Raw genomic sequence first — 72,089 nt, 5'->3', positions numbered from 1 at the left:
TCATCTCTGTTTGTTTGCACTTCTCCCAACTGGCCGGCCTCAGAATGGCTAGGGCTGCTTCTATCTGGACCTCAGAGTATAAAAGGCCCAGTCAAGTAGCACAGTGAGGAGTTTTCCTGGGCCTACTGCTGGGGAATATAGGAGCAAAGCACCAACACTCTCAAGATACTAATTTGGATTCTTGCTCATAGGCTCATAGACTTTAAGGTCAGAAGGGACCATTATGATCATCGAGTCTGACCTCCTGCACAACGCAGGCCACAGAATCTCACCCACCCACTCCTGTAACAAACCCCTAACCTATGCCTGAGTTATTGAAGTCCTCAAATCGTGGTTTAAAGATCTCAAGGTGCAGAGAATCCTCCAGCAAGTGACCCGTGCCCCATGCTGCAGAGGAAGGCGAAAAACCTCCAGGGCCTCTGCCAATCTCCCCTGGAGGAAAATTACTTCCCGACCCCAAATATGGCGATCAGCTAAACCCTGAGCATGTGGACAAGACTCTCCAACCAGCACCCAGGAAAGAATTCTCTGTAGTAACTCAGATCCCACCCCATCTAACATCCCATCACAGACCATTGGGCATATTTACCTGCTAATAATCAAAGATCAATTAATTGCCAAAATTAGGCTATCCCATCATACCATCCCCTCCATAAACTTATCAAGCTTAGTCTTGAAGCCAGATATGTCTTTTGCCCCCACTACTCCCCTTGGAAGGCTGTTCCAGAACTTCACTCCTCTAATGGTTAGAAACCTTCGTCTAATTTCAAGTCTAAACTTCCTAATGTCCAGTTTATATCCATTTGTTCTTGTGTCCACATTGGTACTAAGCTTAAATAATTCCTTTCCCTCCCTGATATTTATCCCTCTGATATATTTATAAAAAGCAATCATATCTCCCCTCAGCCTTCTTTTGGTTAGGCTAAACAAGCCAAGCTCTTTGAGTCTCCTTTCATAAGACAGGTTTTCCATTCCTCGGATCATCCTAGTAGCCCTTCTCTGTACCTGTTCCAGTTTGAATTCATCCTTCTTAAACATGGAAGACCAGAACTGCACGCAATATTCCAGATGAGGTCTCACCAGTGCCTTGTATAAGGGTACTAACCCCTCCTTATCTTTACTGGAAATACCTCGCCTGATGCATCCCAAGACCGCATTAGCTTTTTTAACGGCTATATCACATTGGTGGCTCATAGTCATCCTGTGATCAACCAATACTCCGAGGTCCTTCTCCTCCTCTGTTACTTCCAACTGATGTGTCCCCAATTTATAACCAAAATTCTTGTTATTAATCCCTAAATGCATGACCTTGCACTTTTCACTATTAAATTTCATCCTATTACTATTACTCCAGTTTACAAGGTCATCCAGATCTTCCTGTATGATATCCCAGTCCTTCTCTGTATTAGCAATACCTCCCAGCTTTGTGTCATCCGCAAACTTTATTAACACACTTCCACTTTTTGTGCCAAGGTCAGTAATAAAAAGATTAAATAAGATTGGTCCCAAAACCGATCCCTGAGGAACTCCACTAGTAACCTCCTCCCAGCCTGACAGTTCACCTTTCAGTATGACCCATTGTAGTCTCCCCTTTAACCAGTTCCTTATCCACCTTTCAATTTTCATATTGATCCCCATCTTTTCCAATTTAGCTAATAATTCCCCATGTGGAACCGTATCAAATGCCTTACTGAAATCGAGGTAAATTAGATCCACTGTGTTTCCTTTGTCTAAAAAATCTGTTGCCTTCTCAAAGGAGATCAGGTTGGTTTGGCACGATCTACCTTTTGTAAAACCATGTTGTATTTTGTCCCAATTACCATAGACCTCAATGTCCTGAACTACTTTCTCCTTCAAAATTTTTTCCAAGACCTTGCATACTACAGATGTCAAACTAACAGGCCTATAGTTACTTGGATCACTTTTTTTCCCTTTCTTAAAAATAGGGACTATGTTAGCAATTCTCCAGTTGTACGGTACAACCCCTGAGTTTACTGATTCATTAAAAATTCTTGCTAATGGGCTTGCAATTTCATGTGCCAGTTCCTTTAATATTCTTGGATGAAGATTATCTGGGGCCCCCAATTTAGTCCCATTAAGCTGTTTGAGTTTGGCTTCTACCTCGGATGTAGTAATATCTACCTCCATATCCTTATTCCCATTTGTCATCCTACCATTATCCCTAAGCTTCTCATTAGCCTCATTAAAGACTGAGGCAAAGTATTTGTTTAGATATTGGGCCATGCCTAGATTATCCTTAACCTCCACTCCATCCTCAGTGTTTAGCGGTCCCACTTCTTCTTTCTTTGTTTTCTTCTTATTTATATGGCTATAGAACCTTTTACTATTGGTTTTAATTCCCTTTGCAAGGTCCAACTCTACATGGCTTTTGGCCTTTCTCACTTTATCCCTACATGTTCTGACCTCAATAAGGTAGCTTTTCTTGCTAATCCCTCCCATCTTCCACTCCTTGTAGGCTTTCTGCTTTTTCTTAATCACCTTTCTGAGATGCTTGCTCATCCAGCTTGGTCTACAACTCCTGCCTATGATTTTTTTTCCCTTTCTTGGGATGCAGGCTTCTGATAGTTTCTGCAACTTTGATTTGAAGTAATTCCAGGCCTCCTCTGCCTTTAGATCCACAAGTTCTTCAGTCCAATCCACTTCCCTAACTAATTTCCTTCATTCTTTAAAGTTAGCCCTTTTCAAATCAAAAACCCTAGTCCCAGATCTATTTTTGTTTATCCTTCCATCTAGTTTGAATTGAATTAGCTCATGATCACTCGAACCAAGGTTGTCCCCTACAACCATTTCTTCTATGAGGTCCTCACTACTCACCAAAACCAAATCTAAAATGGCATCCCCTCTTGTTGGTTCTTCAACTACTTGGTGAAGGAATCCATCAGCTATCGCATCCAGGAAAATTTTAGCCCTATTATTATTACTAGGACTTGTCCTCCAGTCTATATCTGAGAAGTTAAAGTCTCCCATGATCACACAATTCCCATTAGTGTTTACTTATTTAAAAAGATTAAAGAGGTCTCTATCCATATCCAAATCGGATCCCGGCGGTCTGTAGCACACCCCAAGCACTATCCCCTGGGAGGCTCTAGTAGCTTTCTTTCCCAATGTGATTTTTGCCCAGAGAGACTCTGTCTTATCCATTCCATCACTTCTTGTTTCTTTACAGTCTACCTCATCATTGATATACAATGCTACTCCACCGCCTTTGCCTTTATTTCTGTCTTTCCTAAACAGCACATAGCCTTCAATACCTACTTACAGTGTGTCAAACTGACTTGTATATTAACTACTTATTGTTATGTTCCCTCCCTTAACCTCATCAACTTTTCTATCTGTCTTTAGACTCTGAGCTTCTTGGAGCAGGTACCATCCCTTCCTGAGTGTTCAGACAGCTCCTACAACAAATACATACAAACTGTTCTGGAGAGAGGCCCAGAATAAATCCCAGCTCCCAACACCCCTTAAGGGACTTCCTTTTTGCTCAGTGGTTGCACAGCCCTTAGCACAATGGTGTCCTGGTCTATGACCTGGGTTCTTAGGCAGTATGATAATACAAATAATAAATAACAATATTAAATAATATTAAAGGCTCAAGTTAGTCTATTTTTTCATATCTCCTTTAAAACAGCTATAATCCTTCAAATGGATGTTTCAACAGTGACACAAGGCTAGAAACAGCCCCAAACCAAAAGTGAATTGCATTGATGCAGAGAGCAAAGTAACTATACTTAATGGCAGTACTTCCAGCAAATCATTACAATGGACACATTACAGTACTAATATAGCAGTATACTGCAACATTTACTAAAACAGAGAACTCCTCACTCAAACTTAAAAGAGTGGTCAGATATCAATACAATTTTAAATCTACAGATGACAACATGCCTACTGTATATTGCATGACAAAATAATATTTGCTTTTTTACTTTGTGAATTTTCTAAGAGAATTTCAATGATTAGTGGAGAAAAAAGAATTATCAAAAGACTTGGAGCTCTTATGCAACCAAACCTAATCTCTCACTGTTTCTAATAAACATTCAAATCAGTTCTCAGATCTCAAAGATAATACAGAAATCTATATAGAATTTGTAAGCAAAAAATATAATATTTAATCATTGTAGGACAAGTTTATGGAAACAAACAAAATCTGTATATTCTTCACATAAAGAAGGGATAAATTGTGACCAATTTTGTAAGTAATACTAAATCAGTAATATACTTTCAACTTCTTAATTGTTCAGAGAGTCATATGGAAGAGGATTATTATCAAGGAATTCAAATACAATGCACATCAGAGCCAGATTTTGGACCAAACCCAAACTTCCTCAAAGTTCAGGGATGTTTGGATTTGATGTTCCAGCTTTTGTCCAAGCCATGAATTGCTTTGAGATCCTCAAATGCAAAATGCTATCTTATTAAACTTTCCCAAAGATTTAGGGGCTTGCACTTGGCATGCTTGACTTATTGTGAAATATTAACATTTGCATAAATCCTATTTGCTAAAATCAGAAGACTCTAAGAAACAAATGTCTATAACATTCATTTAATCCAAATTTCTGCACCCACTCACACAGGCCTAAAAACAACGGAGGAATAAAAACATTCCACAAATTAATTTACCTGTATTTTACTACAGTATAAGGGAGAAATTTCTTCCTGATCTAATCTGATGATGACATAATACACCTCTACCTCGATATAACGCTGTCCTCGGGAGCCAAAAAAATCTTACCATATTATAGGTGAAACTGCGTTATATCGAACTTGCTTTGATCCACCGGAGTGCGCAGCCCCGCCCCCCTGGAGCACTGCTTTACCGCGTTATATCCGAATTCGTGTTATATCGGGTCGTGTTATATCGGGTTAGAGGTGTACATTGAAGCATGATGACTGATAGCCATTCTAATCTAAGTACCTAATGATATTTCACATGCTATTCTTATTCATATAATTGTATCTGTTTGTAAAATTTATTAAGCTGTTTGCCTTAGTAGTATCACCTGGAAGTGAGTTCCATAGGTTAATGTATTGCACAAAACATCTTTCCATTCATTCTCAGATAGATGGTGTATAATTTAAATTGAGTGCTCAATAACAATTCACCCTCCCTTCCTCTTTCTCTCTTCCCCCCACAAAAATAAACCATATGCAAATACCCAACTATAGCCAAAGAGAATAATAACCTGTTGTCTTTTTTATCTTAAAACCATCAAACATCTCTATCAAGAAAGGGAGCAATGTGTTCTTGCTGCTGCAAATTCAATCTGAACTGTACTACAGCACTTGTAAACCTCTGCACACATTTCTTCGGATGGTTAAAAAAAAGAAAGAATTGTGGAAGAAAAGTGAGTAAAACATTGGTAATTCATTTAGCTGGTGATGCAGGCTGTTCTTCGATCAAATTTTGTTTCCCAAAGGAAGGTATCCGTTTTAAATTACCTAGCAAGCAGGCCAAAGAAAGGAAACAAATAATCAAAACCTTCCCAGGAGGGGAAAGAATAAGGCAAGAGCTCCAGACATCCTATTTAATAAATAAACACCTTCATTTCTGTAAGTTAATTTCACCACAGGAAATAAGTTTAGTTTTAATTATATTGCCTTATGTCATGTTTTATAAAAGGTACATGAGGCTCATTGACTCTCTCTTATTAAAGCTTTTACATGCTGCAGAAATGTTGCATGTAGATTAAGTCTCAGTAGAGCACTATCAAAGTGTACAATTATGTAAGGTGCAATATTTTTATTGTTATTGCACACCTGTGCCAAATAGAAAGATTAAAAACAACATGTTGCATTTAATTTTTCCAAGAAACAAATCAGACATCAGCAAAATATACACAATACATTATGCAACAGCAAGGTAGACAAAATGATTTAATTTCTTTGCTGGCTTAAATGTGGAATATGATGGTGCACAATAATTAGGGAAACAACCCAGCCAGCAGCTTAAGAGTTCATCTAGGACTCTCAAAAATATGTCTTTAAAAATTCATTTTCCAAAAGAGAAAATTCAGAGTCTGAATATAAACTGAGCTTTCAAAGTTTAGTCACATCCACTGGATATGTATTTTAAGAGCTATGTGAATGCTGGCATGGACTTCCTTAAGCCTCTGGTGAAATTTTCTATAATAAACCTCCCAGTTAGTGAATATAGCTATGGAATGGAAACTCTGGGCACCCTATGTTGAGTGTCTTAGGACAGGAGCTAAGAAAATAAACTTTAATATCACTGCTTTTCTTTACAGTGGGCAAACTAGTGTTATGATACCATCAATTATTTTGCTGCCTGACACAGCTTATCTCATCCACATCTTGTTTTGTCAGTCTTTGGAACCTAACAGTCGAGGGCCAAAAATGTACTTGCAGCCAGTGATGGGAGAACATCAAATATTTCGAAACACTGAGAAGTATTTGCTAACCTCCTTCTGGAGTGACCGCGTAGTTTGTGCTGCAACCTGCTGAAGGGAAAGGACAGAGTCATATGACCACCCAGAGGTTAGTGCAAGTTTCTCCATACTCCCACTCCACAGGGCTGCTGTGGAGAAGATAGCCCCTGGGCTGTAATTTCTGTGGCTTTTGTGGAAGGAAAGAGGGAGAAAGTGGAAAGTGAATGGGAATCTCATTTACATACTATCCCACTCTTTCCTCGGTCAGCTCTATGGAATCAGACAACGGAGAGAGGATGTACTCCCCTGGCCATGGACCTAACGGTTCTCAGGATCATATGGACAGTGCAGAAAGGAGCTAACCTCCTGACAATTTTAAGCATTTACAGTGTATATTTTTCACACTCCTCTCTCTGCCCCATCCAGGTATCGTTAACATCCTCAGAAATAGATTTTAAAATGTTTGCCAAAATCCCTAGCAGCCATTCTCCAACAATCTGCTCCCAGTTGTTCATCCATATCTAATTTCCACATATAATTTCCACAATTGAAAATACATGAATTAAACAAATAAATAAAATCTCTCTTTGCCAAACATCCTAACACCCACTCCAGTAGATTTTCAGCCCTGCTCCAATTCAAAAAGTCAGGGCTGTGATTCAATTTTTATAGGAAAACATTAAAAAATTATTTTTTGTCCCTCTTGCTCACCTCTAAATAATCAACAAGTTACTGTGTAGCCCCGAGCAACAACAGGATCCAACAGTGAGGCAATATTTTAAAGAGAGTTTGACAGATGCTTATAAAATGTGGATTGATCAACCTGTAATCACATCGTATTTCAGAAATTTAAAGGAAGTCCTGCTTTATTAGTACCAGAGAGGAAAATAAAGAGTAAGACACACAAGATAAGCCTTCTGCTACTGTGCTGTCCAACCAGAAATTTCAATGTACTTTTTTTGGTAGTGAGTGCTATGGCTCTTTTGTATCTTTCAAATTTTAGACATACTTCAAAATCCTATGTTCTTCTGATCTCCTCCACAAATGCTCAAATCCCAGCCAGTCCTCCTTTTTTGTTCCATGCTGAAATTAAGGGGGCAGCAATCAGCCTGCACAGAGTCACTTACAGGAACAGGGACAATGCCAGTAAAAAGGGTGATTAAAGTCATTTTCTTTCTTATTTTGTGAATTCTGAGCACTATGATCCAGGTGACTGGACAGATGAGATAGTGGGCCAGATCCTATATTCCCTGTGCACTCAAAATTCTCTGTCAATGAGAGTTTAGGTGTTTCAAAGAATGCAGGATTAGAGCAACTGCAGGTAGCTCTTGGCAGTTTTGCCTAAGTAAGTGTTTCAGGACCAGGCCCCAAGTGACACTGACCATTTCTTAAAAGTAGATATTTTCCCCATCTGCTGCCTTTATAAAGTGATTGTTCTTCTGCTGATTCACTTAATTCAGTTACCTGGAGCCTGTAATTCTTCTCATATTGACTATATGAATTCTCTCACCATTGACTATCCCTTCAACTAAAACCCAGCATGAGTATTTGAATAACACATTCTTGCTTGCATTCAGTATTAAACATTTAGACAATACTCCCCTGAAGCTCGCTACAGGGGTTATATTACTTTATCAATACAGATTTCCAGGATGGAGGATGTATTGTTACTAGAGAACAATATAATAAATGGAAGTGAGTCATTATAGTCACTATCTGCAGTTTACTGTGAAATAACTTTAAGGTTGCAACATTTTGAATACTTCCTTTCCTTCCCTTTTAGCATCTGTCCCAAATGCTTCCAATACACTCTGAAATGTAGTAAATTAATATTTAGTTAGCAGTTATGCAGCCAAAATACACTGACAGAGGTAATATGTAGTCTGGGACAAGAGACTGAATGTGAACAAATGTAATAAATCATTTTGTTTTTAAGGGCTAGATTGTGGCCCTAGGAAAAGCCCATAGTAAGGAGTGACATTTGTTATACCACCCTAGGAGCAGTGCAGTTAGGGAATTGTGGCTCAGAGAGAGAATTCTCGGTCTTCCTCCCTCCCCCGCCCCTATCTTGGGGGATAATAATTTACTAGTGGCCATTGCTAGCAGCAAATACTACTCCCTGTGCAGTGGCTCAGCTATGCTGGCTGCACGACATGTTGCATGGGGTGGGTGGGGTCCAAGGCTCCATTCATCCCTATCCCCATCCCCTTCCTTTTCCTACCCACCTACCTAGGGGGTGTGCAGTCCCCAATAGTCCTGCACACCAGATCCAAGGTTTGGGCAGCCTGGGCAGACAAGTGGGAGGAGTCTTACTAGGATTTATTCTCCATGGGCACACAGTTCAGTTGAAAAATCTATCCTTAATTCTCGTCTTCACTAGGCAATATGTCAATGTCATAACTTGTGTAACTTCACAAGCCACAACGTGACAGATGGTAAAATCAGTTGGGTCAGCAAGGAGTATCCTGAGGTGGGTTATCTGGGCTACTTCCTTGCCCTCCACACTGTGGCAGGATTAATTCAATTATTCCTAAATTGTATCTAATAGACACTGTCCAGTCTAGGCTTGAAGGTGATTACACAAACTCCCCTGGCTGCTTAGTCCATTGATATCTGTTCTGATAACTAGAACCTTTTTTCATAGCATTTAATCTACATTTCTTCTGTTATGCAGAAAGAATGAGTGCTTTCTGTTAACTTGACTCCTTTTTTTAAACAGAGAATAACTTTTCATATTACTGTACTGGCCATGATTTTAGAAGTGGTTATTGTGAAAAAGAAAACTACTGCAGTTGTAATCTGTGGTATACTAATAAAGAACAATGGAATAAAGGCAATTTGAGAATCCAGGAGCAGTTTCCTAGATAGCAAGTCTTAATTATAACCTGCCTACATCTTAATTCAGGAATAAATATCACTGGAAAGGTCATCAAGTCAGATATTTTCTTACATATTTGCGAATTGAGAAAATATTTTTTTTAAAGTGACATTATACAACAGTTACATGCCTCAAGGGTAGGAGCTAATAGCGATGTCAATGTTAACATTGTTTTCAAAATAACTAAGATGCCATCATCTATTTTATGTTAAAAAAAAAAATAAGGCTGTTCCCCAGGCATCTGGTTTGTTGATTTTCCATGTATGAAATGACCAAGAAAATACAAGATTTACAATGTCAACTGTTCTAAGAGAAAATAGACCTGGTAAAAAGATAAAATATTGCTATAGTGCAGAATTAAAAATCTAAATTAATACAGCCCATTTTATTTTAAATAGCAAAGGTATACAAGTGATGCAGACTTCCCCCTCAGCCCCTTCTGATAAGCTTGCTAGGTAACACACTAGCAAACAAACAAAATAAAGACATTAGGGGGCCCAGTGGCATAATGTCATTACACAACTCTCCCAATGGGAAATTTCAGCCTCACAAACAAAATCAGGAGCAGTGGGCAGTGGAAAGTCTCCTGGTCACAGATTGCATTATTGTGCTCTGGCTAATGGCAGAGTGGAAGATACTGAAAACTCATTCTTAGTATCCCCATAGATTGTAATTTTAGGCTCCAAAGTGATTCATTTAAATTCAACTGGATGGATAGTACTGTATATGCAATCCAAATTGCTAGGAGGGGTAGGATGGAGCAGCTTGTTTGAAATAGTTACTAAGGATAAGTTCAGGCAATGTTTGCACATCGTTTTAATATCCAATAAAACAAATTGATATCCATAGTGATATGATTGAGCTTTCTCTATGGTATGGTGCTCAAAACCCATCTTATTCTCATTTAGCAATGTATGTTGCAAAACGACACTGTGCCATGCTTCATTAGTTTAATCACTGCTTCATTGTACAATTGTTTAGCAATCTGTATATGTCTTTTTGCTCTTATTAGAGACAACATGGTCTAGTGAATGGAGCTTAGGATAAACTCCCTTGAGCGGTAATCCTAGTTCTGCCACTGAATTGTTAGGTAGTTTTGATATATCACATAAACTTTCAGTTTCCACAACCAAAAGGTGAGGATATTTGTTTACCAACCTCAACAAAACCTTCTGACGATCAAATAGAAAGTGTACAACACCCCCATATTATTCATGTGTAACAGGCAATTCTGCCTAAACCAATCTCTGCACACAGTGGGCCTGATTCTGTTCTTATATCCACCACTGCAAATGAGGCATAAATCTAATGAAGTCCACAGAGTCACTCTAGTGTAAAACTGATACAAGACCAGGTCAGATCCATTTTCTACCCACCAACTCTAACTCCTACTTTGCCACACAATGTAACATAATACTAAATTTTCAGTTTCATCTTATATCATTCTGTTCCATGTTAGCCTAAAGCAATACAAATTCAATAATTTTAAAATACAGCTCCTTCATGATACCTGATTAGCCTTTTATCATATGCTATGTATAAAATATAATAATAGAAACAGAGTGAAAAGTTTTGCTGACAGAGTGAATTTTTCACATTATATTAGCATTTAGCATTTCCATTCTCAATAATAGCTGTAATAGTCAAGGGAATATCCACATTTCTTCTCTTTTAAATGCCATAACTACTATATTAGTAGTAGTAGAATTTATGTGTTTTTCATTTCAGATAAAAAAAAATGAGGCACTTCCTATAGAAAGTGAAATATTTAAAGTGTTTACAATGATTTGCAACCAAAGCTGTTCAAAAAGCTTTGCAGGTAATGTAAAACCAATGACTTAGCTCTTCCCAATTTTTACAAAAAGATTAAATGAAGTCGCCCAAAGAGTGGTTCAGTAGTTAGGGCACTGGACTGAGTGATTGGAGATCTGGGCTATATCCCTGGTTTTGCCACTGACTTGCTGTCTGACCTTGAGCAAATCATTGTGCCTCTCCTTTCCCCTCTCACCTTTTGTCTATGTAGACTGTCAGCTCTGTAGAGTAGGGACTGAGTAATATACTAAGTACTAAGTATTTGTAAAGTGCCTAGAAAATAAAACCCTGTTCTCATTATAGACATTATGAAAATATAAAATAATATCTTATGTTATTTTTTTCTGTATTCACCATAAAAATATGATTTTGGCCAAGGAAACTGATTATCGTTGACTTCAGAGAAAATATTGCTATCAAAGCAGAGAAACCAAGTTTGCAATTTAAAGGGTAAATTACATCAGGTGGGTCATGTTTTCATGGGCTAAATCTTGACCCAGTACTTGAACTCTGAAGTCAGAGATTAGAGAGGGAAGTATTGTATGAATCCAAAATATGCACATGTGCCACAGGGATAATATAGATGTTTATTCTTGTAAGGGACCTCCCTACACTACAGAAACAATTGTTTTCTCAAACTTTCCCCCCAAGAAATAGTTTAACTGATATAATTGAGTCAGTAGTGAAGATTGGGCATAACTTTGTTAAAATGGTTTTGTCAATCTGACTTTGAAATGACTGCTTTTCTCATGAATGGTGAAGCAACAATTTGAGTTATGCCCAGCTAAAATGTTTGCCAATACAAATTTTAAACCATGCCCTGTCTTCATGGTTTCTGTACATGCCTTATATTTATTTTAGTGCAGCTATAACTGTTTTGTTGGTGCTATCTGTGGTATCCTTTTGCCCATAATATGAAATGGACTTCATATCCTGAGCCCAATTGTTTGTGAACTGATCCAGATTCCCATTTCTAATGATTCACAAGATCCTAGACCTCACTACACCACCATGTAATTTCTCTTTGTCACATTTGAAGGACTTTTCACTATTGTGAAAAATTCTGATCCTTTCCTAGGCAGGGCTGGCATTAGGCCTATGCAACCTATTTAGACACACAGGACCCCATGCTATTATGGGGCCCTGAAGTGTGTACTCAGCACTGTGGCAGCCGCTGCCTGGATTTCTGCTCCAAAAGGCTCTTGCCTCCAGGGACTAGTTGGCTGAGCATGCTGGTGACTGATGTCCCTCTCCCTGCCTCAGTCCTTCCCTCTGTTGTTTAAGATGCAGCAAAAAAAAAGGGAATACAGTACTCAGCAAGTGCCTCCTAGCTGCTCAGCACAGTGGCAATGGTAGTAGCTGCCTCCTTACCATCAATATAGAGCTAAAGTATGGTGTGTTGGGGAGGAGAGGAGGGTATGTTATAAAAATTGAGACATAGACAAGGTGAGGTAATTTTTTTATTCTACCCACCTTGTCTCTCTAATATTGTGGGACCAACACTATTTCTGAATACTGCAGCCTACTTTATCCCATCAAGTGGAAGTGTTCACATTCCTCTTCCCCCTGCCCCCAATCTTTAGCCACAGGCAGAGTCACTAAGAGCTGTCCATCCTGGGAGTGATAAAACAGATTACATCCAGGAAGTGGAGAAATAGCTTCCTGGCAAGCCAGAGGTGCAAAAAGGGCTTCTCATGACCGTGGATCTCTGGTGACCTGATTCTCCGCTGCCTTGCACCTCATGTGGTCATCCAAATCTGGCACTGTGAGTAAAAAGTATGTGGATAGCACTTCGAAATCAGAATGGTAGCCTTTTACTCTTTGCACAGGGGTAAACGTCTTCACCTGGTGCAAGCTTGTAGAGAATCAAGCCCTGGGTAGCTTAGTACTGGCAACCCACCAACAATCCCAAGAGTTCACACTACAGTGACAATGGAAGAGCAGATGCCCTCCAGGAAGATCATCAATATTTTGAATTGCAAAGTGTTTCTCTCTTCCCACCATTATCACCAGCAATTCCAGATCTCTCTGTCTCCAACCAAACAGTTATTAGAAGAATTATAACTAAAAGCACTGATTGTGGAGGAGTGTAATGATAAAAGTAGGAGAAGCAGTTGCATCACATAGACTTTACTATAGTGTTTACTAGCCATTTGTAAAAGCAGCAGTTTTACAGACACCTCATTGACCAGTGTTTGCTGTAGTACTAAGCAAACTGATTTCCAGGGTCTTCATTGCTAAGAGGTACTTGAATAACATCTTAAGGCATCTCTGCACTGCACTTGGGAGCAAGCCTCTCAGCTCAGCTGCACAACCTTGTGCTAGCAGGACTCAGGGTAGCACACTAAAAACAGTAGAGTGGGTGTTGCACATGAGCTAGCTTGGACATGGGAGATCAGATAGACTTGAGAGCCTGAGCTACCACCTGAGCTAGACCATCCATACAGCTATTTTTAGCATACTAGCTGGAGTTGAGCTAGTGTGAGTCTGCCTATCCCAGCTGGGAGAATCCCTCCCAATGCACTGTAGACATATCGTTAGGTGTCAGCATCCAAGTTGTTATCAATTATTCCTCAGCTATTATTCCCAAATGCTGTATACAACCTATTCATTAAATTCTGAGAGAAAGAGGAAGGGGCTTTTTAAAAAATGTATGTTTGCTTCCTATGCAGTCAGTTGATGCTCCCGGTGGAAATCTACTAAATGTCTCTCTCTCAAGGGCCATACTGAGAAATAGTAGTCTAATAACAATACCTCTAGCCTAGGACTCAGGAGACCTGAGTTCTATTCCTATTTCTACTACTTGTGTACCACATGAGAATGGGTCACTTAGTTTCCCCACCTGTGGAATGGGGATAATTATATATATATATAATAGTGGGAAATTAGAATTTCCATCCTGCAGAAAATTCTGATATTTTTAAATTTGTGTTTGACCTAAATCTGAATTTAGAGTCAAACTACTGAATATGTTCATGGAACAAAAAGTGCCAAAAAATGTATTCAGAAATCTTGAAAAGTCTCAAGATTTTCAACCAAGATGAAACTTTTTGACATTCCCAAACAAATGTTTTCTTTCAGTCTGGTTCAGCACTGAACTGTGTTCCTCTGAGCTGTGATGGTGCTCCATGGGCCTGTTTGGGCTGGGCTCCCAGGATGGCTATAACTCTCATGATGTACCGTGTACATGGGACTTCCATAATGCAGCACAGGCAGCAAGGCGGCTCAGGCAGAGGCAGGTCAATGAAAAATTCACTTGAGACAAAAAAATTTGGTTTGGTTTGGTTTGGTTTGGAAAACTCAAATGTTTCAATCTGGATCTAACCCGACCCAAAATGAAATATTTCATTTCAATTTCCCCATTAGAAAAATTAAAACATTCAGCAAAATCAAAAATAGAAATTAAAAAAAAAATCTCAATTCTACAGAAACTGCATTTTGCATCCAAATAAAATATTAACAGTAAATGTGACCAACTAATATTTTCTTTCTTTGTATAGCTCTGTAAGAACTGCTTTATAAGAGCTAGCTATTATTATAATAATGTCCCTAATGTCAAAATTCTGCTGAGGTCAATCTTGCAAATGCAGTATGCGTAGGTTTCCATGACACAACATGGGAAAAGAGTGAGATACATAGACACTGAGAAACAGTTCACAAAGATACTTGGATGTTGGGGTTTTTTTTTCCCTTGCAAATTATATTATGGATATGGCAAAAACTAAGAATCATTTTATTAATCATTTGAGAAAGTGAAACACATTCAGCTAAATTGTAACTAAATCACCACTGATAATTACTTCTAGGGATTATAGACCTTTTAAAACAGCACGGTCACCCCCAAACCATCAGAAGTCATAAAGAGACTCAAATGTAATGGCAGGGTTCAGCATTAAGGTGAATCTGTTTTTGCATTTGTTGCAAATGTAAAGCTAATAAATGAATGCTGTGATTTTGGGAGCAGTGAGAGATACCATGTTAAGTGACAGATTAACATGTGAAGTAAATGAAACTGTCATACAGCAATGACTGCTAACTGAGCCAAATTTAGATTTAAATCAACCCTGGAAATATCTCTTGCAAAAGCCTTAACACCTAAGAACTCATAACCTTCTCAGAGGGCAAGAGATCATGTATTACAGTAAACCAATCAGCTGTGCCCCTCTGCTGAAGTACAAGAAATGAAGAGCTAAAAGTAAAAAGAACTTAAGAGAAAGGGCAAGACTTTATATCTAGGAGCATGGGTCATATCATTTAAAGACAGTGGCAGCACTATTCCTGATGAGTGTACAAAAACAAGCCCAAGGTGATCCATTACTGTCAGAAGCATCAGAACTTAGTGGCACACCACACCTGTGTGTATATAAACGTATTTGTTAAATCTTCTATGGGTAATCATTTCATTTTTCCCCCAAAAGAAAATCAATCTATTGATCTATCTCAGGTGTCTCTTTGGCTTACCAGGATGCTAAGATAATGTGTGGTGTCCAACTGTATGAAAAATTCTAAACAAAATATGAAATGTTTGAAAACTGGATTTCAATTTTGATTTTGAATATTTAAATGTGACTCAGCATACCTTCCCTCCCCCAAAAAATCACACATTTCACTTGAAAATAAGATGAGTTGAATGGAACTGAACATTTTGAACATTTCATTTGTGCAAAAATCAATTTGCATAAAACATATGAGAAACTTTGAAAATTAAATGTGTTTTTGATGTGAATGTGATAGTTTGAGGAACTTTTTTTAATAAACTTGCATTTGGGTCATGCAATGATGAATAACTGAAGTTTTGCAAAATATGTCATGAAATTTGAGTAGCTCAGGTTCTTGCTGCCAATGCAGATCTTAGAAACTATTTACATTTATATTGTGATAGCTTCTCTAACTGCAATATTTACCAAAATATAAATTATTATCTGGGCCTCAGTCCTGCACTGTGATGCACAATGGTGGACTACTGCACTTCCACGGGCCCTCCTGGAGACAATGATCCTCTGTGCAGACACTGCCGTCCACCGGCACAAACCACAGTGTAGGATCAGAGACTAGGTTTAATGAAAAATTGGAGTCACATCCTGCCAATGCTTATCTACATGCTTAGCTTTACTCCTGAGAATAGTCCTTTGAAGTTAAGCAAATCCAGGATCCAATCCTAATTTGTAACAAGTCACTGACTCAAAGTGATCTGGATTACTTAGTAAACTGGACTCAAGCAAAAAATGTGTGTTTTAATCAGGGCCGGCTCCAGGCACTAGCTAAAGAAGCAGGTGCTTGGGGCGGCCAATACCAAGGGGCGGCACTCCGGTCGCTATTGGGGCGGCACGTCCGCGTTTTCAGCGGCAATTCGGCAGCAGGTCCCTCAGTCCCTCTCAGAGTGAAGGACCTGCCGCCGAATTGCCGCGGAAGAGTGGAGCGGCATGATCGCGCTGCCGCGTCTTTTTTTTTTTTTTTTTTTGCCGCTTAGACTCATAGACTCATAGACTTTAAGGTCAGAAGGGACCAATATGGTCATCTAGTCTGACCTCCCGCATGATGCAGGCCACATAAGCTGACCCACCCACAACAGAATCTTCCAGCCTGCGACCCCTGCCCTATGCTGCGGAGGAAGGCGAAAAACCTCCAGGGCCTCTGCCAATCTACCCTGGAGGAAAATTCCTTCCCGACCCCAAATATGGCGATCAGCAGAACCCCGAGCATACAGGCAAGATTCTACAGCCGGACCCTCATTTTACCCGCGATGGCACGTTAATGCCTAATTGACTAAAATCACGTTATCCCTTCAAACCATTCCCTCCATAAACTTATCAAGCCTAATCTTGAAGCCAGAAAGGTCTTTCGCCCCCACTGTTTCCCTCGGAAGGCTGTTCCAAAATTTCACCCCTCTGACGGTTAGAAACCTTCTTCTAATTTCAAGCCTAAACTTCCCCACGGCCGGTTTATATCCATTCGTTCTCGTGTCCACATTACTACTGAGCTGAAATAATTCCTCTCCCTCCTTGGTATTAATCCCTTTGATATATTTAAAGAGAGCAATCATATCCCCCCTCAGCCTTCTTTTGGTTAGGCTAAACAAACCGAGCTCCTCGAGTCTCCTTTCATAGGAAAGGTTTTCCATTCCTCGGATCATCCTAGTGGCCCTTCTCTGTACCCGTTCCAGTTTGAGTTCATCCTTTTTAAACATAGGAGACCAGAACTGCACACAGTACTCCAAATGAGGTCTCACCAGCGCCTTGTATAACGGAAGCAGCACCTCCCTGTCCCTACTAGAAATACCTCACCTAACGCATCCCAAAATCGCATTAGCTTTTTTCACAGCCACGTCACATTGCCGACTCATAGTCATCCTGCGATCAACCAGGACTCCGAGGTCCTTCTCCTCCTCCGTCACTTCCAACCTATGCGTCCCTAACTTATAACTAAAATTCTTATTAATCATCCCTAAATGCATCACCTTAACTCCAATTTACAAGGTCATCCAAGTCTCCCTGCAGAATATCCCGATCCTTCTCTGAATTGGCAATTCGCTTGGGGCGGCAGAAAACCTGGAGCCAGCCCTGGTTTTAATACAGCTAAATGCAAATGTATGCATCTAAGAACAAAGAATGTAGATCATGATAGGGGACTCTATCCTGGGAAGCAGAGTCTCTGAAAAAGATCTCAAGGTTGTGGGGGATAATCAGCTGAACGTGATCTCCAAATGTGATGCTGTGGCCAAAAAAGCTAATGCGATCCTGGGATGTATAAAAAGAGGAATCTCAAATAGGAGTAGAGAGCTATTTGGCACTGGTGTGACTGCTACTGGATTATGTTGTTCAATTCTTGTCCCCACAGCCAAGATAGATGTTGATAATCTGGCAATGGTTCAGAAAAGACACATGAAAATTATGAAGGCTTAGAAAACCTGCCTTATAATTTTAGACTCAAAAAGCTAAATTTATTTAGCTTAACAAAGTGAAGGTTAAGGGGGGGGACAGGATTACAACTGTAAGTATGTACATGGGGGAAAATATTTAATAATGGACATTCAATCTGACAGAGAAAGATATAACACAATCCAGTGACTGGAAGTTGAAGATAGACAAAGTCAGACTGGAAATAAGGCATAACTTTTTTAAAAGTGAGAGTAATTAACCACTGGAACAATTTAACAAAGGGTTGTGATGGATTCTCCATCACTGACAATTTTAAAATCAAGATTGGATGTTTTTCTAAAAGATCTGCTTTAGGGATTTTGGGGGAGGAAGTTCTATGGCCTGAGTTATACAGGTGGCCAGAGTGGTTGATTACAGTGATCCCTTCTGGCCTTGGAATCTGAGAGTCCCAGGGAAGTTTCTGCTGTGCATCACAAATGCTTATAGAACTCTTCCATAAAGTATTTCATTCAAGCATCTATTCTATGCAGCATAGATGTTGCCCAGCTTATGAAAGAAATAATGTTCAGGTACATCACTTTTCTGTGGAGAGCCATTCAACACTTTATATATTTTGGGGATACAGAACTGAAGCTGTAGAGGAAAAAATTGATTCCTTTCACTCAACACTCTGTTACTCATAAAATTGGACTGGGAGGCTTAAGACTTGTTCACAATAAAATCAGACAACTTAAGGCCCGGATCTTGCTTTGGGGTGTTTTAGAGTTGATTGCTGTGCCCAGACAGAATCCAATTGATTTCACTACAACTCTGCATGGGTGGAGACATCCATACTGTCAGATCCTAATGCCTTAATGTTTGAGTCTTTTACTGTATTTGATAAACTATCGTATGTGTGATGTTTGGTATTGTTGAAACATAAATAAAACCACTTTTAAAAATAAATCAGCTAGATTCCTGAGTGGAGAGGTCATTAAAACATCTGCTCCATTTTGTATCAACAGCAAGATAAATGGAAACGTCAGTTTTTAACTCTTTCACTCCCTCATTTACTACATCTACAATCAGAGAGGGTTAAGTCAACTGCAGTTTGCACTCACATGGAGTCTTACTAACTAATATACTGCTGAGACTATGGATTTTTCAATCCCAAGGAGACCTTGACAAAATACAAACTCTGAGCTATTTACATTTACAGCCTACAAACAAAGCACCCATGAATTTGTACTGTTGTGTTCTGTTCCCTGCTAGATTTTTTAGATTTGTATTTTAAGGGATTTGATTTGCACCTAATTAGAAAAGTTTAGAAAGATATTGCAATATTTGACATAAAACAGGAGGTAAAAATGGAATACAATTAACGATAAGCATATGTGGAGCAATCTAATAAAAATATAATTAGACCGGACAAGTCCTCATTCCTTTTGTGCTACTCCAAAAGTGAAAAGGGGATTGTAAAGCTGCTTTATGAGAGCAATTGAGTATTTTCCCAGTTTGTGGGAGTCCTCAAGCAGAGTAAACCTGGCCAGCTTCACATCACCTCTAACCTAAGGGTATGGCAAGAACAGGAGGGAAAGTGGCAGGAGCATGTTACATTCTGGCAATGCATAATTGCTTTAATGGTCCCTGGGCCATTATAAGTCAGTGCAACTTACAGCAGCTCTAAACGACCAGGTGCCAAATTATCCTGCAGCCCAGGTACTGGGGTAGTGGTAGAAAGTCCTCTCTCTCCTACATGACACACAAGAGGATCAAGCCTATGAGTGTATCTCTTATTCTAAAAACAAAATAGGAATGTGAGATTTCCCCTGAGAATAGGAAGAGCAGGGCAGAGGGAGGGAGGGCAGGACTGGAAACATGATATTCCCTAGAAATTATTTTGGGGAAGTCCTTTGGCTTGTTTTATACAGGAGGTCAGATTGGATTATTACAATGGTCTGTTCTTGTCTTGGAACTTATGAAACTATAAGAATACTATTTCCACTGTTGTTGGTTGAGATGTCAACTTGAACATTACTTTAACCAATGATTTCTCCATTTGCTTTCCAGTTTTACAGTGTATTAAATAATAGCAAAATTATTTCATTCTATTTTCCATACATTGAAAAATCAAAAGCAGTATTACTTTGGACCCTGAAAGTCATGCATAAGTGATCATGATTAACTTAAAATTATCCCTTCATTGATCACAGGCTGCTGTTTTTGATTAAATTAATGAAACTAATAATTCCACTGAACGTGAGTTACACAACACAAACTAACAGAGGCAGAAACTTAAATTCATGCAAATGTTATTTGTTTTTCATGTGTAATATTTTCTGTACATTCATTTTCCCGATTCAGCATTTATGATAACCACTTACAATGACAAACAGTGAGATGATAAGTTTGTGATAGAGGTAAATTTGGGTCAAAAATGAGTAATACCATTTAAAATCAGTTGCAATTAAGAGGTTTGACAGAAGTATTATTTAATATTCCATAGTCAATACAAATATCCTAAAATTCCATTCTATGCAGGAGGAGAAAACATTACATTTTCATTCTGAGGTCTTAAAAGGATAAGTTTAAACAAAGCAGGTTGTACATACTTCTCACTTGTAAAATTCTTGTTCTTGTGATTTCGCTATTGAATTATTTCACATGCTTAAGATGAATTATCATCCAGTAAATAAGGTAATTTTAACAAAGTGTTTTAAAGAGAAAAATCTTTCCACTGGATTGCAGTTTCTCTGTTCTGTATAAATTCTTTCCTGTCCTCTGTAAATATCATCTTGTAATTAAATATGGCTGTAAGAAATGGCATTAGAGTTATTGACAATCTGTTTTAGTTTGTGTCTCTCTACAGGGCCTCTTGTTATGTGAGCAGATTGTCTCGATGAATAAGGGGCTAAGGGCACTGAGCAGACTGTGTGAACAGATAATCGCTCTTAATTTAAAAAAAAAAAAGATATGCTGAGCACAGCTTGTGAATCGTGGACATGGTCTAGGGTAAGCAGGCAGGCCATGTGACTCATTATTTGATATCACTGAGAAGTGGTAGCCACTGTCTTCCTGACTTCTCTCATATATCCTATAGGGTACATTTAATTGAATTATAGGATCTCTCACAATCATACTGCCTGGAATGCATAATAGAAAGAGAATGTTTCATTCAGTTGCACAGCCAGGATCCTCCAGGAATCATATAATTATATTACACTACAATATTTCACAAAAAGAAAGTTAAATTTTTCTGTGGAGTTGATATAATTTTTTAATGTATAGAAATACCATTAATTTAGCCTACCTCCACCCCATGACTCAAACACTTAACAAAAACTGAAGTGGAAGGTTTCAGCGTGCTTTCCACATAGTGATTGGTTTTCTGATACACGTGAGTAATCCTATACATTGAAATAAAGGTATTATAGTGTCCAGCTAACGTGGAACTCAGATTTGATGAACATCTTTATTTCTTTGGAAGGAACAACATAGCTCCCACAAGTGTACTTTTGAGAAGTAGTAATTAAAAAGGAATCTGTATTGCATTTTAAAAATGTTGCATTGCATACTGTGCCTTTAGGCAGTTTGGTTTAAGATGTAAAAGACAAGGCTCCTAAACATGACGCATACCCTGCTGCAATAAATAAGGCAACTATCATAACTCTCAGTTCCCTATTTTTTTTTTAAGACAGACTAGCCATTCTTTATAGGCAGTAAGGAAGAGTTAAAATTACCATAAACAAACAGATTTTCTCATAAAGAAACCTAAATTAAACCATCAGTATTCCAGTACATCTACTCTACAAATGCATAAGATTCTCCTGGAAAGGAGTACTATTCCACTGGAGGTTTATGATGTTTGTCCTGTGCAGAAAGACAGCTAAGGCTGTGTATCTTGCACATAGCACAGCGGCTAAAAGGCTTCACATTTGTCAGTTGACCTCTTTCCTCAATTTACACTTCTGGAGATTCACTTTTCTGGTCAGCAGAGAATTAACAAGTGTTTCAAGTGGCGATATCTGCTACCTTTGGCCTGGTCCCCACTAAGCCCCCACTTCGGACTAAGGTATGCAAATTCAGCTACGTTAATAACGTAGCTGAATTCGAAGTACCTTAGTCCGAACTTACCGCGGGTCCAGACGCTGCAGGCAGGCTCCCCCATCGATGCCGCGTACTCCTCTCGCCGAGCTGGAGTACCGGCGTCGACGGCGAGCACTTCCGGGATCGATCCGGGATCGATTTATCGCGTCTAAACCAGACGCGATAAATCGATCCCAGAACATCGATTGCCTGCCGCCGGACCCTCCGGTAAGTGTAGACGTACCCTTTGTCACTAAAGCAATTTAGCAAAGCTGCAGTGATCTGTAGTAGGCCTATTGTCTTTCCAATGCTTATTTCTCCATACAACAAACTTTGTTTGTCACAAACAGCCCCACCTGACCTCAGGTGCAGAAGAAGGAACATAATGCTGTGAAAGCCCCTATCATTTCTATATTTACCAATTTCAGGAAGTCTAGGCACAGATGCCTCAAAGACAAGAAGGAGAAGCTCCTTCAGATTCCAGGATGTGAGTTAGAGACCAATATATATTTTTAAAAAGATCAGAGCAGAAGACCAACCTGGCTATAAAATTCTCAATATTATGCCAGAGCAGCAAGTACTCTTTATGGCCCCAAATCAGAATAGCATGCCTATTCAGGCACGTGCAATGGGATTGTGCACCTATGGAAAACTTCACTGGTTTCCCAGCCTTCAGATTTACAGAACTCTGAAATTCTTCATGAGATTCTCCTACAAGGCTGCAATAAAGAAGGATGCATTCTTAATCCAATGAGCAGCATTCTAATTTATTACCTGTTCCATCACACTCCCTCCTAGTGTGTATATTACACTCAGGTGATGGACTGGCCAGAACCTTTTAATTGATCTTACCACACTAGGAATTTAGAACATGGTTTCACTTAATTCAATTTCTGTTTGACTTCCCTGTAATTCTAAAGAATCTGGATAGAGTGATCCAATATGCAGGGAGAGTGAAGGGCCAATGCTGTAGTCAGGGATCTCTGATGATCATTTGTTTCCTGTCAAGGAGTCTTTGCCAAATACACAATTTCAATAAAAGACAGGCAAGCTTCTGCTTTCTGGATGGAAAAGTATAATAAATAAATCACATAACAGAGGTTGTAGGGACTTTATATAGAGAACAAAGTCAACAACATTGGGAATTAAAAGCACCTTTCAAGAGTGAAGCATCTATACCTGGATTACTTGGCCAGAAATGTGACAGATGGTAAATCTACTGCCCCTATTACGACCAATAGTTCTGCAATCACATCCATTTTCCCTGGGTTCAGTGCAAGCAAGGAGTTTTGCATGCTAGTCAGGGTTTCCTCCCGAGCCAAACTAATAGGACTCCTAATGGAATATTAATATTTAGTTAAATCATTTAGCTACAATTAACAACTTTTCTTTCAGCATCAAGAATTTGGCTGCTAAATAGGTGTCTATCCTATTCTATAGAGGTTCTTATACTGCCTTCATCACTGTGGTATCTGAGCATTAGAGTGGAAACAAAAACCCAATTCTCCAAAGGGAAAATGTTTCATTCAAAACATTGCAACTAGTCCAACTGAGCACCTTTCATTAATGCTCTAAGCAACATAACCAACATCTGTCATGTGTGGGTTACTTTCTCTCTTATCTTCGCTACAGGGGGAGAACTGTGTGTCGTGTTTTCTTTTGGCAGGTTTTTTTTTTTAAATAATATGTACATGCTGCTATGTGTTTATATTAGAGAAGTGTGTCTTACACTTGGAGCAGAAGGTGATGAGGTTTGTGATGTTCCTTAAATCCCATGAGTTTGTCCCATAGTCTAGGTATGGCCTCAGAGAAAGCATTGTCTCCTGCACAGGTTTATCTCTTAGTCCTATATATGTTATCCCAATCAATATATCTGAACTGGCTTTCCCAAATCCCAGTGAAGCTTGGATGGTAAATCAAAATTTATGTGTGTCTGAAATCCTCCCTTCATGGATTTGCCTGTACTGTACACTTTTATCCGCTGGGCAGTCCCAGATATCTAATAATAAAGTTGCAGCCCGATTAAATCCATATCAAATGTCTCCTATCCTTCTTTAGGTATAGCTGGACAATATTACTGTGCAGATAAGATGGGGGGAAGCCACTTCCACACACTAAAGCCATGAGTGAAATCTTTGTCCCATTGAAGTCAGTGGGAGTTTTGCCATAGGCTTCAATGGGACCAGAATTCCACCTTATATGCTCATAAGGACTTCAGCACGTTAAAAAAAAAGGTATACTAAAACTAATAGTAACAGTCTCTGGGGAATATATCCATACATATAAAATGTCATTGGTTAAACAATACAGCCTTTGAAAATACGTAATCTCTCCCTATGGCTTTGGATCATATACTTACACTAGTATAGATTTTGTTTCTATTTCTTTCCTAGCCGGTCACTGTTTATATAATATACATATTTTATGTGTCATGTGTTTGGCATGAGTGCATTACTCACAAGTGGCATGTTTTCCCAAAGTAATATGAATAAAATTTTATAGCATTTCTCACTATCATATATTTTGTTTATGCCACCTATTTTGTTAGTTTTTAGTCTAATCTGCTCTTCCCCTTTGAAATACATTAGTTACTAAGGAAACGGTTGTATGAGCAAAGCTTAGTGGAATCCACCAGTGTCAGATAAAATCAGGTGATGGAGCGGTTTGAAATGCATTGTTCAGTTCATCTGTTGGTTATAACCAAATATGTGGTATAAATATTGAAATGTCATAAAGAGCGTACAGTACCAGTATTAATAAACTAAGTTCAGTAAGATGAGTGTGCCAAGCCATATGTAAATAGTACATTGTCTATGTTACAGAACTAATTTAAAAGTGGGAAGACTTAATTTTAATTGCTAAAGAGGCTCAAAAGATTCACCTTTTATTGCATATACTCATATCACTTGTAACCCCAGTAATTCCTGCTCATTTTCACCCTAGGGCCAATGCAGGCTTAGCAGCATTAATATATATTACAGAAATGTTTCTAAAGTCTTAGAATTCTTTTCTGGGTTTGGCCCAAGCCTAAATAATCAATGTCAGGATGTTTGTAAGTTTTCATTTGCTAATATATACACCGCTACCTCGATATAACATGAATTCGGATATAACGCGGTAAAACAGTGCTCCAGGGGGGCCAGACCGCGCACTCCGGTGGATCAAAGCAAGTTCAATATAACGTGGTTTCACCTATAACGCGGTAAGATTTTTTGGCTCCTGAGGACAGCGTTATATCGAGGTAGAGGTGTATATAAAACAAAAGCCAGATAAACTGATCGGTTTGATGTAGTGCAGCTTTTTTTTAAATCTTACAGTAATAAGTTATCTTTATTCAGGATAAGGGCACTTTATGCTATTACAGACTTTATGGAATTCTATAAATGTGTATAAGCCACCCCTCTTTCTTTCAGAACTGCAGAGACCCATGTTGAATTTGACCACTCAGTCTTCATGCTGCTTCTTTAAAGTGCCAGGAGTGGCTCCAACAATAGCTTTTCACATCTGTGATTTCAGCTGATTTTATTCTTTAAGATCTAATTAGAAGGTTAGTAAGAAATGTACCTGAGAAAGATGCACCCTGAAACTCTCAATGCTTATGTTGGTTTTGCAGATGATGGAAGTCCTTCATGTGCAGAAATCAGAGCTGACCGCTCACATGCCCGTAAAAACAAGGCAAAAGATCCTTTGATGTCACATCATTGTGCATCACACAACATATTCCCAAAACTGCTGCACTAACGGCCTACCCCCTTTAGACAATTAATGACTGACATTATCCTACTGATAGGTATCACTTTAAACATTTTTTTCTCTCTCCCTAGACCCATCTGGGTTATATTTCTATACTGTTCTATTATTTGTTTCACCCTGGAAATACTTTGCGTAAGATTACTAATTATTATTTGTGCTGAACATAAATAAATTATCCCATTGACTTCAAAGGGCTTTGAAGCAGGACGATTGGGCTTAAGTAGGATTTAATTTATACCTAGGCCTTGTACTGACCCTCTGAACATGGGTGAATTTCACCTATGCTGAATAAACCATGATACAAATTAAATAGGCCAAGGGTAAAGAAAAGACATTAATTTATTTTCAGTTTGAAAATATAAATGACGCATGAATTTGGAGGTTACATTAATCATTCAAATCCATTTTTACTTAAAACATTTCTTAGGTTAACAGTTAAAAAAAAATCAAAGACATATTTTCTATATAGGCAAGTTATTTTTGAAGTGGTAGAGAACATTAAATATAACACTCTGATTAAAGAAATTACATTCATTGTCACATAAGTGACCTACTTAATGTAAGTTTTAAGAGTAGGCAAATCAATAAAAATAGAAGGGCATAAGTCAGAAAACAATTATCCACCTTAGCTGAGGGAGTTTTACAGACTTAATTAAAAAAAATACAGAATGCATTACTGTCAATTAGAGCACACCCTCTGCAATTCATTAAAGCCCTATCCCCTGTGAAGAAGTGACAAACACTCTGTTATGCCCTAGAGAAATGAGGAAGCACACAAAGGGGCAATGTCAGACAAAACAGGGATTGACCTGTTCATAGCACAAAATTATGTTATTCAAAAGTGGAGGAATCTGGATGAAAGGGACGGAACTGTAAGAAAAACCTGACCAGGGAGAGCTCTGGGTTGTTTACCGAATAGTGAGGATGGGGATTTGCTATGTTAATTAAGCTATTATTCAATGACAAAAAAAAGCAATTACTAAAGAAACCCCACTGACACTTGCCCTGAAAAGATACATGCCTTGCTGGAAAAAATAAATGAAATAAACAGCAAAACCAAGGATTTGTTTAAAACTGTTGCTTAATACAGAATTAAAAGCACATTGATCAGAAAGAAGAATGTGACAAAGGGTTTATTAAAAAGAAAAAGGCAGCAAATTTATTAAATAAATCTCTACAAACTATGATTCACTAAGTCAGGTCTGTTAATCCATCTGCTTCAGTCATGCCAGTTTCCTCTCATCATCTCCTTACCTTTTTCTTACTAGATGGGAGTACCTACTGCAGCTACCATATCTATAGCAACAAGAGACAATGTTTTATATACTGGGGAAGCAAATGCTGCCCCCTCTCTTTGGCCAGAGTGGAACCAGTGTGTTCTGCCACATGCTGAGTGAGAAGAGACAAGAGTGTAAGAGGTTGGACCTGTTCTTTGATTCAGGCCCATCTCTAGCAGAATTTTTTAAAGTGGCAGGCTCTTCAAGGTATGTGTAAATGTAATTGATATGATTCCAACTCTTATGTGTAAAGTTTGATTTAATGAACATTCTTTAAAATGTTGTTAGTTAAAAAATGAAGATAGAGACAGAATAATAAAGATCACATCATTTGAACAGCAATAGAAAAAAACTAAGAACAACTACTAATCTTGATTATTCTTGTTTTGCTGTCAGATATTGGGCCAGATTCTGGGCCCTACTAAAGTTACTTTGACATCCAGCATGTATAAAGGGACCTTATAATTGTTCTAAAGGAGTAACTGAGAATTCTCTCACCATAGGGGAAGGTTCAGCTGTCATAACACCAGAGCGCAGATTCTGTGCTAGATCCTAGTTCCCCCCATTGCACAGGAGGCATCATGAAGGTTAGTGAGGCAGAATGCACAGTAGTCTAGCAATCTTCACTGATGTAATTGCACCTGTGACTGACTGGAAATAGCCTGTATAGCTGAACAAACTTTATGCATTTAAGTTAAACTATTGAATTAGGTTAAACCTTATTGATTTATGTTAATACCTTTGGAGTATATTGTATTAACATGCAATAACATGTGTATGTGTTATTGAAGAATTGTACATACCTTCTCTAGTAGGGAAGGGGATGCTAATGTAATTCCTCAGTTATCAGCCCTTGAAAGCCATGGCTTGGAGATGTACTCAGATACTAATTCAAACTGGATTCTCCAGGGACCAACAGACAAAGAAAGGGGTTTTGGATAAAGAGCCTGTTGTAAATTGGCTCAGGGATTTCTTCCTATTCTAGCAAATGAACAGGACATCTGGTCCATGGAGGGCCCGATTCTTGGGGGAGGGTTGGAAGGACTGGGCCTATGAAACCATGTAAGACGGGGTGCTTGTTCTGAGCTGAAGCTGTGAAAAACTTGTAACCACAAGGAATCCCCTTGGGTGAAGGAGATTCTACTCCTGCTAGAATCCATGCTAGGCTAACTCTGATAAGCTTGTTAGCATGTTTCAGAGTAGCAGCCGTGTTAGTCTGTATCCGCAAAAATAACAGGAGTACTTGTGGCACCTTAGAGACTAACAAATTTATTAGAGCATAAGCTTTCGTGGGCTACAACCCACTTCTTCGGATGCATATAGAGTGAACCATATATTGAGGAGATATATATACACACACATACAGAGAGCATGAACAGGTGGGAGTTGTCTTACCAACTCTGAGAGGCCAATTAAGTAAGAGAAAAAAAACTTTTGAAGTGATAATCAAGATGGTTCAGTACAGACAGTTTGATAAGAAGCAAGTGTGAAAATACTTACAAGGGGAGATAGATTCAATGTTTGTAATGGCTCAGCCATTCCCAATCCCTATTTAGCCCTGAGTTGATTGTGTCTAGTTTGCATATCAATTCCAGCTCAGCAGTCTCTCGTTGGAGTCTGTTTTTGAAGTTTTTCTGTTTTAAGATAGCCACCCGCAGGTCTGTCAAAGAATGGCCAGACAGGTTAAAGTGTTCTCCCACTGGTTTTTGAGTATTATGATTCCTGATGTCAGATTTGTGTCCATTAATTCTTTTGCGTAGAGACTGTCCGGTTTGGCCAATGTACATGGCAGAGGGGCATTGCTGGCACATGATGGCATATATCACATTGGTAGATGTGCAGGTGAACGAGCCACTGATGGTATAGCTGATGTGATTAGGCCCTATGATGGTGTCACTTGAATAGATATGTGGACAGAGTTGGCATCGGGCTTTGTTACAAGGATAGGTTCCTGGGTCAGTGTTTTTGTTCAGTGATGTGTGGTTGCTGGTGAGTATTTGCTTTCGGTTGGGGGGTTGTCTGTAAGCAAGGACAGGTCTGTCTCCCAAGATCTGTGAGAGTATGTGTTGTTAGCATGTGTGTAGGTTCCTTTATTGTTTTTAATAAACTTTCTCTGTAATGCTTTTCACCTTAAGAATAAAGTAGGACTTTCATAGTAAGTGCTCTGTGGTACCATAATAAGTGCTCTGGGGCAGCCTGTCTCGGCTGTGGATAACACAGTGTGGGCAGGGAACTAACTGTTCAGCCTGAAAATACCCCAGTCAAAAGGGAGAAGAACACGTCTCCATACAAGAAAGGCAACAACGGGAGAGCTGGAAGCCTGAGGATGGGTGCCCTCGCTGGACCACTAAGCAGAAATGCAGGTGCAGTTGCCCTGAACAGTGACAGCTCTGAGGGAGCCAATACAAGATGGGAGAGGATATAGCAGCTTAGGCTGCCCTAACTTGTAATGGGGGCTGGTTGAACCCCTCCACCAGCCTCAATATTAGGGAAGGCAGAAAGGTTGCCTAGAGCCATTTTCACGTCCCTAAGCCATGCTGAGTTTATCCACTGTATCCTATTACTTTGATATGGCACAGTAAAGTATATTCCACACATCCTCAGTGCATTCATTCATCCCACATTTTATCTCCTCCTTTTCCAGCAAAGGAAGCAAAATAATATTGGTACATCTGGGATTGTACTGTTATTCCTAGGAGAATATCTTTGTAATCAAACTGAAATCTTATACTTCAATTTATTGGCAGCAGAATCTATTCTTAAAGGTTTATTAAATAAATCATTGTGTTCCCATCTTTCTATTAATCAAAATAGATTAAATACTCAAGGTACTTCATACATATAAACCAATATTTGTTGCAAGAAGCCCCTGTAGAAAGAAGTCACTTAGAAAAAGTTAGTTTTAGCACAGTTTTCAATGTCATACTTAATACGTTCATTAACCAATGCATCTTTTAAAATTAATATTCATTGCTCACAGCTAATTGCCTATTTTTAACAAAGTTTCACAATAGACTTTTAACTTCCATCATGCCTTTCTTTTCTGTTTCCCTTTGTCCTCCTGATGCTATTCCCAGCCCTATGGAGTTCTACTCTGAGAAATGAGGGCAGAAAAATGATACCTTCATGCTGAACAGAACTGCTCTCTGTGTTCATTCAGAGTCATACAAGATCTGCTTACTATACTAACAGATACCCATATTTAGTAATTTAATCAGCATAACAGACACAATGCAACTATGAGAGAAATAAATGGATTCTTTCCTGACATATATATACACTCAGCAGACCTGTTAACTAAGTTCCATTTGAAGGGCCAGGTTCTCTCATCAGAAATCAGATTGCACAGTAGTGTCCAAATGCTAATTTTAAGATAAAAAGCTTGATTCTCCTTTCAACAGTGTAAATTAGGATAACTCAAATAAATGAAGTGGATTTATGCTGATGTAAACCTGGTGAGCATTCAGAAACAGACCAAGTGAGTTTGCATAGGTGAAGTGAGGGCAAAATTTGGTTGGCCTATACAATTGCGGATTCAGATTGTGACTCTGCTAATTTATTATTTATTATTACTGCCTATGGTGGATTCTCTCAATGGTTATATGTTTTCACAAAGTCAGGGATGAGCACATAGGGAGGGAGCAGGGATTGTGGGGGAAGTGCTTTTTCTTTTCTTTTCTTTTCTTTTCTTTTCTTTTAGCAGAAATCAAAGAGATTTTTGTTCAAACACATGCACATAACATAAAAGCAGGCACAGCAAAGCAAGTGTATAATATTATCATTTACATATCTTTCTAAAACCAGATGATAGCCTAGGGTTGTCTTCAACCACCAATATAATAATCAGATCCACAGATACAGTTGCTGACATCTGAGAACAGGTCTTAGTCTGCAAAAATCAAATTCAAAGCTTCTATATTTAACTTCCTCAATCCTATTCCATACATAAAAGAATCAAGGGATAACAAAAAGCTACAAGTATACATGTTCAGGAAGCCAATGCGTTAGAATTCTTGGCCAACATTTTCAAGCTTTCTTGCTCAAAGTTATTCACATAAATATAAGTAGCCTCAGTTTCAGAGGTGCTGAACATTCTCAGATCCCATTGATTACCTCCCACCCTGACCCCCAAAAACATATGTTTGTGGTGTGGTGGGAGTATATTTAAAACACAGGCATCTAAGAAGACACGTTGTGCTGGGATCATGTGATTTTTGTACATTCATTGCACCATCCTCCCACCCCTTCCAGCTCTAACATCCTGGTGGCTGCCATTTTTCAGCATGTCCAAGTGAGATTCAACATCTGTAGTAAAATCTTAGGCATCTGTCTAGAATTCCACTGACCAATGTCTTAATCCAGTACATTTAGTCATATAGGATTTTTCTGTAAAGTTCAAAAAAGCTTGTTCCATCTTTCTAACAATCTTCCTTAAGCCTAGTAACATTCAGGTCAATTTTCATGTCCACTTCAAATTCCTCATAAACCATTACCTACATTTGATGACATTTTTAAAAGCCCCAAAGTGACTCATTTCTGCTTAACTCTTCTCAGAACAATTGCATGGCAAATAAATAATAAATAAATAAAATCAGGCTTTGAAGGTTTTGTTCAAACACTGTTTGGTCATTTATTACAAAAAAACTAAAAAAACAAAACAAAACAATATTTCTTTACATCAGCTATTTCCTATGCACCATCAAATACTCCAGCTAGATGCAAGCTGAGAAGTGTTATTTTAGCCTCTTCAGAATACCTGTGCTTCCCATTAATGCAATCTAAATTTATGGAGAACACCTTAAAGATGTGGTAGAAAAACGAGTCCTCACTCTGAGTTTGGAGCAACAAGCCAGAGGCAGGTTTATTTCGAGCAATTGCAATATGCACGGGAGAGTACACATGGCAGGTCTCCGTTAGGTAAACAATTAGGCAAGCTTTTATACTTTTCATTACGTACAATAATGAGCAACAGCTGCATTTTGTTATACATTTCTCTTCCTGATAGCTCACTTTTCTCATTAACTTCTGCCACAGTCTACATTCCATTCTTATCTAACACAAGGTCAAAACAGTATCTCTTACAGTCTGTTCCCATTCGCTTTCTACTTGCCTAGGCCTTCAAGTCTTGCATTATTAGAGTCAGTGTCAGCCTGACTTTGTTAGCCTGACTCTTGCTCTATTCCTAGAAACTAAGTTCTCTATGTTCAAATTCCCTTTATTCCTTTCTCCACTTCCACAAAGATTATTTAAAAAATAGTATTAGGGATATAAAATTCATATGGAATTCCCTAATTCATACCATAATCTCTGTTTATGTAAAATGCCATGTAACTGGGCAACTAGAGTTATCCCGTAACCATGTCTCAAATCAAACACTGACCAGGATCTTTGGACACTAGCAAGATTAAAGGTTGCAAACTCCAAAGCCTGCTGGAGAGCCAGCTAGTCCCCTGATTTAGGAACCAAAGAATTCCCACTGTGGATCAGACTCAGCAGTAAACAGAGAAATAATCTGCCCTCCACATTAGGTCTCATCCTTATTTAATCTTCAGGTTTTGGTGGCAATTATTTCCACAGTTTAATTACACACAGTGTGAAAAAATAATTTCCTTTTCTTTGTTTTGAATTTGCCAACTTCTCATTTTATTCAATGTTCCGACTCTTGTGTTGGTAGATTGGGAGTTCATTCTCCCCATCTCATTTCTCTGTACGTTCATTGTTTTCATTGTTTTCTATACTTGTATCACATATCCTCTTATTTATCTCCTTTCTAAGGTAAACAATCTTTTCTTCATCTGAGAGTTTTTCCAGACACTTGATCATTCTCATTACCCTTTTCTGAACCCCCTCTATCTCTGCAATATCAGTTTGGAGACGGATTAACCAGCACTGCACACAGTACTTCAGGTGAGCCTGCATCAATTTATATATAAAGACATACCATGTTTTATATATATTTCACCATCCCATTTCTTGTGCATGTTAACATTTTATCTTTTTTTAACCACAGCTACAAATGTCCCATTCTTGAGCTGATGCAGCTCATTTCAAACCCTGTGAAGTGTATGAATTATTTCAATTTTTTCCTCCAATATGCATTACTTTGCCTTTATTGACTTTGGATTTCGTTCACCATCATGTTGCCCATTTACTTAGCTCATTTTGGTCTCTCTGATATTCATTGGTCTTCTCTGGTTCATAATAATCTAATGAATTTTATGCCTTCTGCAATCTCCCTTCTCAATAAGAGTATATATACATATATTTTTATGGAGATGTCCTATCTCCTAGAACTGGAAGGGACCTTGAAAGGTCCAGCCCCCTGCCTTCGCTAGCAGGACCAAGTACTGATTTTGCCCCAGATCCCTAAGTGGCCCCCCTCAAGGATTGAACTCACAATTCTGGGTTTAGCAGGCCAATGCTCAAACCACTGAGCTATCCCTTCCCCCATCCCTTAAACATGGGATGTGGTATGGAACCTTCAGGCTCCTCACTGTTAACCTTTTGACGTGGTAAAAATTGACTGCTTAGTCTTACTCTGTTTTCAGTCACCTAGCCAGCTTTTGATCTATGACAATACTCTGCCTCTCACCCCAGGACTACACTACTTCTTTAGTAGCATCTTGTATAGGACCTTGTCCAAAGCCTTTTGAAAGTCTAAATAAATTATGTCAAATGGTTCTTATTTATACACTATTTTGACATGTTCAAAGAATTCTAAGACTCTGTTTTCCTTTGCAGAAATCATGCTGGCTAGCCCTCATCAGATCATGATTTTCCAGCTGTTGTTGTCATGCTATTTAATTTCAATTTCAATCAATTTGCCAGTTGCAGAGGAAGGCCCATTTGGTCTATTATTCTCTGGATCACTCCTCAATTATTTTTTAAATATAATACAACATTTGCTACCCTCCAGTCCTCTGCAACAATACCTTTTTAAATGTGAGATTGCTTATTTTTGGTAGCAAATCAGCTCATACCTCAGCTCCTTCAGAACTCTTGGTAGTATGACATCTGGGCCGGGTTCCAATTGCATTTTAAAAAATTAAGTTGCTCCAGCACCTCTTCTTCCGGCATCTTCTAAATATCTTAGAGTACCTCAACTATATTACCAGAGAAGAGAAAGGCCAGGGTAGAATCTCCCTAACAATTTCAGTGATGAAGACTGATGCAAAGAAATCATTTAGCTTCCCAGCAATGTCCTTATCTTTTCCTTAATATGTCTCTCTAACCCTGGTGAGCCAGTATACCTACCAGTGCTTTCAAAGCCTTCCTGATTCTGATATTTAAAGTGTCTTGGGCTTTTTTTTTTTTTTTTTTTTTAACATCTTTAGCTATTTGCTCTTCAAAATCCATTTTGGCCTTTCTAATTTTCCCTCTTACTTTAATGCCCGATGTGATTTATGCTCCCATGTATTAGCTTTCCTAGCATGAGATTTCCAGATTTTGAAGGATTTCTGTTTGGCTCAAATACCTTCTCAAACCTTGCCATATAGCTATATTGGTTTACTTCTTGCCTCCCTTATTCCCTTTTTGTTCTGTGGTACTAGACTCAGTTTTCTTCCAAGACACTTTTTTTAAAAATAACATCCATGCCATATGTAAGTGGCAATATACTTAGGTTCAATGTCCAAAGGGCAGGCTGATTACCAAGAAAGGAGCTGAGCCACTAGTAACAGTCCGATAAAAGATATTACCCACCTTGTCTCTCTGTATCACTTCATGGTACTGTACCTGTCCCTTGGATGTTGAACCCAAGTATTTTGTGCTATTACTTAGTGACTCAGCCGATGTCGCTTCTTGAATTAGCTCCTGTGTGTTGCTTAAGACTAAAAACTGCCTCTCCTCTTGTGTGCCCTAGAACTGTTCCAAGAAGTGATCAGTTCAAGGGTTGAGGAATTGGTTATCTAAACTTTGTCCAATTGTGCCATTTGACCAGTTTATGTATGGGTAATTGAAGCCACCAATTATCATTTTGTTCAATTTTGTTACCTCTGATCTCTCTGAGCTTTGTACACTCAATTCTCTTTCCCTTTTCCAGAGGCTGAAAACATAGCCCTATTAATATATTTACATTATTACAAGTTGGGAATTGTACCCATATAGATTCAACAGTGTGGTCTTCTCCATTCAATTTTTATATTGATAGATTCTATGGAAACCTTTAGATACAGTGCTATTCCTGTACCTCTATGGCTCAATTTGTCTTTCCTGTATAGTTTGTAACCAGATATTACAGTATCCCACTGGTTTTTGTCAGTCAACAATGTTTCCATAATGCCCCTGAAGTCCTCTTCAATTGCAAGGCATTCTAATTCACCTATTTTTGCTTTTAAACTTCTTGCATTTGTTTAGAGATATTTATAGTTTTGCATTCTTAACTAGGTATCTTTTTATTTAACTAGCTAATTTGACTCTACTGATATTTCAGAATTTAACTCTGTATTCTTATCCTGCCACTCTTCCATTTCAGTTTTGATTTGCATCCTACTCTGTACTGGATACACAGGTACAATTGCATTACTTACATCTGACATGGGTCTTTTTCAATCTCACTTGCTGAACTTGTTCCAACGGTAGAAATAATTAAAAAGTCATTGGGCCAGAGGGACAGAATAATTGTATAGCTCAGTAGTTAGGGCACTCACCTGGGAGGTGGGAAAAGCATGTTCATATCCCTGTTCCAATGACTAGTTATGTATACACAATCGAGCAACTTCAACAGGAGAGACTGAGAGTGGGCTACATCAGAAGATCTCATAGCACACTGGCTAAGGCACTGTACTGCTATGTAAGAGACCCAGTGTCAAATCCCTTCTCCAAATCAGCCAAAGTGGGGAATTAAATCTAGGTCTCCCATATACCAGGTGAGTGCCCTATCTTCTGGGCAAAAGCTTATAAAGGAGGCACTGGCACTGATACCGCCCTCATCCCATTATGTAAATCTTGCCCTTTAAACACACCCAGAAATAAAAGAAACAAACAAAAAATAGTTATTTGCCCTGCTCTACCAATGAGGCCCTAGCCCATAGCTTTCTAACTAGTGATCTAAATTTGACTTCCAGGACCTTTCTCCTACATTTCTCGACATCACTGCTCTCTCTAGGTACAAGGTTTTATTATTATAAGGGGTTTAATTACATAGTTTTCCAGGCTGCAATAGTTAAATTTAGTGCCTACTTCCCCTCAGTGCCAAGCTCCAACTCCGTCCTAACTTAGCTATGCTGACTTCTCAATTTATTGGGACTCTTTTCTCTCTCAAGAGTGACCTCTTGCTGACTAGCTGTGTATGTATAGAACCATGGAACCAAACCCAAAGGAATTCTTTCCTTCCACCCGCTTAATCACTGGTAAATTAATCTCCTGAAGTCTGACTCCAAAGAGCCTAGTACAATGTCTAGCTCAAAGAGTAACTGTAAAGATATTAAAGTCCTTTAATATTAAACTTAAACCAATTTTATAATTGGAGTTTTACTGCCTGATTGACTGCTGTTATTTAACTGCTCGTACAACAGTTGTGGCCCTGGCAAATAGTTATTGCCTCTAAACCAGAATCTAGCTTTTATCCTCCAAAATAAACTCTCATCTTGAGTGTAAGCTTCCAGCCAAAGTAAGGACAACTTACCTGAAGGAACTCCAACTCCATCCAAACTCCCCTGTGATCACTCCCTCTGTTGCTTCTCCCCACTCTCTTAACAAAAAAATCTCTCATCTGATTTCAATCTTCAAAAACACTAAACTCTCCTATAATCTTTCTCTGTATAACTTATACTCTCCTTAGCTTTGACGGGAATATTTTTATACCAATGTACCTCAGAAAATAGGTGTGCAGCCCTACTCAAACAAACAAAAAGTATCCTAATGAAGATGAAATACCCTGGCTTTCCCCCACTCATAGAATGGAAAATAAAACTTGCATCTACACTTTAACGGAAGAAATCACATTATCAAGAAAGGGTAACTGAGGCCTACTCACCAAGGACTTGATCCAAAGCCAATTAAATTCACTGGTCATCTTCCCATTGACCTCTATAAGATGTAGGGCTTGTGTATACAGGGAAGTTAGTGCACAGTAATTTAACTCCCTGTGTGGACACACCTACTTTGCACTAAGAGTGCTCTGAAGCAGTTTAGCTTAGTACACTCCCAAAATGCATTAGTCTAATATGCACAAAGGCACTCAGTGCACAGTAATGGTGTCCACATGGGGAGTTAGTACAAAGTAGCTAGGGTGCACTAGCTAGTGCAAGTTTTTTCCCACATGTACACAAGCCCTTAGATCAGGTCCTAGATCTCAGAAGATGGTTCAAGGATGTCCACTTAAGCATCACTTGATGAAATAAGCCCAGGATCTTTGTTCCACTGGATCCACATTTGGTAGTCATCACCCTTACCCCTCCTTTACATCTGACCCTTCCACTACCATGTTCTTCAACCCCTCTGCCCATCTCTATCACTATTCTTTACTTTATTTCTACTTCTTTACTCTCATGAAGAACAGGATACATTATATTTACATGCTCAAAAGGTGAAATCTATGCATCACTTGAAACAACAAAATTGGGTTTGGAAGACTTTCTTTATTTTCATGGGGGTGCTCAGAGTTATGAACATTTCACAGTTACGAACACCCTCCATTCCTAAGGTGTTCGTAACTCTCAGGTTCTACTATCGTTCTTGTGTGAACTGTCAAGGAAGAAAGGTCTTCTGTTTCTTTATATACAAAATGTTATCTTCTTCATCCAAATTATCTAGTAAATCTCAAAAAGTGTTTATGATCTTGCTCTAACATGCCACTGAACTTAGTTAGCTGAAAAATATAAGCAGCAAAGCTCAGTATGCTAAATTTGTATCATCATCAGTGTGTGGCTAACAAAGCATGTAGTTTTTACCTTCATTAGAAAGAAAAGCAAATCAGTGGCTAAGATGCAATTTAATCACTAAAGCATGTTAAAATAATAAGCTGCCAGTAATGCATGTATTTCATTCTACAAAGTATACAATTATTTAGTACTAATGTAAAAGACTACAGTTTGATCAGTAAACTATGTATCTTGCTCTATTAATTGTATACAATCTCTGCCAGCAAAATATATTAGGCGGTTTGGTTAACAATACTTATTTTAATTCATAAAATGATACAATTCGATCCTGTTAAATGTTGATATTCAGAAAGTGAAATATGCAATTTCCTCTCATACTCATATATAGTGCAATCTACAGCATATAACTTGGGTCCCAATACTGAAATCCTTGAGTTTAGGAATCATGGGTTCAATAAGGAATAGAGAGTAGGGCCCTAAATCAGTACAATATGTAACATCCTTCTAAAGAAAGAACAATGTGCATGTATCAGCAAAGTATCCATCATAATGGCAACAAATAGATCTCCCCTACTAGAGTATAGAATTTCTGGAGGGGATTGGTGGGAGTTGGGGCGGGGGAATGTTGTGAATACATTAACTGAACACAAATTTGCCTTTTACTTGTTGACTCTTCATTTTTAAAATGCCAGGTATGCATTAATTAATGAAAGTGATCCATACTTTTCACCTTTAGATTTAATGACTGATACCATATCTTTTTTACTTGGTGCAGGGAATCAAATATATAGATAGGGACTGCCTCATGAACACTTCTGACAAAAGTATTTGTGGTAAGTTAAAATTAATGGGAAAGGGCATGGTGGCACAATTTCATGTTTCTTGACTAACCCGACTCTTTATTCTTTTCTAAAGTTTGAATTTAATGGGAACATTTCTATATCTCCTTCAGTTCAGTTCATTTCCATATATTTCCCATAAATTAGGTTAAACAAGTCTTATTTCATTTTGGTATGTAGCTGGCATTACATTCATGTTACAAAAGATACACTTATGTAGACCTGTATTATAAACTGTCTGTGATTCCATGGAAAGTTTATTCCTGCCAGAGGCAGAAGTAATCTGCATGAGATATAGGAACTATCATGTCCAGGAGCATTTATATTGAAGTGCATTGACCATGCTGATCTGGTTAACATTTCCATTGTATACCAGGGGTCTCCCCCTCAGTTCCTATTTACATATTCTCAAAATCATACAATTATTAGTTTCTATGCTGCCTGAATGACATTCACAGTTTGCTATTTCAGCATATGTGCCAAAGCCATTGAAATAAAGTGTGCAGTAATTTTTTACTATTTGGATAGTAAATTGACCTGTGTTCCTATCTGCCGGATTTAATTCAGCCACACAGAAGCAGGGATGATGTGCTACGAGGGGTGTTCACAAGGTAGTGTCAGAGCATGAGTGTTCTGAGCTATGATTCATAGAATACCTTCTTCCCAGGTGCTTCTAGGCCACACCCTCTCATCAATCTGTGTCACTCAATTTGAGTCTATTCTGGGCAGCTGAAAGACCCTTGGTGAAGCAGGGATTGTAGTGCAAGGTGTCCACAACTACTGGAATTTCTGCTGCTGGGAGACATTTTCCCTGGGTCACACCACTGGCATAACTAAGGCTAAATCAATGCTTGTGGGTTTTTTTTAAGAGCTCAGTTTACTGGGTATTAATCACTGGCTTCTGGCAGGAAGTCACAAACTAGCTGTTGTTTCTCAGCCAAGCTATTTACTCCAAATCTCAGCTAGATATTTTAAACATACTCTTGTCAATAAGGCTGAAAAGCCTTCCCTCTGCAGTGAGAGAATGAAGACTCACTGAGAAATAAATATCTATCCTGAAGGTTTCTTAAAAACCTAATGCACCTCAAAATCAGGGCATGAGAAATCTCACTCTAGGCTCCTCCTCCAGCACCAATATTTCAGCCTCCAGTTCCATTCCCCAACATTGAAATAGTCCTCACACCCTCCTCAGTTCCTCCTGCAGTTAACTACTATCATCTTACTTCTACATCCTACTAACTTCCTAACCCTCATCTTCCCCTCCCCGTTGGCCAATATTTTTCTTCTCATATAATTTGCTTTTTCACATGGCGATGAGCACAGAGCACCAGGTGATCCTTCATTCCCCTGTTCTAGTTCTGTCTCTAGACAAAGAAGGCCGATTGAATATTAGTTGCAACAAGCGATCGCATTCTGTATGTTCTGGCCCTTCTGGCCAACAGAAACAGTACAATTCTTTTGGACTCCAGCTTAGTACAGATGTATAAACTATCTCCTTTTTTAAATTGGGCTAAAATATAACATTGTGAAAGGACATATCTAACAATATCTAATTTCTCTCTGTAGAAAATGAGAAGTTTAATACTTCAACCACATTTTTAGGTGTAGAAAACTTCGTTGTGACTTTTAATTATTTCTTGCAGGCAAAGGCAGATCATAAATTTGAAGCTAGTTGTGAGAACTTCTGTCATCCTCAGTCACTTATTATTTATAGAAATGGCATCTTATGGCTTAGAGGTTCTTTTGCAGTGCATAGTATGAAATGGCTGCTTTGCTGGGGTAGACTTCACAGTGATGTAATCTACATTACTGTTTCTCACTATCCTTGAATAATGACCATTATCTCAATTAGCTCCAGGAAAAACAGTCACAAACCTTATTAAACCATCGTGAACTGGATTTAGAAGTCTTTTGGCAAACTTTCAGTCTCTGTAGAGCTTTGTCTGCCTGAATTTGAGTGATTTGCATATTGCTAATCATTACATTCAGCACTGGAGTTTTCTTTGTAATTAGTTCTTTTAAGTGCATCAAAGCTTTAGCGAACATATATTCATTTGACAGTTTGCTAATTGCTTTTTATGTTGTCATCTTTATGGCAAAGCAGCTTTATGATCTTAAACCTCTGAAACATTTTAATTTCCCCTAGAACTTGATATTAAAGGACTAAGAACTATGGTCAGATTAAACGAGTTGCACTAATTTGAAGATACATGAGGTCTTTTTGACGCATCAGTTCAGGCAGTGTTAGACAGTTTTAACCCTTCCTATGAATTTTAAAGTCTAGAGAAAGAAAAGTCCTATATGATTATCCAATCCAGCCCCCTCATAGTAAAGGATTGCTCCCCATTTATTACTGTTTTCTTGCACAGGCTTCCGTTGGGAATTTATTTCACAGATTAGTAGATTGTCAAACAGATTTTCCCAATATTCAGGAGAAATTACCTTTTTCATTTTTAGTTTAGTCCCATATTCTGCTATGATTGTCCCCTCTATTCTTGGTGTTTGTTCTCAAATATTCATGGCTCATTTTAATGTATCCCCTTAGTTGTTACTTGGCCAAGAGTAGACCATACCTGACAGGAGTTCATCTACTCTGTTTAAAAAAAAAAAAAAAAAACTCCAGTGACAGTGATTCCACAACCTCCCTTGGTAACCTATTCCAGTGTTCAGCTATCCTTATAGTTAGAAAGTTTTTCATTATTTCTACTCTAAATCTCCCTTGCTACACATTAAGTCCACTACTTCTTGACCTATCTTCAGAGAACAATTGATCACTGCTCCCTTTATAACAGCCCTTTACATATTTGAAGGCTATCAGATCCCGCTTGAGTCTCCTTTTTCAACACTAAACATGCCCAGTTTTTTTGGTTTTTTACACCTTTCTTCATAGGTCAGGTTTTTAAACCTTTTTATCACTCTCCTCCAGTATCTCTCCAATTTGTCCAGATCTTTCTTAAAGAGTAGAGCCCCAAACTGAACACAATACTCCAGCTGAGGCCTCATGAGTGGAGTGGAACAATTACCTGTGTCTTACTTAGGACATTTCTGTTGCTATACACCAGAAAGATGTTAGCCTTTTTTACAGCTGCATCCCATTGTTGACTCAAATACAATTTGTGATCCACTACAACTTTTAAATCTTTCTCTGTAGTACTACTACATAGCCAGTAAACCCCCATATAGTATTTTTGCATTTGATTGTTTCCTCCTAAATATAGTACTTTGCACTTGTCTTTATTAAACTGCATCTTGTTGAATAGATATCCTGAATTCTAATCCTGTCCTCCAAAGTGCTTGCAACCCCTCCCAGGTTGGTGTCATCTGCAAATTTTATAGTTATGCTCTCCACTCCATTATCCAAATAATTAATGAAAATATTGAATAGTACTGGACCCAGGACAGATCCCTGCACGACCCCACTAGGTATGCCCTCCCAGTTCAAAAGCTAACCACTGATAACTATTTTTGCAGTATGTTTTTTCAATCAGTTGTGCACCCACCTTCTAGTAATTTCATCTAAACCACATTTCCCAAGTTTGCTTTTGAGAATGTCATGTGGGACTGTGTCAAAGCCTTTATTAAAATCAAGATACATCATGTCTACTACTTTCCCCATCCCCCCGCACCACACATACACACACACACACACACACACTAGTCCAGTAATCCTGTCGAAGAAGGAAATTCGGTTGGTTTGACATGATTTGTTCTTGACAAATCCATGTTGGCTATTCGTCATAACCATATTATCCCCTCAATGTTTACAAATTGAGTATTTAATAATTTGTTACAATATATTTCCGGGTATCAAAGTTAAGCTGACTGATCTATAATTCCAGTGGCTCTTTAAAAAAAAAAAAAAAAAGTTAGGTACTATGTTTTCCCTTCTCCTGTTCTCTGGGACCTCACCTCTTGTCCATGAGTTCTCAAAAATAATCACCAACTTTATCCTCAATTTCATTGTGGTGTTGATAGTTAACATTTGTGAAGAGAAGGTTCTATTTAGAGATGGACCTAAACTGGGACCCTAGATCTGAGCCACCTCTCTGCTCTGCAAAATCTGGGATACTCCAGAACCTAATTTCATGGTTCAGGTCCATAGCTGGTTCATAGAGGCTTTTTGATCCCTTTAATTGGTTAAAGGATTATATGAACTCAAATAGTCTTTTTTCAAAAAATGACAGCAACACATTTGTGTATTCAGTGGAAAATGACATATGAATATGAGTACAGATCAAATCCTGCAAGATGTCGAGAAACTGCAACTGACTTTCTCAGCACCCTGAGAATTTAAACATAGAGGCATGTTGTTTAATAAATATTGTATTTTTGACACATCTGTGGAATTTGCCACAGAATCTAGCCTGGTCATAGAATTGTGCTGTTATCAGAAAAGAGATTTTTTTTGTGTTCATTTTGTTTTATGAAATTAAAATAGTTGTATACCTAGGGTACAGTTCTGCTTCCATTCAAGTCAATGGAAAAGTGAGAGACAAGATGGGTGAGGTAATATCTTTTATTGGGCAAACTTCATCTGAAGAAAAGCTCTGTGTAAGCTCAAAAGCTTGTCTCTCTCACCAACAGAAGTTGGTCCAGTAACATCTATTACCTCACCCACCTTGTCTCTCTAGTATCCTGGGACCAACATGGTTACAACAATGGAGATTCAGCTGTTTACTGGATACAAAGACTGAGCCCTTGTGCAAAAGTACATCCAAACTAACTTTGCCCATTTAAAAACTTTTTCACAGCATTATCAATTCTTTATTAATATTTTATTGGCATAGCCCTGTAGTGAACCTCAATATGCACCTGAACAGTGTGTGTCATTGATGTCTGTTGTTTCATTTTATGCAGGCTACAGCAGTTGTTTGTTGATGCTTCCATTTCGTTGTTTCTCATTTCCAATTGTACAGCACAAATTTAACTGATACATGAACTACTTGATGCAAAAAACTACTCACAACAGTTCTATTTCTTTAATATATTTATGCCACATATGAAATCATTATGTATTTAGAAACAATGAGATTGTGAATAATTGGTTGTGATACCTTGGATCCATTATTTATGACCTGACTATACTGATCACTAATACATAAATCCAATTACATGGATGGGACTGAATCATTTGTCTTTTATCTTTGTGATGAATAGTGTTGCAATAATGATATCCATTTTTCAGTACCAATATTCTCAAAAATCTAGCACCTTTTGTAGAACATAGATTTTGATATACAGTAGTTATGCATGCAAACCACATAAACATAAATCTCCAATCTTCTGAAAGCTGTTTCCAAGAGCCATTGTGCACTTTCATAACTATCAAGATAGCAGCCTTTCTGAGAGAAACCATGCAATACATTCATATTGACTGGGAGATATCTACAGATGTGTTTCTCACATGTCAAACTTCTTGACTGTTTAAATTTTAGTCTTTACATTGACAACTGAATTACAACTAGACTTAACTAATTCTTTGCATTCTGGATGACTCATTTCTTGTTTCCAGTGTGACAAAGTTCCTCCTCTATCTTGGTGGGTCCTGCGCTTATTGGCGGATTTTCTTGCCTCAGAGATTCACCATGTGGGTTGGGGAACAGCCCAGAGACCTTCCCCTCTGGAAGAACCCACAGTCCAGGTCAATTGGGAGGTTTGGGGGGAACCCGGGCCCGCCCTCTACTCCGGGTTCCAGCCCAGGGCCCTGTGGACTGCAGCTGTCTATAGTGCCTCCTGTAACAGCTGCATGACAGCTACAACTCCCTGGGCTGCTTCCCCATGGCCTCCTCCAAACACCTTCCTTATTCTCACCACAGGACCTTCCTCCTGGTGTCTGATAACGCTTGTGCTCCTCAGTCCTCCAGCAGCACACCCTCTCACTCTCAGCTCCTTGCGCCTCTTGCTCCCAGCTCCTCACACTCACACCACAAACTGAAGTGAGCTCCTTTTAAAAAACCCAGGTGCCCTGATTAGCCTGCTTTAATTGATTCTAGCAGCTTCTTCTTAATTGGCTCCAGGTGTCCTAATTAGCCTGCCTGAACTGGTTCTAGCAGGTTCCTGATTACTCTATTGCAGCCCCTGCTCTGGTCACTCCGGGAACAGAAAACTACTCATCCAGTGACCAGTATATTTGCCCTCTACCAGACTCCTGTACCCCACTGGTCTGGGTCTGTCACACCAGGCAAAATGGAAAATGGGAGATAACTAGTGGTCACTAAATTATCACAGTGCAGTAATTTTATTACTGAAGTAATATCATGCCTCATCACATGACAGTACTGAATTGCCCCAAATTTCCACAAAGGAATTTACTCTATATTGAATTCTCTTGAAAATATCCAACATTATCCACAACATACTCACAAGATTGCACATAAAGAAAAAGCAAGTTTTATGTATTTATGAACAAAACCATTGTATTTGCATACTCAAAAATACACAAATAATAAATTACTCTATCACATAAGCTATTGCTGGAATAAGTAGTGTATGTTTTTCCTAAAATACAATTTAAAAAAAAAAAAGGTCCAGACCTTCAGCATGGAGCTACACAAATTTACACCACCTGAGGATCTGGCACCAAATGTAATGCTCTCATTCATAACGAAGCAGGAAAATGGTTTTACAAAATTAACAGTAAGGGAGCAGAAAATGATGGATGGACGAACAGAAAGCAATCCAGCATTCATAACTGAACAAATGCTAAATTACTTTGAAACACGTTATGGACATAAATGTTAGTTGTACATGAATCCCAAATGAGTGTATTACAATCAGAGCTACTAGAATGATTAAAGTAAAGTGTTACTAATATGTTCAATGACTGTGATTGCAGTTACATAGAATTGATGTTTAGAATCCACTAGAGATAAGGTTTTTAACATAGTAATGTGTCTAAAGCCTTTCATATTATGACTTTTACAATATTGCTAATTAATATTCTTAGAGAAACAAATTGAATACCATAGGTAAAACAGCAATAGTACCAAAAGGCATGATCTACTTCAGTGGTAAAATCCAACCCCACCTGTTTTAACATATAATGAAAAAAAATGTATCAACAGTAAGATAATTGACATTTGGCTATTTTCACTCAGTAAAAATTCTGTAAAGGAAACTCGAAAATGTCAGTAAATTAGTTAATTTCACATTTTTTTCAGTAAAATATTTGGCTTAATTTCTACAGTACTCAAGAAATGGAATGCACCAGTTTCAGAATTTTACTTGTCCTACATATGAGCTATAAAAAAAATAAAAGTACACAGACACATCCACACCCAACCATTCACACCCACCAACCCTTGCAGGCATACCAGTTAAAGATTAATAGTATAGTTTAATGGAAAAAACATGAAATTTGTAAGATGAAAAAAATTATATAATTCCATAGGACCTTCTGCCTGAGGAACACGGCTTTTTAGTTGCAGTGTAATGTGCAATTTTTAATGTAAATTGTGAGGCAGATGTTGCAATCCCAAGCAATATCTTTGGGGACCATATGATATTAAGTTTATGTATCAATATGGGCCATAGATTGTATGCAACTCCAGGGGCTTTTGGCATAAAAAGGCTACATTTAAACTGACTCAGGACTTTCTTTCTGATTCAGCAAACAGACAAGAACTTGTACCCAAGGAGAGCCCCATCCCTTTCAGAAGGGCTGGAAGAATACTGGCCTACTAGGGCCCTATAATACTGATGGGTGACCACTGGTAAGCTTTTAGCATATAGGATTTTTTAATGTTTTCTCTGCCATGCTTTTACCTTAAGAATAAATGTGCTTGCTTAGAAAGTGGTAATTTCTAACTGCTAGCAATGCACTGGTCTAGCCTTTGAAAAGAAAGCAAAACAAGGTGAGCTGGACTTTAGGCAGACTGGCTTGCTGGAGATATTATAGCATGAGGCAGTAAGCTGTTTAGCCTTAACTCCACCACGGTCAGAAGGGAGTGGGACAAGGGCCTCGGACCAGAGAAAGGTGACAGCTGGATACCTGAGACTGACTGAGCACTGCTGGAGTGGACCATGGATAAACAGATAAAGGGAGTTGGGGCAGAATACAATTTAAAGAAATTTAAAGATAAAATTGTCTATAATCATTGTTTTTTTACTGGAAGTTATCCTGAAAGAGAACCACCATGCTGGAACTATGTGTAATGGATATAGCCAGCAACCAACTCTTCTGTTTCATCTAGAGTTTTTGCATCAACTTCATGTAGTGTTAAATGCCATAAGCATTTCAACAGATACATTTATAAACAACAATCATCATACACTAGTTAGGGGTATCACCTTTTCTGTGTCTGGCTATGCTACTACCCACCAATGCATCAGGCAGGCCATTTCTCGAGTTCAGAAGTTCAATTATCACTTGTTTTGACTCTCTTCCCCTCACTTCTTTGTAATGCTTGTGTTGGAAGGAATCTTCCCATCAACCCATTGGAAGTACATCGACCTTTCATATAGGCCCTTTACAAATACTAATGCACCTTACAGCCCAATACATAGCCTCTAGAGTTCAGCCAGATCACTCACATACTTGCCAACTCACTGGACATGCCCCTGGTCTGCTCCCAAGATCTTCCCTTCCCAAGATTGCAGAAAAAAAGGAAGAGACTGTTCACAGAAGTTTCCCTGAATGGTCTCTGCTTGCCCTGCCCTTCTCCATGCAGTGGGATTGTATTGCCTCATTGATTTTGGAGTCTCCCAATGCCTTAATGTGTGCAGAAATATTTGCCTCAAATTGTCCAGGCCAGTTAATTGCATTGCCTGGGATGTACCACGATCTAGTGGCTTTGGTAGAATACTGGGAGACAGGAGAATTGGGTTCTAATGCTGGTATGATTTTGAGCACATCACAACTTTTCAAAGCCTCTGCTTCCCCATGGTTGAAATGGGATAAAGATTCTACTGAATAATGTGTATGCAGTGCAATGACAGTTCAAGTACTAGTATGACCAATAGTTGACAGAACTGGAAACAACTCAGAATCTCCAGCTCCTAACTCTATGCTTAATCCAGTAGATTGTAGGGTACCTGTCACTACCTCCACCATCACCACCATACAAAGTGTGAATTTTCAAGCAAAAATAGATTTTTCTCTCCCCCTCCCTTCCCATAAACATCCTGATAGTGAAAAATATTTTGCATGGTATTTCCTAGAGATATTCCCAAATTTCAGAATTCTGCTTCATTTTCATAGCTGTTACACAAAGTCCAAGGGTATATTTATGCTGCCACTGGGGGCGAGCATGCTTCCCAGCTCAGATAGATAAACACATGCTATCTCTGCTCAAGCTAATGAACAAAAAATAGCAATGTAGCCAGGGCTAGCATGGACGACAGCTTGAGCTAGCCACCTGAGTACAAACCCACCCAGATCCCCTACATACATAGCATACATTGCCCATGCTACCAAGGCAACACTACCATTTTTTTGCACTAGCTCAAGTGGAGCTAGTGTGTCGGTCCTCCTGAGCTGGGACGCATGCTCCTTTTTGCAATGTAGACATACCCTAAAAGAGCCAAATTTCAGCAAGCTAACTTACTTTTCTTAGGAATATTTTGTTCAATCTATTTTTATTGAGAGTTGACAGTAAAATGATAGGCTTATACCACACAGTTGCATTCATAAATGCAATATATAGCTGATCACTACTGTGGTTTTCTTCATAAAGGATAAAGGAAGTTATATCTTTTGACAAGTGAAAGTGATACCTGATTCATGACCAGAATCAGAAGGGTGATGTTGTCCACAACTGTTCTGGCCTCTTTAAGAAGCAACAGAGACACTATTCCACGGGTCCTCTGCAACAGAGTCACGGAGGGATTTCGGGATGTGGTTTACACATTTATTTACACATTCCTTTTTCTGTCAATGGCCTCCACATCTTTCATGTACAGATGTTTTCTGCTCTTAGTGGGAGTAGTCTGTGCAAAGGGTGTGTGCATAGGACTGAGTAAGCTAGGATACGTGGGCATCTTAGCACTGTTGTTACAGGATGTTTGTGTGTATATGTCTGGGAAGCCATTACTTCTGTTTCCAGGCAGTAGTCAGAAATTTAGCCAATACAGTATGCTGAGCACATGCAATGCATATTTTTTCCTCTCAGTGCTCTTAGGTTTCAAATTGCTTTAGATGACAAATGTGAAATGCTGAAAGTGCTTGCAAATTGCAGGAACAGATTTTGAGTATGCTTAAAGAGCTGCTTACATTTATGGAAAACTTTGACAAATATTTTGTTTAGACGTCTACTCCTATTCCTTTTCCCTCACACTTTATTAATGATCTTTCTTCTCTCTAAAAACTTTTCCTACATATGCCCCACCTAAAGTCAGAATTAAAGCTGTGCAGGGGACAGAAACTCCATTTTGTCAAGGATTTTGACATTTCAAAATCTGGCTTCATTCCAAATTGGAACAATATCCCAAAATTACAAAGTCTCCACCAAAGAAAATGCTGAAAAAAATATAGTTTTGGATCAAAACATTTAATTTCAATTTAAATTTTGTTTTTATTTCATATTATAATTTAAATACACAATAAAAACATTTGGAAATGAAGTCAATACAAAACAAAAAATAGAAACATTTAATTGCACAAATGTCAAAATGGGACATTTCAGCATTCTTGGAATTGTTCGGTGTGGTTTTTTTCTTGATTGTTCTCCAAAATGAAATTTTGGCAAGCTTGACACCATTTTTCCAAGTGTTTCAGTTATGATGGAAAATTGTCCTATCAAAGTTTTTCTTAGTAGGTCTAGTTATAATCCTGTCACTTTGTTACCATTTCCACAGTAAAACAGTATGATGTCAAAATAAGGATTATGAATTCATAGGGTTAGTGGGTGAAATAAGCATACAATCTCTAAAAAAAAAAATACTATTTTTCTGAAAATGTGTGCACATGAGGGAAGTGAGAGAGAATTGTTTATTATTATTTAGAGAGACTGACAAATCAGTACGTAAATCTGTATCAACAACCCGGCATTTATGAATAACCCTACAATAACAAGTCAGTATTCTATGTGGAAGAGAAAACATATCTGTAAAGAAAGAGATTTCAGCACCAACTTTGCAAGAGAGTTATTAAAAAGAGTGCAGCTTTAAAAAATTACATATGGAAAACATGTCAATTAAGTACTTGTAATAACTTTTGAATTGTTACGGTGGATTAATGAGATGACAATACATATATCCCAGGGAAAATAGCACATGGAAATATCTCCACACAAATTGTACGTGCACATAAAATATATTTATATTTCCTCAGTACTATAGAATATTTGTGAAATAAAGTGACAGGTACAAAATAATTGTATATAATTATAATAATTTTATCTGCTGTGGAAACAGCATGGTTCCCAGCAGTAAATGGAAGTACAAATAATTATTTCTTGCCAAAACAAATTCAGCTTTACATTTTATCATTCCAACAGTTTTATTAACAAGATAACAGCATTTTGTCCCTACAGCTTTGAAAGCAGAACCATGTGAATTAATAGCTAATTCAGATTTAAAATTAATGAGCTTTCCTTCGTTGATTTTCCCCCCAATTTTCTTGAACAGTATTTCCTTTAAATAGTCTTTCACATAATGCACAATCTTAAGTCCCAATTGAGTAACAATGAAGTCTCGTTAGTCTTTGTCACCTCATAATCATTCATGCTGCATTTTAAACACGCAACATAAATTGCTGCCTTGGGAAATTATTTTGGAGTTATGGAAGAAATACGTGCCAGCTTAACTCTAGTGTGTTTCTGTAAAACATTTTATACTGGAGAAATTTTACGGGCCGTACAAAAGTCTTTTCTCATTAAATTACTTTTTTTTCCCTGATAAATGTAGGTTACTTTTCACATTTGTTAAATGCTAAATTGCATAACTATATTATAAGAGCTCCGTGTGCAAGAGTGTGTTTCTTCCACAAAGGTCATTATGTTAGACATTCTTTTAAAGGGAACAACTAATGTGGTATGAAATTGTTCACAGAAAATCAAGAAGTAATAAATCTGATGGAGAAATAATCGCACAACTTTTTTGTTGGTTTGTTTGTGGCTGGTATTCATTTCTCCACTTCATGGAGACAGAGTCTGAACCTGCACCACGTAAACCAAATGGCATTTAGACAATGGGATGGGAGCAAGATTGGGCCTGAGGCTACTGAGCTACCAATTAAGCCAAGTTAACACCTAAGTGGGAATTCCAGAAGAAACCTTATGCACCATTTAAATCCCTCTTAAGCCTTACTTTGAAAGTTTAAGTGGGATTAATGTGGCACATATGCCTTTGCACAATTTAACTTTTTATGGATACCAGTTTAATTTTACTTTGAGATCTCGTTTTCTGCTTCTGTAATATGCCTTCACTCCTTTGTTGTATACAACATACTCCTACTGGGGTTGATTTTAATGTTATAGGGCCAGATTATTCTCCTCCAGGTGTAGATCTCAATCCTCATCTACAGAAGAAGAAGAAGAAGAAGAAGGGGAATTATCAACATTTGTCACACCATTACCCCCCCGCCCACAGTCGTATGGGAAGGCATTTTCCAGAGAAAGCATCTAGAAGGTGGGAGAAGACTTTGTAGGGTCCTGGACTGGGTGGGAGCAGGGGATGCACATAACATCTCACCCACTCCATACAGATTCTCCAAGAAAAGCAATAGAGTGAGGTTATATTTCCCCCTCACGGTGGAGATTGCCATCTGGATTAGTACCAAAGCCATACTGCCAAGAAGAAGCAAGGGGAATGTTGATGAATATAACAGGCACAGAAGCAAAAGACCTTCATTCAAATAACCAGTCTCCTGCAGACCCCCATGATACACCTACATCCCTGAAGATTGTACAGTTTAAGGGACAGATACTACAACTTATTCCAAGGAAGAACAAACTCTCTGGAGGAAGGATTGGGGTAGAATGGCACAAGAAGGTTATTACATAAATTTCCTTTCTCTAGGTCATTTCAGTGTGTTTTACCAAAGAAGGTGTGAACTGGCCCATAACTCTTTAAGTATTGGGGATTTAGTTCTCAAAGAATAACTCTATTTTCTGTCTTTTATTTGTTTTAGTTCTTAATATCTTTCAGTTTAATTAATTAATGTTTGTACAGGTCTTTGAACAGGTAAAGTCCTATATAAGTACCAGATATTATTGCTGAATTAGTATATTGATTCAGTCTCAGTTTAGTGAGGCAATATTTGCAATGGTTTTGGATCCATGATTCCTTGCCATTAGCTTTTGGGTTTGAATCACATAATCCTGGGTCACATTTATTATTTATATTACAGTAGCAACAAAGTGCCCCAAATGAGATGGGAGTCGCATTGTGCCAAGTGCTGTGCAAACATACAGTAAAAGAGCTCAGTTTTAGGGTCCATTCCCACAATGTGCCGTGCATGAGCATATCTTTGCCCAAGTTGTGCTGACGTCAATGACAATTGTGGGATTAGGGTCTTTGTATGTTTCAACCACCTGTTACTTCTTGTCTTAAACTAACAGGGTAGTGGGAGGAGAGAAAGTAGACTAACAGTAATACAAGCATATTTTTCTATGGACTAGCTAAGTGTGCAATATGGAGGTTTAGAATTTCCTCCACCTCACTTTATTCCTTTTTTGGGGGAAAACATGTATCATACATTTGACAGAACTAAAACTGCTGAACTCCCCCTGTTATAAACTGGAAAAGATAGGAAACTGAGCCTTCTATGCAGAGAACATGCGACTTTGGGATGGTCTTCATCTCAGCATTTAGAGTATTTCCAAGGTACCCTTCCAAGCAAGACTCAAAACTTTCCTCTCTATTATGATATATACTGTGGGTTTGTTAGTTTGATGTTTAGTCTGTGGTTTTCTAGCTTTCTTGTGTCATAACATAGGTCTGTCCACTAACATGCTGACAAGAATTCAAGTAATATTTTGTGACCACCATGAAGTTCTGACTCTGCATGCAATAGACATAAATCTCATACACTAAATAATTATTATAATTAAATTCTTCCAGAAATTAAATTATATGAACTATCCCAAAACATATGCTTACGTCCTCACCAGCATGTATTGACTTCCCTTAGACTCAACTGATTCACTTCAGGTGAAGTCCAAAATATAAAATACCTACTCCACCGGGCAACATAACTCAGATGCAAAAAAATTCTGAAGGCAAATCCTGAGTTATAAAAATTTAAAAGTATGATTTGTTATTACCAAGTTTTCTGTTTCTTCAAAAGATTTCAAGCATTTCTGCCCCCTTACCCAAGCCAAAATCCAAGAGTAAATGGGACAATAACTAGTGAAGTGAAAAGAAAATGTCAAAAACACTGATGTAATAGTAATAATCCAAAACCTTGTAATAACTTGATTGTAAACTGTTGGTATATGTTTGAACCATTTTAAAGATGAATAGAGCACAGGAATCAGTGTTTAAAACTCTCAGAAATGTAAATAGGAAATTGGGCAAATCTTGGAATCTACTTCATCAATAGTTTTTTAAGGGAGGCAGAAAATGTGTCTTTTAAAGTCCTAATAACAAATCAGTATATTCACCTATCAGATGAACAGTGATTGATGTCCATTGATCCAATAGGAACAGCTGCCACCTTTCCTCCCACCTCCCCCCTTAAAAAGCAAGAGGCAACAACTGGTCATTAATGAAGGGTGACAGATGTATGATTGTATGGTAGCTTGATTTAGTAATATATATGCTTTACATTAGTTTTTATGTTTAGTAACTTCATAATAATGATTAGTTTAAAATTTGTGTTCAAATGATGGCCAATTTGTTTTTATTTTTTGTTGCTGTTTGTAAATAATATATGGTATTTGATACCAAGGACTAGAGACCAATCCTAATGCAACCCAATTAATAGATCCATAGATTCCAAGGCCAGAATGAACCGTTGTGATCATCTAATGTGCCTCCTGCATAGCACTGACCATAGAACTTCCTCAAATTAATTCCTATAAAATATATTTTAGAAAAACACCCAATGCACCTTCTAGAATCTCAAAGGGAGGGGGCTTGTAGGTGGGCTTTGTCTGAACCACTGGGAAAAAATGTTGTGGCTCCTTTAAAGGTTCCCACCTTTTCTCCAGTGTTGGGAAAGGAGAGTGGCCTCACTTGAGCTGGAAGGCACACCGGTGAGGTTCAGGTAAACCTATGCACCCAACGGACTGTGTAAAAATCCCTGTCCCTCCACCCTGAGCCAAGATAACTGTTGGTGCCTCTCTGTGACAGGTGTCCAGTAGCAGTTCTCATTTTATAGAGGGTCTGATTCTTTGAAAAAAACAGAGTTGGACAAGGATTCCGGAGAAAGGCATCCCCTAAAGTGAGACAACCCACTTTCCCCAGTCCCTTAACCCTCATATGGGAGCACAATGGGACAGGATGGGACAAGGAGTGGGGGTATTGGGTTTGATGGCAGCCATTCACTGGGTGGAAATGATTAAGGAAGGAACAATGGCCTGCACTGTATGAATTATTGCTGGGCAGCTCCCAGATGAGTTAATAAAGTTGCAGCCTAATTAAACCACATCCCTTGCCTCTTGTCTTTCTTTCAATGAGTCCAGGACAATGACCATGAGTAGGCTAAACCTTGATATATAACAGTAAAGAGGTACCAAAGTACTTCTGTGCTCAGGGAGCTGGGAGGACACTTCCCTGGAAGGAGATTACTCTATATCAACCTACTGTAGGTCTTCTTACTCTTTTCTCTGAAGCATCTGGCGCCGACTACTGTTAGTGACAGGATACTGATACTGATGGACCCCTGGTGTGATCTAGTATAGCAATTGCTAAGTTCCTAAGCACTTTCAGAGGAAAACTTTCAAGACTTCTTATTAAAATGTCTTTGTGAAAGAGAAATACAGTATCTTTACATAAGACTTTGCAATTTTAATTGGCTTCACTTTTAATTAGTTAATGATCCAATTCAGCTGTGATCAAAGCACAACAGCTAGATAATTCAGGATAGAAAATTGAGTTAATTTACTTAGATATGATACTACTTGCCTAATGACTTTGTATTTCAATGATGTTTCAATTAGTTATTAGGTTATTTTACTCATTAGAGCAGCAGAATGTCTTCAGGCAATTAATATGTCACTCCTGGTGAAAACAGCATATACTTTTTTTCATGGTGATATCTTTAAGATTTATATTACGTAGATTACGAAAGATCTTTATGGACTCAGTAATTAAATACTAAACTCCAATGAAGTGGGCCTTTATATTTATTTGGAGGGGTTTTATTTAAAAACAATGCTCTCAGGAAAGCTATTCTCTGATACAGCATCTCACTTTCAGTGTGAGATACCATTTGGAAGCCAGTTTATCAGAGAGATTAACAAAGAGATCTATTGGCTGGTGAAAGGTTCAAAATCCTCAGTTTGGACCAGACTGGAAATCAAAAAACTTAATTTTCCATGATTATTAAGGCATTTTCTCAGATAACTAGGCCACAAGGCCACCTCCTCAAGCAGCTAAGAATCATCAGCAATAGTTAAAGAACTCAAGTTAACATGGTGGTGACTTAGTCAGAGTCTGATCTGAAACCAGGGGGAATTTTGGCACTAATTCATTGGGAACAGGAGGAGGCCATTAATGGGTGGGGACTCCATAGCTAATCTTGCACTACCCTCTCTCCTCCCCCCCGAATTTTAAGTCTATTTTCATGCCTATTAACCTTCTAAACAAATACTTTTGTCAATTTCTCAATTTGTCTGAATCGAGGATTTTTGTGATTTAGTTCAGCTAAATGGACCCTTTCATGATACACTGCTGTTATAAACTTGAATCATTTCAACAGCAGCAATGTGGATATTTGCTACCATTTCCAGGAGACAGGCTACACTAGACAGCTTCCAGAACATAATTACATGAATGTTCAAGAGCAAACTCTCTTTCCCGCTTCCCCAAGTATCCAAAGTTGTATGATTATATTCCCCGTGTATGGGCAAAAGGGAAGAATTATAGAGCACTGGTGAATAGAGTATATTTTCTGACTATGTCCTCAACCCATCTTCAAAGTACTAAAAGACAAAAGGCCCATTTACTTTTGTCTGGCCCTGATCCAATGCCCATTGAAGTCATAAGAATGGCCATACTGGGTCAGATCAAAGGTTAATCTAGCCCCATATCTTGTCTTCTGACAGTGCCAAATGCCAGGTGCTTCAGAAGGAATGAACAGAACAGGTAATCATTAAGTGATCCTCTGTTGCCCATTTCCAGCTTCTGGCAAAATCCTGGAAAGACTCCCACTGAATTCAATGCGAATTGGATTAGGGCCTCTATGACCAAATTCTGGATTTATGCAAATAAAAGCCTTAGATAGACAGCGGATCTTCTGATTCAGTCAAAATTTAGGGAACATTTTCCAGGGGCTGACACTTTTACTCTTTTGTTTATTTCTGCTTTTCTGTATTCTTTACTGGTGTGCATTTGAAGGGCTTAGGAGAACGAAAAATAAAATAGTAAATCAGTTTCATCTGACAACAAAACAATGCAACTTTTTCCTCTTTGCAGTGTCCGTTAACTGAACAGATTTGGACTTCAATTTGTTTCAAACAGACAAAAAGCCTTTTGCAGATCAAAAATCAATGACCTTCCTAATGATAGTTTAGAAGTACTTAACTGGGAAACATTTCCATTTAATACATGTCTTTAAACAGCTTATGAGTATTTCTGGGCTGAACCAATTTGTAAAATTTACATATCTTTGTTACCTCCTTATGTAATAACTGGTGTAACCTTTTTGCTATTTGATTACTATATAACAACCCTAGACCCTCTTGGGACTGCCACCTGATGTGTTGGGACTACCTCTGAGCCCATTTTCCCTGGCAGCTTGGGACTTCAGTACCTTGTCTGGTTGTGCCAGACACGCTAGCCTGCTACAAACACAGACGCAGGTCTGAACCACATCCCTCAAAAGCTGCAGGCTTAACTGGAAACAGCTTAAGAAGTGCTCTTGTTTCCAACACCCAGATACCCAGTTCCCAATGGGATCCAAACCCCAAATAAATCCGTTTTACTCTGTATAAAGCTTATACAGGGTAAACTCATAAATTGTTCACCCTCTATAACACTGATAGAGAGATATGCACAGCTCCCCCAGGAATTAATACTGGCTCTGGGTTAATTAATAAGTAAAAAGTGATTTTATTAAATATAAAAAGTAGGATTTAAGTGGTTCAAAGTAGTGACAGACAGAACAAAGTCAATTACCAAGCAAAATAAAACACAACAAGCAAGTCTAAGCCTAATACAGTAAGAAACTAAATGCAGGTAAATCTCACCCTCAGAGATGTTCCAATAAGCTTATTTTACAGACTAGACTTCCTCCTAGTCTGGGTCCAGCAATCACTCACAACCCTGTAGTTACTGTCCTTTGTTCCTGTTTCGTTCAGGCATCTCTTTGGGGTGGAGAGGCTCTCTCTTGAGCCAGCTAAAGACCAAATGGAGGGGTTTCCAGGGGCTTATATAGTCTCTTTCTTGTGGGTGGAAAACCCTCTCTCCCCCTGTGTAGAATCATAGCTACAAGAGGGAGTTTTGGAGTCGCATGGGCAAGTCACATGTCCATGCATGACTCAGTTCTCTACAGGCCGACACCATTGCCCACATGTTAGCCCAAACGTTCCCAGTAAATCTCAGATGTGGATTGGCGTCTATCAAGGTCCATTGTTAGCCAAGTACTTGAATAAACCCTTCACACTACGTTGACCAAATCTGCCTTTGGTGCTTTCTACAGCAAACACTTTAAATACAAGCATAGAGCCAACGCCCATAACTTCTGATATAAAAATGATACATGCATACAAATAGGATGAATACATTCAGTAGAACATAACCTTTGCAAAGATATGTGACATGGCATATGTAGCATAAAACATATTCCAGTATGTCATATTTACATTCAGAAGCATATTTCTATAAAGCATTTTGGGGTGCATCACACCTAGTCCACTAGAGGATTGTTTCTCTGAGCCCAGATTTTTAGAATCTCAGCTCCCATTTAGGTTCTAAAAATAAGTGGCTAGATTTTCAGAAAAGCTGAGCATTTTGGGTGCACATTAGATGCATCTTATCTGAAAATTTGGCCCCTAGCACACAGAGCATTCAAGACTGCTGTAATTCTCTCCAATTGTTGTACTTGGATGTTGCAATGTGAAGATATTAAACATTTTCCAGCATATGCTTGCATGGTGGTGTTTGCAAGACTGGAAATTGTCTCTCCATACATCACTTAAGTATCTGGGCATTACATACAGAATTATGATAAACAAATTTGTCTACTAGGACCATTTATCTCCTTGATATAGCTGCTACTAGTTTGTTTCCAGGTTGGAAGAACACAACACACAACACAAAACTACTTATCCTTGTTGGTACTATTAGCTCTGGTCTAGCCACACCCATTTTTTACAGAATTAATTGTTTGGACTACTCAGCTAAATTGGCCCTGGAAGAGTTGGACTTAATAGGGACTGGAAAAGTGCAGAGTAAATAGTCGTAAGAGAAGTAGAGAGTTTATTGTGTCCATAGGGAGCATGAGAGATGAGATCACATAGTAAAAGTCCACAGAAGTGGGCCAAAGAAACTCAGAGGAAAAGTAACAGGACTGACTACCAATTTCACTGGGAAAGGCACATGGTCAGCGGGAACCTGGTTAAAGGTTTCCTGCTTCCAGCCATCACCTCTCTTGGGCAGAGACCCATGTCTCTCTTTCTCACTGGGGGTTCTTTAAGGCTGCAAAGTTCCCTGCATATTTTGTGATATCCCCAGCAAGCCAGATTGCCTAAAAGGCAGCTGCTACACTTTACTTTCTCTACAGAGATTATGAACAGTGTATTTGCCAGCGGTTCTAAGTTACCACACAACCCTTTTTAGTAAACACATTTACTCTTAAGGTGAAAGCATTACAGAAAAAAAACCATATTAAACAATGAAAAGAACCTGCACATATGCTAAAAAGCTGACCAGAGGTCATCCCTAGCTCCAACCTTGGGCTCTGGTAGGTATCAGTCCTTCAAAACTCACAAATGAGTTTCCCCTGTAGTTACAAGTTCATAACTGTCTCAGATTCAGAACCAGAACCCGAAGCCAGCTTGGGCAGTTCAGCCATTTCACTATAGTGCTCACGCCTTTGATCACCAGTCTCTGGGAACAGGTGATAAACAGACAATGACCCACTCCTCAGGGACCTAACTTCATAAGGCTGTGTTTTTATATAACTGGAGACAGAGAATTTTCATTAACTTCTCCCTAAGTATTCCCTAGGAAATCCACTTAACACTTATTGTCACAGAAGTCCCATTCTTTTCTAGCACATTTTCAATACAGTCCTTTGAACTCCCAGGCGTCACATTGCATTTCCTCCATGGAGAGGTTACCATACAATCCCATCCCACAATAATACATAAACTTGAGATAGTATGGTATTTCAAGGATATTGCAGGAATTGCCCTATCTGTCACAACACCACCCCTTTGTTATTTAGGGTGAGGCAGGGGGTCAGTTCAGAGAGGTTTTAATCAGTGAAGCCACAGGGAGGATTGCATAATTCTCAAAGGCAGGCAAGTATTTACGTCTCAAAAGAAAATTAATCCACATATCTTTCTGTAGGATTATCCATTATCCAATAATTCTGTTTTACAGTCAGTTTTAAATAGACAATTCTTTTTCCATTAACTCAGAGCACTTGACATTTTTTGTTTTAATAACTTTAGATTTTGAAAGAAGCCACTGCTTTTGGACCAAACTGACAATACAGTACATTCTGCGATTAGACTATTCTTAGCTCTATTACTCTTGTACTTCACCCTCTGCCACTCAAAGAGAAGCAGAAACCTGGAATATTGCAAACAAACTAATTCAACTTTTTGATTTGTTTATTTTGCTGACATTAGATACTATGGAATTAAACTTGCTTGTATTTTTCTAAGGAGTCTTGCTGGGGGAGGGATTTAGTTATAGCTGTCAGATGACTAAAACGGAGGAGCTGACAAGAGGTTTGGGGGGAAAAAATGAATATCATTTAATTCCTTCAGAAGCACTGGTCTGGAATTAGATTGGCCTTTCCATCTGAAGTGCCTAATGAGCCAATTTATTTGGCCTTGTAATCAACTGCGTTTTAAAAATATCCCTGCCCTGAATTTTAAAAGTTTCAATTAAGTCTTAAGTACTTATCACATTCATTTTAGCAGCATTTAGCATCAGGACAGGACTGACATTTTACCCTTTGGGACCCAAAACAAACAAAAGCAGCTATCTATAAAACTGTTTGAAAAATAGAAATGACTGCACACATAGCTCATAAGTGAACTAGAACTATAGAACTAAATAAAATGACTGCACACATAGCTCATAAGTGAACTAGAACTATAGAACTAGAGCAGAAACAGGGTCCAGTGGCTAGGGCCCTAAACTGGGATATGGGAAACCTGGGTTCAGTTTCCTGTTCCATCACATACCTCCAATATGACCTTGAACAAATTGCTTAGTTTCCCTATCTGTAAAAATAGGACTAATAACTCCCTATCTCACAGGGGTATTGTGAAGATAAATACACTAATTATATGCTGAAATACTTATTTAATGAGGGCCAAATAAGGATCTTATCTAGATAGAACTGAACAAGTTAATTTAGAAGGAGAGAAAATTAAAAGTTATAGACTACACAAGAAATAAAATCAATGAAAACATAAACAGGACATTAAGAATTGCACTTTAAAAAGCGCACACACACACACACACACACACACACCTTTGTGCATGTGCATTTCCAGCATGCATATGTGAATGGGTATTTTAAGCAAGAATTCATGGGCATGGACTTTTTAAAATCTAATTCCCAAGTAGTGAAGGCCTTGAATTGAACAAATAGGGTACCATACAGTACAATCTTTTCCTATAGCTTCTTTCTTATAGGACATCACAAGATGATTTAGGTGCAAATAAATAAATAAAATACAAATAAATAATAAATAAAAGGAAAATCTTTGTGGTGAAATTCCTGAGAGAGTGAATCAATGACTTGGATGAAGGGGAAAAAAAAATCCATTTGTATGGGATGGAATTTTTGAAAGCACTTCACCTTGGCCTAATCCTTCTCAGATTGAAATCAGCAGTAAAACTGTCATTGGCTTTAATCGGAGCAGAGTAAGGCCAGTGCCGAACACTTTTGAAAATCTCAGACACGGGGCAGTGCAATTTCAGATGGACCAAAACCAGAAACATTTATCTAACCCACCTATGACCTGAAAACATTGATGAGGCTCTCATAGTTCAGGTTTTACTTCAACTAAAACCTTACCAACAAAGATCTGTAAAGCCAAAACCAGTCTGTAGCCTTTTTACCCATCTCTGTTTACAATACAGAAAGGCCACACTGGAACCAGTTTTACCATCCCCATCTCAAACTCTGACCCCCTGAAGTTTCAAGTTCTGAATAAGTATCCAAATTATTGGGGATTTCCACTTGAAGCTTTTCAAATATGTCATTACTCGTCATTATGAAGGTGTCAAACTGGGTTGGATATGGAAACTGCTTCAATGCCATGCACTGGATATTCAGTGGCACAACAATAGCTTTGTAGGAAGAGGAACATTCCATGCTTCTATAACACTGACAGACCCCAGTTGTCATTGGGGGGATTGAACCTGGGACCTCTGGAACTTAGTGTATGAGCCTCTACTGCATGAGCTAAAAGCCACATAGATCTTAGCTAAAGCTGTAGCAGACTCATTAATCGCCAAGTGGTCTCGGTGCCCAGGGCCGTAGCAACAAAGAACGTGGCCCCCTCCGAACATATGTCCGGGCGGGGCCCCTTACATTTTTTTTGCCACTTTTAGGGGCCACCTTCCTTGTGGGGCCCCCTCCGGTCGGAGGGTACGGAGGGCGCTTGCTACGCCTCTGTCGGTGCCACTAGAGGGGGACAGAGCACCACAACCAGGTGGTATGTGGTTTACACTTCTCAGCCTCAATAACCCATTATTTTTATTCAGGTAACATTAATATTCTACAGTCTTAGTGTTAGGTCCACGTTTTGGCCCAAAAATAAAAATAGCAATTGAAAATGAACAACCACCTTCCGATCCACAGTACTTCATTCCACCCTCCCCATTGCCCTCCCCTACAAACCATTATGTTTAGTTGTCTTGAGGGTAACTTGATGTCCTTTTATTCACCCCCTTCCCTGTCAGGTAATTCCTTCCTGGAACTTCAGGAGGCAGTTTGCTCATCCCATTCATTTGGGAAAGAGGACACTAAACCCACTCCCTCTCTAATGCCACATTTTATCATCTTCTTGGGGGATACAACCTGCCCACTCATGCCATCATGAAACAGCATTAGAAACACCTTTGAGTCTCAGCAGCTGCTCTTTCCTGTCCTTTAAAGCATTGTAGGGATGAGAGATACCTGAAAATTCACCAGTTATGTGGTAACCCTGCTCTCAATAGCAGGGTATGAGACATTCTTGCTCTGATGGTTCAGGAGGCATCAACAGGTACCATAATTTCCCCCTCCATTCTGAGTCAAAGAGACTCGGGTGTTTCATCTCTCCCACACATTCAGACATCCAGGTTGGGAAAAGGGAGGGCATGCCCAGACCATCCCAGGTTGATCTAAGAGCCCTGATGAAAAGCTTCTTGCCCACTACTACTGCTGATAAAAACACATTCCAGTCACTATCTGCATTAACAGGAATGGAAAAAGAACATTCCCCAGTCAAACATTGCCTGGATAGCTTGAGAAATATTCAGATCACCAGAATGCAAGATATTCATGCTATTCAGTGAATCAATTGTTTGTTTCACCTGTGACTTGCAGACCCTAAAAAAAACACAAGCTACATTTGGGACAAACAAGATAATTATCTATTAGAGGTTAAATATGGGGCAAAAGTTTGCTTGAGGTCTTACATGAAGTGCTGAAAAACAACTTGATGAACTCCTGAGAGAAAGAATACACGAGAAGTCAAACACAAAGCTTTAAAGTACACACACAATTGTGGCTTCATTAAAAAGTAAACAATCATCCTGATTACAGACACAAAGGTGGTTCAAGAAGCTGAAACCATATAGGCTGATTATGACCCAATCAGAGCAATAGTCTCATTAGTTTATCATGCAAACTAGGGTTTATGGTTTCATTTTCAAATCAGATCTTAGTTAATTAGAAGTGATTAATTATTCCCTGCAAGTGAAAGTTCATCATCATCTTGATGCTTCTTCCTTAATATGGATATTCTGTGTCTCAGTGGTGGTGAAAGCTGGCTCTTTTAAACATATATTTTATGAGCAGGTTGAAAAAAATGAATTAAAAACATTGTATTGAATTGCTGATCAATAGGAACTATACTGGATGGATAAAAAAAATCTAGTTCTTACTCCGGTACAGATGTATAGCATATAAAATGCAGATTCAGTTATTAGGAGAAGAGGAGGTGTGTTTTGAAAGTAGATTTGGGTTACAAACACAACGGAAGCAGAGCTGAAAGTTGTGGGTGATGGTTGGATTTCCTTGTTTTAATTAAGGAAGTTCTAATCCGCACAACAGTCCTGGTTGGGGCTCAGTTGTTTGGTTGGTTTTAGATAAATTGGATCAAAATTCCTGAGAAATCTCTGATTCAACATTCTTCAATGTGAACTGAATTTTAGGAAACAAACAATCTCTGTCAGATACATGTGCTGCTGGAGGTGGCATAGTTATGATTAATACAATAGAAAGGATGGAAGGGCCACAACCTTTAGAACCAAGAAACTTGGGAAAATAAAGAACTGTGAAAAATGAATAATAGATTTATACATAGTAATTTTATTTCTTCATTTGCATTTTTCCTGTAAGTTTTTAAAAATATTTCTCGTGTTATATTATGTAGGGCCATTTTATAAGCCTAATGCAATGTTTAATGCTTAAAGGGTAACATTTACCTCCATGCAGTGGGCCAGAGTCCAAGACATATGCAAAACTTTCATCTATAAAGCTCTTTTGACCTTTACTTTAAGAACTCCCTATGAAGTAGGTAAATAAGCATCACCAACCCCAACTTTACAGATAGGAAACAGTGGCAAAAAGGCTGAGTAACGTACCTAAGGCCACAAAGGGAGTCAGTTGTCACTTTCAGGAGTTCCTGATTGTCAGACTTCTTACAGAGTACATCTCATTCTCTGTGAAAATCATATCCATGCAACACGAGGCCTATGCACTACTTAAATCCTGCTTAAATCTAGTTAGCCTCCACTACCAAGTCCTTCAAGTGTGGAGTCTAATTCTACAGTCCTTACCCCGTTAAATCACACATTGTGTCTTCAGCCACATTTCAGTATATTTCCAAAATACAAGTAATAAAATATCAGAGGGGTAGCCGTGTTAGTCTGAATCTGTAAAAAGTAATAAAATGACACTTTTCAATAATCACCACTTTATCTCACCAATTACTCTTCATTCATGCTTCTAAGCTTTGTAATTTTTAAATCTTGCAGGAAATATTCTTAATTATGAGAATACCTAAAACATCCTTTGCTATGATAAGATTGAGGATTGGAAGTGGGAAAAAACAGATGTAGGCCCCATTTCCTGCAATTGGGCTGAGAGGAGCAGGTACTTCACTGGAGATCTCCACAGGCACAACAGTCCACCCACTCTGAACCCACTGCAGTATTAATGCTTCAGTTCTCATAACCAAATTCTCATGAATAAAAATGAAGTTGAGACTCTGCTTTTCACATCTTGTACAAAGAGGATTATCCTCTACAAAGATGGGGCTCTTTTGTACTGTTCAGACAAAGGTATGCTCAGGGCACTTGGCTAATAGCTCCAAACCAAACACAGTTCAATAATAAAAGATAAAGCCCAGTAACATTAAAATAAAGAACTCTCAAGCTTCCAAAGGGAAAAACCAGGCACTTAAGGTTGTTGGTACCAAAAAAAAAACCCAAACAAAAAACATTGTTTGACAAACATTAAGCATAAAAAGTTTACTTTTCAACAAGAACTTCTTCTAAACATAGGCCCCCCGGCTTAGTTCCCCTAAGTATATGGAGTAATGCAAATATAAAGGCAACATTATCTAGAGGAAAACAGGCAGGTGTTTAAGGTAAACCACTGTTATGTTTTATTGCATTATGGAAACTAAGGAGAAATATAAAAATACAATTGGAGTTCAGGTTTGCAAGGGGCTGGGGGGGAAATAATGGACAGAAGAGATAGGGCAGTATAACATAGTAGCCTAACCTTACCTCTTTCTGGCTGCAGCCTGTAGAGGAAGATAGCTGTCTGTTTGAAAAAAAGAATTCAAAATGGCAGACAGTGTACTTATTTAATAAGCCCCCACACCCAAGAAAAGTATGTTAATTAGGGGTGGGGCAGAGCAAGGATTTTAGATATATACCTCTGCCTTTGGAAGCAAGCTGCTTGGATAAACTATGGGGGATGATAAAGCTGAAAAGGCTTAAAATTTCTATCTTAAGTTGATTATTAAAACTGTGTATCTTTTTATATATCTTTTGTATGTACAGCTCTATTTGTTGTTTTAATCACTCTCCCTTTGCAATCTGCAGCCACATGTTTGTAATAAAATTTACCACATTCTGTTCTTTGCTACACAAGAGGTTTGTTCCACTATTAATACAGAGAAAGAACTTATGTTCTTTTTTCAATGGCATTAATAAAGCTAAATAAGAAACTAGACCTTGCTCTAACAGTGGGTGTGTTTGTGAGTTTCACATCAGCAATGTCTTTGAATATATTCACCAAAATAAGGCTGGTCAGCATGATCAGCAAGAATTTTTATATGGAGATTTCTGATTGCATTGAAAGGATTATGATATAAATTTTTTAGAGTTACTCTGAAAGTCCTGGACTCTCTGGTGCATTATGTTAGGCCTGGTCTACACTGCGGGGTGGGAATCAATCTAAGTTACGCAACTTCAGCTACGTGAATAATGTAGTTGAAGTCGACGTACTTAGACCTACTCACTGCAGTGTCTTCGCTGCAGTGAGTCGACTGCTGCCGCTCCCCCATCGACTCTGACTGCGCCTCTCGCGGCAGTGGAGTACAGGAGTGGACGGGAAAGCACTCGACGGTCAATTTATCGCGTCTAAACTAGATGTGATAAATCGATTCCCACTGGATCGATCACTGCCTGCCGATCTGGCGGGTAGTGTAGACATACCCTTACTTCCTATGTCACCCAATTCCTACTTCCCCAATCATGTGGTTGACATGGGCAAAGTAGCCAGGGTGTTGGGTGACCATACGTCCCGTTTTGGCCAGGACAGTCCCCTTTTTAAAACCTGTTCCGTCCGTCCCAACTTTTTTGGCAAATCTGGGCATTTGTCCCGTTTGCTCTTGCCAACTGAACAAATGCACAGTTTTGCCAAAAAAGTGGGGTGCAACCCTAGCAGGGTGCAGAGGAATGTGCGGGGAGGAGGGAGGTGCGAGCGGCAGTGCCAGTCCCACATGGGAGGGAGGGCTCGGGAGAACGGCTTGGGCTCAGGCCGGCCCCTGCGCACGGACGGCCAGCCCCATGCAGTGTTCCAGTTTTCCTTTGGAAAAATATGGTCACTCCACCAGGGTGTCCCTGTGTCCCTTCAATCCTCAGCTGCTGTAATGCCCCTCTGGAGCCACTGGTAGCAGGGGCAAATTAGAGCAACTTCCAAAATGTTCTAACTAGCACTGGGTCACTGGACAAGTGCAGAACAGCTCCAGGCTTTCAGGAGTGTAAAGCTGATTTAAATAGGGTGACCAAATAGCAAGTGTGAAAAATTGGGACAGGGGGTGGAGGATAATAGCTGGCTATATAAGAAAAAGCCCCCAAAATTGGGACTGTCCCTATAAAATCGGGACATCTGGTCACCCTAGATTTAAAGCCATCTTTGCACCTCTCTCTTTCACTGAAACAAGCACTGCTCAACTAAACCTCAAGATCTAGCCCAAATTCTCCTAAGAATCTTTGCATGCAATATAAACTAAAAGAGAACATAAGAATAAGATGAAAGTTGGGGAATGCAGAATAGAGCTGAGAAAGGTGTTAGACTTGAACCACAAGAGTACCAAACCAGCCTTTGGTTTTAGTTCACACTGGGTCCACAAAAAAGCAAATTTTATTACTGCTGATGAACTAGCCATAGATGCATTTAAGCTTTTGGAGCCTCTTCTTTCCCCCACTCTACTTTTGTAAGAGGTTCATGTTCCCTGCATATTTTGAGTTCAAGTCTACCTAGCTCTAGGTCACGAGGCAAGTCACATGCTGAAAGTCACATCATATTTCTCCTGTGTCCCTGCCCACTTCCCAGGTAAACAAGGTCAGTTCAGCAGAAGAGAGAAAACATTTTTAAATAGGCATACATTATTATAAAATGTGAAGGGGACAGGTGTTGAACCAGAAACTAAACGTAACTGTGGTGTTTTTTTTTATTAACTAGATTTTTAGTTAACAGTGTTTCTTTAACTGGACATAGCCACAAGTCCAGGCATGCTGCACTCAGACTTGTGTGGGTGAGACCCTGTGCCTCTGTGGTTCCGAGTGTAAAATATAGGCCTTTGCCTTTAGATTCCCCAGCGATTTGTGAGAGAGGAAGGTCTATGACTGAAGTTAGTCCCCTCAAGACCTGGGAGAAGCCAATTACTCATGGCAATATAAACTTGCATACAAAAAGGGTGACAAATTCAATATAACCCCCGACAGGTTTGCCGGGGAGTTAAAACTGACTTTCAGCTCATTCTCTCAAGCAGAAAGAGGGATTTAGACTAAGGAGATAAAAAATTAAGAACAAAATGTAGCCATGCAATTCCTTTCAGGTCTCCTTTACACTATCAGATCCACAGTCATCTTTGTTTTGCATTTTATTTTCCGTTTCTGTTTTTGATCTATTTTTGTTCCTGTATTTTAAACAACAATATCTCCTTCTGATCTACTACTTATTCCCCTAAATAGTTTATATACTTTATTAATTACAGCCATCATATGGTGTCTGGGCACACAGCATGTGTCTTAAATTAAGACAACAGATACACTTATGTTGTCACAGGTTAACAAGTGGTAGGGCCCATTCAGGCATCATTCATGTAAAAAGGTACTTTGTGTTTTATTATGTACACCTCTATTACACATCCTTTTCCTGTACCTCAGCTTAACTGCTTGTTGAAGCATAGGCTAGAGTTCTGCATTTTCAGAAAGCATTACACAGCTTTAAACCTCAGGGCTATTGTTTGCATAACCATGAATGTAGGTGATAACAGCTCCCAGTCAGTTTCAAAGACAGAGTTCTACACAATTCATAGTAAACAAACATTTATGCACAAACATTTTAAACAGTATTTGGGTTATTTATTAAATAACTTTTAAACAAAAGCTATTAGGTCATAAATCTACCAGTGTTTTCTTATACACACTTCTACCACTTTGATATATATCAACGTTAGGTTTCAACATAAAATTTACACTTTAGCACACACTTATAAACACTTCTGATCTTCCTTCAGAGATGATTTCTCAGAGCAAGTCTACATTTAAAATGCTGCATCAGTACCGCTGTAGCGCATAAGTGAAGATGCTCCTATGCTGTTGGGAGAGCTTTTCCCATCAGCATAGTTAATCCACCTCCCCGAGAGGTGATAGCTATGTTGCCAGGAGAAGCTCTCCCCTCGACATAATGCTGTCTACACGGGAGATTACGAAGGTATGACCAGGATCCCAGGGGAGCCACACTGAATTAGGGCAAACTGAAAAGAATGGGGCAGACAATCCCCAAAGCTGGTGGTCATTCCAGTACTTAGATCCATGAAGCTAGCCTCAAACAGCTTCTATAATACCTTACTGGTTACCCAGAAGCCAACAACACAGTTCCCCAGCCTTAGGACTCCACCCAGACACCCAAGTCTACTCTACTCGGCTCTGATTAGGCTTCAACTGGAGTATTGTGTCCAGTTCTGGGCGCCACCTTTCAGGAAGGATGTGGACAAATTGGAGAGAGTCCAGAGAAGAGCAACAAAAATGATTAAAGGTCTAGAAAACATGACCTATGAGGGAAGATTGAAAAAATTGGGTTTGTTTAGTCTGGAAAAGAGAAGACTGAGAGGGGACATGATAACAGTTTTCAAGTACATAAAAGGTTGTTACAAGGAGGAGGAAGAAAAATTGTTTTTCTTAACCTCGGAGGATAGGACAAGAAGCAATGGGCTTAAATTGCAGCAAGGGAGGTTGTGGAATCTTCCTAACTGTCAGGGTGGTTAAGCATTGGAATAAATTGTCCAGGGAGATTGTGGAATCTCCATCATTGGAGATTTTTAAGAGCAGGTTAGACAAACACCTGTCAGGAATGGTCTAAATACTGCCACGAGTGCAAGGGACTGGACTAGATGACCTCTCAAGGTCCCTTCCAGTTCTATGATGATGATTACCGAAAATCTTATTCATTATAGAAGAAAGTTCTACCAATCCCAAAGGACCATATACATTACCTCCCAGGTTAATGAATATTTCAGATCTTACCCAAATACACACAGCCAATTCTTATTAACTAAATTATAATTTATTTAAAAAGAAAAGAGAGTATTGGTTAAAAGATCAATATACATACAGACATGAGTACAGTTCTGAGATCAGATTCATAGTAGAGATGGTGAGCTTTGTAGCTGCAAAGAGTTCTTTCAGAATTAGTCCATAGGCTATAGTCCAATGTTCATATTCAGGGTGATCCAGAGGGGACTGGAGATCTCAGTCTTAAGACTCCCCTGCATAAAGCATCAAGTAGATCTGAGATGAAAGGATCAGGTCCCAAGAGTCTTTTATAAAGTTTTCTAGCAACCTCTTGAACATACAGTCCTGGGTGAACAATAGGCTTTGAAGTAACCTTCTATTTCCCAAACATCACTGGGGACATATAGACAATGACATTATTTTGCCCAAGATTCATTTAAATGTTAATATTCCCTTTTGATGTCTGAATCAATAGCTATAGTAATAGACAGGAACTGTCTGTTTACATGGCTAACCTCTAACAAGATATAAATAAATACATATTATTAGTATCACCTTTAATTCTCTAACAATACAAGTTTGCATTTCAAAGTTCTAGCCCATCTAACATGGGATGGCCCTAATTACCATTTACATACTTTTCTAACATGTCTCTAAAGGTTGACTCTTGGTCATTTAGCCTGTGAACTGCTTAACCCTTTCTGGCCCTGTGTCACAGTAGATAGAACTGCAACGCTCAGGAGTATGGCTTTTTCCCACCCCTGAGTGAGGTAATCATACCGATATAGGTCTGTAGTGTAGACCTGGCCTCAGTCTCTCTAGTGGGGCCTTAAAACGTACTAGATTCTTCAGAACTTATAAAGAGGGGTAGTAGCTCAGTTCTTTTTTTTAACCTCCTCAGACACTTCAGTCTTGTCAGCAAATCAAAGTCTGAGGATCCATACAGCTAACAGCATTCTAATCCTTGAGCTAATAATTGACTAGTTTCCCCACTTTCCTGGAGAGATAGCAAATCTGCAGCCTGTTTCCAAGTATTACAGGTATTGGAACCCAATTCTTACAGCAAAAACAGTTCTTGGTCCTGTATCTGTCAACCATAGAATCCATAGGATTGTCTTTAATGTCTATATTTATAACCTTTCTCCTCTTGAGCTCTAATTAGTTCAGTTACCAGATAATGAATAGATATGGGGCTTCCAACACTGCTTGCCCTTAATGGAAACTTTCTATATAGCTTCAGAAACCACTACGGAGCATGTCTAGTAATTGCCACACCCTCCTTCTGGATGTTTCTGGGCTCTTTTAGCCAAATTGCCTGCTCTACTCTATGCACTTGTGATTCAAACAAAAATCCATGTCCCCTCTCCACTGCTTCTCTCCCTTTCTTTGGTCTTAAAAATCAAATGCTGTAGTATAAAGCATGTAGTTTACCACAGCATGGTGTCTTCCAGGCTATTTCACTAGCCCTTCTTAATTCTCCTCTTCAGAACACATATGTTTCTTCTTTTCTGGAGTACAAGCATAGCCTCAAAAAGTAAACAGATGTTGTGCACACAGCTTCTGATACACCTCTACCCCGATATAACGCTGTCCCCGGGAGCCAAAAAATCTTACTGCGTTATAGGTGAAACCGTGTTATATCTAACTTGCTTTGATCCACTGGAGTGTGCAGCCCCGCCCCCCCGGAGCACTGCTTTACTGCATTATATCCGAATTCGTGTTATATTCGGTCATGTTATATTGGGGTAGAAGTGTACATAATCTACTTCTCCTGGTATCAGGGCAGCCTCCTCCCAACTCTAGCCCCTGGTTTCTTTTTCCTCCTCGGTATATAAATCATTCAGATGAGGCTGCCTGATGAGCTCCAACTATCTTAATATCTCAGACTTACCCCTTTCTTGCCTGGTCCATAAATCCTAGCAACAGCACGAAAGGAAAGATTTTTGAGTCTGACTCTTCTCACCTAGCCCAGCTCTGGGGTCCTCTCAAGACCCAGAAAGGTTGTATATCCTATCACAGATGAGAATAGACTTTTTACTAAAAAAATCAGTTCCAATGTTGGAAGACAAAAGAAATGCTCAGGGAGATGCATTTAAAATGCATTTCTCTACTAACAGACAGTGTTTCTGTAAGAAGTTTCCTGTCTTTTGTATAAAGATGTGTTTAAAGATGACAGGAGATCTATAAAACCATGTAATTTAGGCAAGAACAACAAGTTTATCAAAACAATAAATACTAGCCAGTTACTATTGTTTTACCTTCCCAGACTTTTGTATGTATTTTATTGTTTTGGTATCGCTAAATGCTTTAAAACTATTATTGACTGATTAATTATATGATCACGAGCACAACAACAAGTTTGCATTTGAAAATGAAATATTTTATTTCATAATTTCATGTTTTTGTACGTTTAAAAAACAACTGAGTTTTTTACTTTTACCCATGACAAAAGCATGACCTCAGGTATCTGCCATGACTAACAAGCGTAGGAAAAAATGAGTCAGCATTTATGAGAAGGCCTGATCAAACAGGTGTCAGAGTTTAAAGACAGAGGGGCCACCAAATCTTATAGGTGAATTGAATAGCATTTTTGAGGGCAGCAAAGCTGGGACTTATGTGAATTCTGGTGGAAACAAGTCCAAAGGCAGTGACTTACCACCATGAGTTGCAACAAGTTTTGTCTTTGGGAAAATTAGCTGAAGTGCACCAGTTCAGTACAGTTTGTGGGGCAGGGCAGAGATAGAGTACAGTTACTGCTCTAAGCCATGTAGGACTTTGTACATAGATTTAGATTGTAAAGGCATTTAGGCATTCCTGAGCTCAGCATTGCAACACCTAACTGAGCCCAAGTCTCATTTTCAAAAGATATCCTAT

This window comes from Emys orbicularis, chromosome 5 (assembly GCF_028017835.1).
Source record: "Emys orbicularis isolate rEmyOrb1 chromosome 5, rEmyOrb1.hap1, whole genome shotgun sequence".
In the NCBI taxonomy this organism is placed as follows: Eukaryota; Metazoa; Chordata; order Testudines; family Emydidae; genus Emys; species Emys orbicularis.
The sequence above is the reverse complement of the archived record's forward strand: the minus strand, read 5'-3'. Positions refer to the sequence as shown.